Source organism: Monodelphis domestica, chromosome 5 (genome assembly GCF_027887165.1).
Source record: "Monodelphis domestica isolate mMonDom1 chromosome 5, mMonDom1.pri, whole genome shotgun sequence".
Lineage (NCBI taxonomy): Eukaryota > Metazoa > Chordata > Mammalia > Didelphimorphia > Didelphidae > Monodelphis > Monodelphis domestica.
The window spans coordinates 124,068,671-124,140,759 of record NC_077231.1 but is presented as its reverse complement, the minus strand read 5'-3'; the positions used below and the strand labels follow the sequence as shown (position 1 = coordinate 124,140,759).

General features: G+C 37.9%; 1 long non-coding RNA gene across 1 annotated transcript; it reads left to right on the top strand.

Moving 5' to 3' along the window:
- The first annotated feature begins 55,151 nt into the window (after positions 1–55,151).
- LOC103094085 (uncharacterized) lies at positions 55,152–68,705 on the top strand. The gene is made up of 4 exons (XR_472651.2): positions 55,152–61,507; positions 61,806–61,872; positions 65,588–65,641; positions 67,743–68,705. It is a non-coding gene; the product is annotated as an uncharacterized LOC103094085 (long non-coding RNA).
- The last annotated feature ends 3,384 nt before the right edge of the window (positions 68,706–72,089 follow it).

The following is a 72,089-nucleotide window of genomic DNA, read 5'->3' as shown; positions in this document are numbered from 1 at the left end:
TGTTTGTTGATTTAATGGAGTTTAAAAAATTTATCAGTAATAATTAAGAATAAAATAGAATAGAGCCATAGCAGATGACATAATGTTAAGACTAATAAGTAACATTTATGTAGCACTTACTATGTGTCGGCACTATGCTCATGCTTTTTTTATAATTGTTATCTCATTTGATTCTCACCATCAATGTTAGAAGAGGGAGGTGCTATTATTATCCCCCCCAAACTGAGGCAAACAGAGGTTAAATGACTTGCCCAGGGTCATAGAGATAGCGAGTGTCTGAGGCTATATTTGAACTCAAGTCTTCCTGACTCTAGGCCTAGAACTTTATCCATTGGGCTTAGTTGCTCCAGAATATTAGAATTAAAATCAGAACGATGTCCTTAAAATCCTGACTTTGACTCTTATTATCTATGTGGCCTTGGCCAAGAAATATAAATCCTTAGGGCCTCAGTTTCCTCACCTGTAAAATGAGGAGGTCAAATTAGCTGGACTCAAAGGCCCCTTCCAGCTCTAATTCCATGCTCCTATGAAAAATAAAGGCAATATTTAAATTTAAAATACAATCACAATTTATGGGAAGTCACATAGAAGGTAGACATTCTCTGGAAAGGAGCCCTCTGAAACCAGAAGGCATGAACGGATGGCTCTTTGCTTTTTTTTTTACTGCAGTCTCACAGGGGAGTAGCAGGAAAGGAAGGATTTTCTGCAGGAATGTAGCTGGCACTATGGCAGGGGCCTGGAGCACTGGCAAAGGCCTGGGTGGCTATGCTTCTCATCTCTGCCAAGTCACAGGGATGAGGCTGGCAGAGAAGGGAGGCAGTCACCATTGCAGTTTGACCCAGCTGCAGTAGGCAGTAATAGCCAGCCAAGTGATCTCCATTGGGCCAACACCTAGGGGGTGGCATGGGAGAGAGCCCACTTCCTTCAGCTCAGGCCCCGGGGCTGGCCAGTATCCTTGGGAGAGGAGAGAGCAGCCATGCCTGTTTCAGTTGGCAAATAGAAAGGTAATTCTTGGTCAGGAGCTTTTTGGCTCCCAGCTGCCTCCTGCTCTTCCTACCTCAAGCACCTCAAGAATGTGATGAATGTCCTGTTTATAAACATAGTCTGAAGGGCTAAGTCCACACCCAAGAGTCAGCATGATTTGGATCCTGATTCTCTGGCTCCTTGGTTTTCCTTATCCAGATGGCCCAAGCTAATATTACCCCACCTGTGTCAGCAGAGTCTGGGCCGAGCTCCATATTGGAAAGCAATCAGAGGAGAACGTGGGGTTGGTGGAGAATTTGGAGAGTAAGGGTAAAGGGGCTATGGTGATTTAATTTAGAGAGAAAGGAAAACCAGGAAAATTTGTGGTGTTGGGAAAATTACATCCCTAATGATCAATTTAGCATAATAGAAAGGAAAGAGCATCCAGAAAGGAGACATGAGGTTCAGTTCTGGTTCTCATCTTAGCCAACTCACTCCATCTTTCTGGTCCTCAGTGTCCTTACCCATTAACCTGAATGAGCAGTTCTTGCCTCAATGGCTGGCTGGAAGGAAACTGTTGTATACACCTTAACGCCATCAAGTTCAAGCTAGTGGCAGCAGTAGCCCACACAAACCTGTATAATGGTGGGAAGTAGGCACACACTTACCATTCCCTTGCTGCTCCCATTGCTTGGTCATTGTCATTTCTGTCCAACTCTCCATAGTTGGATACCTTATATATATATATTTTAATATATTTTATTTGATCATTTCCAAGCATTATTCATTAAAGACATAGATCATTTTCTTTTCATCCCCCCACCCCCCATAGCCGACGCGTAAATCCACTGGGCATTACATGTTTTCTTGATTTGAACCCATTGCTATGTTGATAATATTTGCATTAGAGTGTTCATTTAGAGTCTCTCCTCTGTCATGTCCCCTCAACCACTGTATTCAGGCAGTTGCTTTTCCTCGGTGTTTCCACTCCCATAGTTTATCCTTTGCTTATGAATAGTGTTTTTTTCTCCTAGATCCCTGCAAATTGTTCAGGGACATTACACCACCACTAATGGAGAAGTCCATTACGTTCGATTATACCACAGTGTATTAGTCTCTGTGTACAATGTTCTCCTGGTTCTGCTCCTCTCGCTCTGCATCACTTCCTGGAGGTTGTTCCAGTCTCCATGGAACTCCTCCACTTTATTATTCCTTTTAGCACAATAGTATTCCATCACCAACATATACCACAATTTGCTCAGCCATTCCCCAATTGATGGGCATCCCCTCGTTTTCCAGTTTTTGGCCACCACAAAGAGCGCAGCTATGAATATTTTTGTACAAATCTTTTTGTCCATTATCTCTTTGGGGTACAGACCCAGCAGTGCTATGGCTGGATCAAAGGGTAGATATTCTTTTGTCGCCCTTTGGGCATAGTTCCAAATTGCCCTCCAGAATGGTTGGATCAGTTCACAACTCCACCAGCAATGAATTAATGTCCCTACTTTGCCACATCCCCTCCAGCATTCATTACTTTCCTTTGCTGTTATGTTAGCCAATCTGCTAGGTGTGAGGTGATACCTCAGAGTTGTTTTGATTTGCATCTCTCTGATTATAAGAGATTTAGAACACTTCTTCATGTGCTTATTAATAGTTTTGATTTCTTTATCTGAGAACTGCCTATCCATGTCCCTTGCCCATTTATCAATTGGAGAATGGCTTGATTTTTTGTACAATTGATTTAGCTCTTTATAAATATGAGTAATTAAACCTTTGTCAGAGATTTCTATGAAGATTTCTTCCCAGTTTGTTGTTTCCCTTCTGATTTTAGTTACATTGGTTTTGTTTGTACAAAAGCTTTTTAGTTTGATGTAGTCAAAATTATTTATTTTACATTTTGTGATTCTTTCTATGTCTTGCTTGGTTTTAAAGCCTTTCCCCTCCCAAAGGTCTGACATGTATACTATTCTGTGTTTACCCAATTTACTTATGGTTTCCTTCTTTATGTTTAAGTCCCTCACCCATTTTGAATTTATCTTGGTGTAGGGTGTGAGGTGTTGATCTATTCCTAGTCTCTCCCACACTGTCTTCCAATTTTCCCAGCAGTTTTTATCGAATAGTGGATTTTTGTCCCAAAAGCTGGGATCTTTGGGTTTATTGTATACTGTCTTGCTGAGGTCGCTTTCCCCCAGTCTATTCCACTGATCTTCCTTTCTGTTTCTTAGCCAGTACCAAATTGTTTTGATGACTGCTGCTTTGTAATATAGTTTAAGGTCAGAGACTGCAAGGCCCCCATCATATGTGTTTTTTTTTTTCATTATTTCCCTGGATATCCTTGATCTTTTGTTGTTCCAAATGAATTTTGTTATGTTTTTTTTTCTAAATCAGTGAAGAAGTATTTTGGTAGTTAAATGGGTATGGCACTAAATAGATAAATAAGTTTGGGTAGGATGGTCATTTTTATTATATTGGCTCGTCCTATCCATGAGCAGTTAATGTTTTTCCAATTGCTCAAGTCTAGTTTTAGTTGTGTGGAGAGTGTTTTGTAGTTGTGTTCATATAGTTCCTGTGTTTGTCTTGGGAGGTAGATTCCTAGGTATTTTATTTTGTCTAAGGTGATTTTGAATGGGATTTCTCTTTCTAGTTCTTGCTGCTGAGCTGTGTTGGAGGTATATAGAAAAGCTGATGATTTATGTGGGTTTATTTTGTATCCTGCAACTTTGCTAAAGTTGTTGATTATTTTGATTAGCTTTTTGGTTGAATCTCTAGGATTCTTTAAGTAGACCATCATGTCATCTGCAAAGAGTGATAACTTGGTCTCCTCCTTGCCTATTTTGATGCCTTCAATTTCTTTTTCTTCTCTAATTGCTACTGCTAGTGTTTCTAGTACAATGTCAAATAGTAGAGGTGATAATGGGCATCCTTGTTTCACTCCTGATCTTATTGGGAATGCATCTAGTTTATCCCCCTTGCAGATGATATTAGCTGATGGTTTTAGATATATACTGTTTATTATTTTTAGGAATGACCCTTCTATTCCTATGCTTTCTAGTGTTTTTAATAGGAATGGGTGTTGTATTTTATCAAATGCTTTTTCTGCGTCTATTGAGATAATCATGTGGGATACCTTATATTTTGACTCATCATGATATCATTTTGGTCCTATCCAGGTATGTAGAATAAACCACTACCATGAGTACTACTACCAGTCACAACCTCCTGGTCTCCACTGAGGCTGACTTCCCCAACCCAGCTATAACAATTTTTACATTGATCCGTCTTCACACAGTAAATGAGGGCTAGGTACTAGAGTGGATTGGCAGCAGGGATGGGCCAAGGATGGAGACCTGTGTAAAAGAGAAGCCATAATTCTAGCCTAGTGGTGATTTTTCTTCCTGGTGTGATGCCTTAGAATGACCAGTAGACTCCAACTTGGAGTTCTAGCCTCCATACATTCTAGCTGTGCCATCTTAGAAAAGCCCCATTCCATTTCTGAGACTCAGTTTTGTCATCTGTGAAGTAATCCCAAGGAAACCTGCTTGCATTCTTATTCCAAAAGGATGTCTTAAAGATCAAATGAATAATGTGTGGAAATAATTAATGAAACAAAACATTGCAAAAATAGAGCCAGATAAAAATAGACTTTTGTTATTTGAAAGGCAGAGGGATAGTTTAATGGTCTTCAACTCCATGACTGACATATTATAGCAGGCAGTTGAAAAGTTCAAAAAAATTCAAATGTTCATTCATGCTACATAAATGACTAGCATTTCTATAGTGTTTTGAGATCTCAAAAACACTGTACATATTACATCACAATCCTCTGAGTTATAAGCTATTATCATCCTTACTTCCCAACTGATACAGACAGAGAAACTGAGACAGACAAGTTAAGTGACTTGCCCAAGGTCATACAGTGATTATTACCTGAGGTTGGATTTAAATTTAGGTTTTTCTGATTCTAAGTCCAATACTTTTACTCAACTTCTTCTTCACTCAACTGCTTCTACTTGATTCTATCTTTTCCACATTTTTTTTTCTTTATTTTACTCCAATAACAAATTCAGTCTTTTCCGCATTCTTGAATAAACTGATTGGTTGAATTGAGTTGGTGGCAACACAATTATAAAATGATGATAACTAGAATGATGATTTTCAGTGTCAATGGGCTGGATTTAAGTAAGATTTTAGGAATTAATGAGCATAATAACGGACTAGAGTGGGTGACCAAGGTAAATTGCTATATCCTAGACTTTAGGAATGTTTTAGTACAGTTCTTTTTAAAGAGGAGTGAATTAAGAGACTCCCCTAGTCTCTGCTAACTCCTGGAATTCCATGATTCATTAAATTAAAGGTTCTTTTCAAAGTCATACACTCAGCAGAACAGGCCTTGACTTTTAAGCCTTTCTTACATTTCCAGCCAGAAAAAAGGTATCAAGTGTTGTTACTTTTTGCTCAGTCATTGCTGTTTTTTTTTTGGGGGGGGGGTATTGGTACACACAAAATCTGAGGCCTTCAGGCTTTAGAATAATTAGAACAGATGGAGAGAATTCCATAGGGAATCTGGGGAAATGAGTGAAATGATGCAATTAGAGTTCTCCAAGAAGGGTAAATCCTTGGGCTTGAGAGGTTTACATTCTGGGCTCCTTTTGACTGTACCCAGATTCAGCTAGTACTTCATTTCATGTTTTTTTTCTTCTGGGTAAGGAAACTGATAATATTTAGCTGCCTTTCATATTGGTCACCTAATGGGAAACCCCCCCCCCCCAAATTAGGTATAATTAAAATAGAAACTGTTTACTCTGTCATAATGAGACATGAATTTTTTCTTCCTTTAGGATGTGATTTTTTATAAATTAGACTTGTGATTTCATTATTATAGGAAGGTCATTGGCAAGAAAATTGATGCATATTTGCAATTTGTAGCCTGGAAGATTGGCTAGGAGCAATGAGAAGGTAAATAACTTGGCTACAGTCACAGAAATAATATGGGTCAGCTGTGAGACTTGATTTAGGTCTTATTCATCTCATGGCTGAATGTTAAATAAACATAACTTTGAGCAATACTAACAAGTAATAATGTATTAATGGTCATTGCATTCATTGCTTCAAATATATTAACATGAAAATTTCTCAAAACTACTAATTGCAAAGTAGTTTTGTTGAGTGGGGTAGGTATTAAAAAAACACATAAGTTCTTTCCCTACATATGCCCCTGGATAACATTTTTTTTCCACTTTTAGGGAATATGTATCAATTTTCCCATCTACGACTTAATTTCCCCAACTTACAGGGAAATTCCTCGACATTAGAACGCATTGTTATTCATATTACTTCAGAACACTGTTCATTTCAAGTTTCTTTTCCTTCTGAGAACTCAGGTTTATCTTCCATAAAATGAGGATATTGGTTCTGTTGGTCACTGGGCTCTCTTCTAGTTTGAATTTATTGGGGCTTTTTGGTTGAATATATTTCAAAAGGTAATAACATATGGATCTTTAGTATTTATTTCAAGGATCTCACAGAATCTGGAAATCTGAGTTTAGTGAGTTATGGGGAGATTTCTGGCAAACATAAAGCCCTCCCTCCCAAAAAATGAATAGATTCGGAGAGCTTCACAAAGTACATCAACATCTTGCTGAAGTGAATCCTAGACAATGCTTACCTTCCTTTCCTCAGAGGTCTTGCTAACCACCAAGGTCTCCTACATCTCCTATTTCTTTTCTTATGAAAGTTTGGCACTGAATTCTCATTGGACAAATAGAAAAAAAATCATCATCCTCTTCCATTCTCTCCCTAAGTCCCAAGACTCTATCCTGGACCCTCTTATTTCTCTTCACCCTATCTTGGTTATTTCATCATTAGCTCCTTTGTGTTCAATTATCACCTCTCAGAGTATGACTCTGAAATTACAATTATCCTTATCGTTCTCCTGAAGTTTAAAGTGGCATCACTAGCTGCCTGCTGGACATCTCTCCCTCAATATCCTATAGGTAACTCAACCTTCACCTGTTCAAAGATATTTTCACCTCACATATCAATCCACCCTTTCTTCAAATGCCCTATTGAGGGTATCAACATTCTTTAATCAGTCAGGTACACAACTTCTGAATCATCTTTAACTCTTTCTTCTTTCTCACTTCCAATGTCTAAACAGTTGCCAAGTATAATAATTTCTACCTCTCTAATATGTTTTATGGTATTTCCTTTCCCTTTGCTCAGACCAGCAGTCTGGTTCAGAACTTCATTGTCCTTCACAACAGCCCTTCAACTGGACAACACTTTACTTTCTTCTTCCAATACATTTTCTTTTTTTAAAAATATGTTTATTTTCTTTTTTAATTCAAAGATATTTTATTTTCCCAATTACATGTAATAATAATTTTCAACATACATTTTGCAAAATTATAAGATCCAAACCATCTCCCTCCCTTCCTTCCCTCCCTTCAGAGATCATAAGCAATTTGATCTGGACCATATATGTATACTATCGCAAAACACACTTCCTTCCATATTGGTCATTGTTGTAAGAGCACACTCAAATAAAACAAAAAACCCCCAAATAAAACCATAAATACATTCATGTGAAAGATGGTATGTTTTGATTTGCTTCCATCTGACTCCAACAGTTCTTTCTCTGGACCAATACATTTTCTATTTCACAGTCACACTAATCTTTCTAAAGCCACCCTTGGTGGCTACCTTTGCCTCTAGACTGAAATTTAAACCCCTATTTGACATTGCACTGCTCTTTACAATCTGATCCAGCCTGACTTTCTGGAATTAATTTGCATTATACCCTTTCATGTGCTCTATTTCCCAGTGAAACTGGTCTACTCACTGTGGCCTACTCAAGAGTTCTAGAACTCTTTGTTCCATCCCCTGACTTTGTTGAGGCTGTCCTCTATCACTTCTTTTAGATTTCCCAGCTTTCTTTAAGGTTCAACTAATATGACACCTCCTAAAAGAAGCCTTTATTTGTTTATATTCCCTCCTTCAAATTATCTTCTATATATTTGACTGTTTACAAATTGTACTTCATCTCCTCCTTGCTCCAGTAGAAAATGAGCCCTCAACTTAAATTCTTTAGAAACTGACATTCCATTACACACATCCCTATGACACTACTAGAAGAATATTAATGTTAAAAGATGGATTTTTTGCAGGGTGAACTAACTCTCTTACTATCTAGTACCTGAGTGATCAGATCCAACATCTGCCACTCCTATAACAGCAATGTAGTTTTAGGCACACTAGTTTCAATTTTCTATAGACCATGCCCCATCCATTTGACCATGAATGCAATTCTTTTCTTTCTTCTTTCAAGGCTCAATAAAGATTTAACTTCAGGAAGCTTTTTGTGATGCCTGTCCCAAGTCTTACTTCGTCATCTTGAGTCTACTCTCCCTGAATTACTTTGCATTTTCTTATTTCTGTAAATATTGTTATCACACTCTCAGCTTGCTCAGTAGAATGTAGGCAGAGGGCAAGCACTTAAACATTTTCTTTCCTGTGATTTATGATCTCATGATCTTTGAATTTGCTCAGGCTAGTACAGTATCTAGGTGTTTTCTAAATGTTTGTTGTATTGGATTAGGAAGCACATATCTCCAGTTTGCAGATGAGATAACTGAGGTAAAAAAGTAAGTAAGTGACGTGAGGTCTGAAGATGAGTCTGTGATAGAGCAGAAATTCACTCCTGACCTCTGATCAGTGTTTTTTTCCCACTACCTCCAAATCTCTTCCACCACTGGCCTTTGCCAAAAGCAGACTAAATAAGAGCAGTAAGGACACACAGTCCATCAGAGAGAAGGCTTATCCATTCTTTGAACTGTAACCTGAGAGGAGTCCTAAGGAGGATCCAGCAAGTTGAAAGGATATTGGTTTCCCCAACTAGACAAAATCTAGAATCAATAGAGAACAAAATACTGCGTTGTGTCCTCTTCTCACTGAAAGGCTGGTGTCTAACCTGGATTCAATAAAGCTGCCAGAAACTTTCATCAGCTCTTCTCCTTTTATCTGCTGTCTGATGCTGTCATGGTCATCCAAAGTTACAATTTCCCATCACCTCGATTTTGTGTCTCTTGTCAGCAACTTTGATAGTTGGGAGGACAGGGGCATTCTGATATGCTTAAAAAGACAAGCAAGAAATAGGAATTACCCCCAAATAATAGAAGTCCACATTTATATATTACTTCATGTTCATAAATCATTATTTCATTTCAGTCTTATAGCAACCTTCATTTGATGTGATTCAGAGAAACCAAGTCAGATCTCAGGTCTGATAAGCTGCATATCCAATCAGAAATGATCATGTAGTCTTCTCATGAGGACTTTTTGTGGCAAGGAACTCATTGCTTTCTGAAGTAACTCATTCCCATTTGCAGAGTTCAAATGGTAATGAAGATTTTTCTTATAGCAAGCTGAAACCTGCATTTCTATATCCCCTCCCTCCATTTCTAATTCTGTCCTCTGTGACTAGTCAGAAGGTTTTATACATGGCCATCTTTAAAATACTTGAAGATTCTATTCATTGGCTGATAGACTTATACCCTGACTCTCTAGAAGGGCCTACCAGGAAGGTTTCCTAGGTGGTAACAGGATGGACAAGGCAAAGGTAATTTCCACTAAGTGGTCATAGGAAGGATGACAGGACAAACTCCTCCTCAAATTAGGCATTGGAGGGTTGATGGGTACCTAAAATAATTGCGGGACTTCTCACATTGTCATAGGAAGGACCCATCTTCATGATGGGTAACAGAGGAGGAGGAAGGCCAAAGGGGTATCAAAAATAGTCAGGGGATTTTCCATATCATTGGGACATCTCTGTCATGCAAGATGTGGGTGTTCAATCTCAGGGTGGATGTATGGAGGTCCTTTCATTTAGGCTGGTCTTGCTCATTGGGCCAAAAGGGTAGAAGTCCTTGTCAGCATGATGAATCAAATGAACTTTTAACTAAGGTCTAATGTAAGGAAAATTCATAATCTATTTCAACCTGAACTAATTATCTCTAAATGTAAGATGTATTAATTAGTTGGTTAAACAAACTGACTAAATGTATATTAGTGGGTAAGCATAACAGAAATATAAATATAGCATATATAGTTACTTTCCCTATGGAATCAATCTAAACTGAATAATACTAGAAATAAAAATAGCAGTCAAAATAATTTCATTTTTAAAATATTAACATTTCCATGATAAATTAAAGTGGAAGACAAAAAGAATTTGTAGTTCAAAGGAAAATTAACTAACATATTCTCCTTGGAAACACAAAGGAGTCAGTGGGATTGGTTTCATCATGTATCTAAAGACAATAAGAATAATTATTTCATGGGCTATAGTCATTGCAAGGTTCAGAGTGATACCAGCAATATGATCATTTTAACTTTTGTTCTAACATGTTCTACAGAGAATGAAAGGGCAGAAAAGATGCATGTAGACCCTTCAAAGGAATAGGACATATTTTTGTATTTGATGACTGAGATAGATGGATCAGATCAAGGAAGACTTTGTGGTAGAGGCTATGTTTTAACTGTGTCAAATGCTTGGCAGGCTGAAATAAAGCAGAAATGATGGGAGAGGCCACTTACAATTTTGAGAATGACATGAGCAAAGACAGGAGAGTACAAGATGTCTATAGGGGATGGAGATTAGTTCGGTTTTGATTAGAATGAAGGAGAAAAGAAGAAGGGTATTGTGATATAAAGCAGGAAAGCTAGATTAGAGCCAAAATCCAGGGGGATTTATTCAGGATAAAGAATTTGTATCTTAAACACGAAAATTTTGGGAGCATTGAAAAATGTTTAGTAAGGGTTGACTCAGCCTTCTTTTCTCTGGTTTAATAGAAACAATCTTCAGCTTTTTCCCTCATAAACTTTTGATTCTTCTGCTTTCTTTCTTTTCCACTGTTGTTCACAGAACTTTGAACCTACATTTTAGAGAGCCAGAGAAACATATGACTGTTTTCCAAGATCATATTAAATGGAGAGTAATTTTATGTTCCCAGTTAGACATTCAAGGTGTGTAAAGGTGAAAGGTTCCATGTCAAAGAACTATATCTAATATAGGTGCTTCTAACATTGTTGATGAGAATGTAGATGATTATTTGTCCCTTTGGTGAGTTTCATGAAATAAGACTTAGAGAATGACTTAACTCAAATGCTAAAGATGAAATTAATTTTATCATGTTCCTGAAAGTCAGCTAACAGATCATTTTTATTTAGTTCATCACTGAGAAAAATGAGCAATGAGGAACATTATCACAATGGGTTGATATTGTGCTATTTCTGAAAAGAATGACTTCAGATCATGTTGGAGATGACTTGTAGGATGTGGATGACCAGACCAAAGATTTTACTGGAAAAGGGAATTGCCAGGGAGGAAATTCCTTCTTTCAAAGCAGAAAGACAACTGCATGTAAGATTTATATGGCCTTAGACAGTGGCCTGGGGTACCTATAAGTCAAGTGATTTATCCTGGGTCAAATATTAGGTGTCAGAGGTTGGTTTTGAGCCATATCCTATCAACTCTGGGCCTTGTTGACTCTCCTAGGATGTGTATGTCTCCAATAATAGTAAGAAAGACAAAATAACTCATCTTTAAATGGCATTTTAAGATTTTACAGACATTTTCCTTCACATAGTTCTTTGGATTAGAAAATGTAAATATAGATTATTGTAATGGTCCTACTACTATGATGATGATGATGATGATGATGATTATTAACAAACATATTAATTCACTGAGTGTTAGTCAAGGCTGATAACAGGTATATAAAATGGGTGTGCCTAAGGTAGCCAAAAGTGATTTACCTCTAGAAGGAATCTTTGAAATATAGTTCATATATATAATATATATGTATGAAATCAAAAGATGCTATGTAGCTGACATCCAAATGCACATAGCCAACAATATTTCAATAAAGAAGCATAGCTCAAATGGCTGAATCAGGAGATTTATTCACGGAAACAGAGAGGTTTAATGATGAAAATTCAGGACCAGGCCATTTTCACTAGAAATTATGCAAGGACTATTCTTAAATTTTTGTAAGGAATCAGGTAGAAACTATACAATATGTAGTTATAGACTACAGTAATTTAGTACCTACAAATAGTTGGGTCAGAGAGGTGGTATACTGGTATACTGGAGAGCACTGGGCTTAGAATCAGGAAGAACTGAGTTCAAATCTGGTCTCAGACACTTCCAAGTTGTCTGAATCTGGGCAAGTAATTGTTTGCTTCAGTTTTTTAGTTTGTAAAATGATCTGGAGAAGGAAATAGCAAACAACTCTAGCATCTTTGCCAAGAAAACTCCAAATGGGGTCACAACTCAAAAACAACCTACAAATAATTTAATAAAATGGGATTTAGGAACTAGGTGGTACAGTGGTGCCCAAGTGGGAGTCAGAAAGATAATGAGTTTACATCTAGTCTCAAAAATTTACTAGCTGTGAATCTGAATTAAGTCACTTTTTCACCCTGATCCCCAGTTTCCTCATTAATAAAAAAGGGGAAAATAATAATAGCATGTATCTCATGAGGTTGTTTTTAGGAAAATAATAATAATTGTAATGTGCTTTGCTAAACCTAAATCACTATATAAGTGCTTACTATTATTACAATAACTATTTATAAGAAGGACATCTTTATAGACTGACAGATGAGAAATATAACATATACATAAGCTTTATCAATGGAATCAACCAATAAACTGTATTGGAATTGGGCAATTATCACAGACTGAACTGTTGCCCAACATAACACAGATATAGCATCTATCTATAAAAAGTAAAGAAAATTTAATAGATGTAGACACACAAAATACTTATGGTCTTCCAAACTGCATAGAACAAAACACTTTCAAAGTAATGAGACCTGGATGAGGAGATCAAAGCCATGTGGGGAACATGTTGCCTATTGTCCCTGTCTGCTACTGGAATTATATACCAAGGATGTTTTCGATCTGCCTTCAGAGGATGTACTTACATGCTAATACTTTCGTTCACTTATAAAAAGCACTTATTTTATATACTTTTGCAACAGTCTCCAGAACATTAAATCTGAAAGAAGAATAGTAAGATCATGACTTGTCCTAAAAGTCTTTCTGTTGAAAAAAAAAAAAGAGGAGATAGTAATAGCAAGAACTTACAGGAGTAACATCCATAATAATAATAATAATAATAATGTGGAAAAATCCCCAAATATGTGTTAACAGAATGTTTCCTTTCAGTCTTTCTGCTATTACATAGTCCCAAAGATATCTTCAGTAAGTCCTGTTAGCTAGAGTAGTAAGCAGCCAAATGATACAGTGGATAGAATGCCAAGTTTGGAATCAGAAAGGCCTGAATTAAAATCTTATCTCAATTACTTACTAGCTATATTGTTGTTCACTGGTTTCAGTTGTGTCTAAATATTTATGACTCTATTTGGAGTTTTCTTGGTGAAGATACAGGAGTAATTTGCCATTACCTTCTGTAGCTTATTTTACAAATAAGGAAACTGAGGCAAACTGGGTTAAGTGACTTGCCCAGGGTCACACCTCTAGGTTTGAGGCTAGATTTGAATTCAGGAAGATGAGTCTGAACTCAGAAGATGAGTGGCACCAAAATGACCTTTAACTATGTGTCCTTGGGCAAATCATTTAACTTCCATTTGCCTTAGTCTCTTCATCTGTAAAATGGAGATAATAATAATATCTATTTCTTCCCAGGGATTTTTGTGAGGATTAAATGAGATAATAATTGTGAAACACTTGGCACAGTACCTGGCACATAGTATTATTTAAAAAGTTATTATATGAACTCAATTTAGGTATACTGTCTTTTTTTCAATTTACAACAAGCAACCATCTTAATCACTGCTTCAGTAGTTCACAGAATAGAATATGCAAAATGAGAGTAAGAAAAAACTTGCCTTTAAAACTGTTTCTATATGAACTCCTTTAAAAATATCATAAGAATACAACAATAATGATAATAAAAATAGCAACTATCATTATTACTTTTTCTCTGTCTTTATAGGAGACAGACAACCTGGTGGGTAAAGACTGAATAGCTACAAACTGGTAATAAAAAAATAAATTGATATAGAATATGTTCATGTAACATATAAACATATGATGATATGCTTATTGTCCCACCCTTTTCTTTCCTCCATCAACAATTTTACTCATAAAATCAACATCCTTCAGGATATCTCCTTCACTCCTAGCATCCTTGGTAGGGACTATCATGTATTTATAGAGAAATATCCTGGCATACAAATTGCTCTGGATTTGGAGTCAAGAGACCTGTTTGGAAATCCCTCCACTAATGTTTTGTATTTGTATAACTTTAGGCAAGCCATTTGAACTTTCTCTTAGTTTTCAAAATATTCCTAACTGAAATCTCTTTCTATATACTTATACTTCGTTATATATTCCTCTTATATATTCTGAAGTTTATTTTTGTTTTATATTTACACAAGGGTGGGGTGGAGAAGGTTGTGTATAAATATTTTGTTTAGAAATATAGACCAAATATAGACTAGGAGGCTAGGTGGTGAAGTTGATAGAGTACCTGGCCTGAAATCAGGAACACTTCTCATGAATTCATATCTGGCATCTATTGCTGGCATCTATACTAGTTATGTGCCTATGGGCATTTAATACTGTTTGCCTCAGTTTCCTCATCTGTAACAAAGAGCTAGAGAAGAAAGTGGTCAACCCCTCCAGTATCTTTGCTAAGAAAACCCCAAAAGGGAACATAAAGAGTTGGACATGACTGAACTGACTGGATAACAACATGGACCAAAGGTATTCTCTATTTTTTTGTATCTACCAATTGCACTTAATACAGAATTCTGCTAGCAGTGGATACCCAAGGATTGTGACTCTAGTTGAAATAATAATATCTCCCTTACTTAAAAGCACTTTTGAATACCCAGTAGCTTTCTCATATATATTTTCTTTCTTTTTTTTTTGACCCATATCTTCTTATCTACTGGTTCCAAGGTGGAAAAGTGGTAAGAACTTGACAACTAGGGTTAAGTGATTTGTTCAGAGTCATAGATATGAAGTCTGAACCGGGTCCACCCATCTCTAGGTCTGGCTCTCAATTCACTGAGCCACTTAGATGTCCCACAGCATATATTTTCTAAGGGAAGTAGCATGACATTGTGACTAGAGAATGAGGTTTGAAATCAAGAACTGGCTTCAGGTCTTGTCTCTGAAACATGCTGGCTGTGTGGTACCGGGCAAGTTGCTTAACACCTTAGTGCTCCCAGACAATGCTCCAAGAATATATCTTGCAGGAGAGTTGCTGATCTGACTCGGTAGAGGGAGTTTCCTCATGTATGAAATCACAGATCCAGACCAAAAAATAAAATAAAATCAATGATTGGTAGGTAATACTAATATCATATTTGTGATAGGGAGTTGGGGGCAATATAAAATTTTTTCACATTAATACATTGGCACATCATACTCAAAAAGGTTGGAAGCCAAGACCAACTAAAGGAAGGAAAACAATTGAGCCAATTTCAGAACTCAGGGCAGGCCTGAAATTTGCTTCTGTTGTACAGGTTAAGAACATACTTGATTGATCTTATTCCCACTGTGAAGATGGGATTGACTCTCCCCTTGCCTACTTTTAAGTTTAATCAACCAAAACCATAGACACCCCTAATTAACACTAAGTAGGGGAAGTTCTTAAGTCACTCGCTAAAGTGGGTGACAACTCAGAAATGACTGATCACACCCTGGGCAGTGCTAAGCAAATTTAAAGACTGCAATTGGTACCTATAAAGTGGAGGAAGGGACAGGAAGTGATGTAAAAAAGGACCATAAAAGGTGATGAACTTCCTGTCCAAGAGGTTTTCCTGAATTTTTGGGTTGGAGGATCTTATACTGGAACTATGGCTTGGAGCTACAACTTAGACCTGGGACTCTGGATCTTGGACTGCTTCTGGTAAAACTACTCCTGGATCTTCTCCCTTTGGAGCTTCAGCTTGGGTGAGTAAAAAAGCTGACCCTCCTTTCCCGGCTTGTGGAGAGATTAGTTCTGGAGAGGCCTCCCCTTCTTGGAGGAGGCTGTATGGGTTGAACCCTTGTTTAATTTACCACTGAGTCCTCTGGCTGAGGGGTTAACAAGACCTGCCTGGGTTGAGGCAGATCGAGGCAACATCAGGGTGATAGGCTAGACATTTTCTCTATCCTTTTTTACATTTCTCTACTTTCACTTTTCCCACCTCTTTGTAGATAAAACTATTGAAAGCAATTTGGCTTGAGCTATAATATTTTTAAGTTGGGGACCACAGTATTATCTTAGAATTTTCATATATTTAGTCCAACCACAAGATTTAATTCCTTATGCCACCCTTCCCCTCTGCTCCCCTCATTTTGCAAATGGAGAATAAAAGATATTCTAACTTCCCACAATAGTAATCTTTCCACTTGACACACTAATGGGTGTGCCCTGCCCACTACCATTTCTTACTGTTATGCGATGAAACAATGGAAAATTTGTCAATGGCAGGTGACAATCAGAAATATCACCATAGTCATCGCTTTCCAGAGTTAGAGACTACCAACTATCAGGGGTTTGAATATTCCTTCCTCTGAACTGCCTGAACAGGAGAATTAGGGGATACCAGCATTGTTTACATAGTAAAGTCAACCAATGATTTACCCACCAATTTTCCCAAATGTGCATATGTGCACCTGGGACTGAGGAGCTTACATTTGCTTGTTGCTGACAAGATAACTGGGCATTATGGTGGCGGTCTTAATTAAACAATTGCAGTATAGAATGAAACTCATGAATCTTCCCACCTGCTTTTGGGTGGAATGGCTTTTTCTAAGTAGCAAATAGTTCTTTAGGAAATGATAATGGAATTGAATGGTGTAGGAAGAAGTAGAAACATATTCCCCCAGCAACATGGCAAACTCTAGAATGGATTGCAGGTGCTACACTAAACTCCCTTGTTGATTTCCTTCAATAGCTCCCTATCACCAACAGGATAAAAATTAAATTGCCCAAGCACTTTAAAGTTTACAAAGCATTTCATGTATATCATCTCATTTGATCCTCACAAAATACTGTGAAATTAATGCTATTATTATCCCTCCTTTTTTTTTTTTTTGCTGTTCAGTCATGTCTGACTCTTCACGATCCCACTTGGGGTTTTCTTGGTAAAGATATTGTATTGGTTTACTATTTCCTTTTTCAGCTCATTTTTGTAGTGAGGAAGTTGAGGTAAATTTGTTTAAGTGACTTGCCCAGGGTCCCATACCCAGTAAGTGTCTGAAGTTGGATTTGAACTCATGAAGAAGAGTCTTCCAGATTCCTAGCTTGGTGCTCTATCCCTTGAACCCTAGCTGTCCCATCCATAATTATAGAACAATAGATTTAGAGTTGGAAGGGGCTTCAGAGGTTATCTAGACCAGCCCTTTATTTCATAGTTCATGAAGAAACAGTCTATGTGACACAAAGGAGGTCATACAAGTTAGTGGATAGCACAGCTATCTCACTGGTCTCCATATTCCTACTTGATTGCTTTTGACACTATAGCATGCTATCTTCAAGTCTCACATATATTTACAGGATATCTAGGACAAAGAATCACAGGATTTAAAGCTAGAAGGAACCTAAGGGATTATCTAGTTTAGCCCCCAGAAACTGAAGACTAAAGAAGGGAAATGGATGGCTGAAAGTCATGCTAATGATAAGGTGGAGTTTCAAGACCTAGGTCTTTTATCTTTAAATACCTTCTCTGTGCTGAGAGCCAGGGACATTGTGTTTTTCTTAAAATTACATAGCCATTGATGGGCCAATACTGTCTTGAATTCCTAGCAAACAGTTTAGCAGTTATTCATTTGATCTTCATGCTTGCAGATTTCATAAGACCCAAAACACTGTCGAGAAGGACCCCAAATCCAAATTGGGCTGTTCCCAGGTAGCTCACCCTTCTTTAACAACCTTTAACAATCACCATCTGTGGCTGGCTCCTGCATTGTTTCCCTCATGTTGCCCCTCACAGATTTCTCACCATCTCTCCCAACCAGGATCCTGGCAACACAGCTGTTCTTCCTTGTTCCAGCACCTTGGTGTGGGAGGGACATCTTGTTTCCAGGCACATTTGGCTTAGGATTTCTCCAGGAAGTGGTTCTGAGATTGCCTACAGCCTACCATAAATTTCCACTGAGCTTTATTCACCTCATTACCTCTGTCCTCTGTCCTCTTCTCTACAGTCTAGTTCTCAGGGAGAGGTCATTGAGGACAAAACTCATGGTGGATAAGAGAGAAAGAAAACTCAGTGTGAACATCTGACTTTTTAAAAAGTGCTTAAGAATGGAAAACTCATTCCCTGGCCTCTCAGTAAGACTGTACCCAGAAGATGGAAAGGATGGGGAGATGATCTGTACCATCATTTGGACCTGGTTACCTATTCTAGTGTCTCAATGGAATCCTTAATGCTAGGAAATTCTTCATTATATAACCATTACCCAAAGAGAAAAGACTTGTGTTTGAATGAATACTATTGTAACTTTGACCAGATCACCCTCAATTTCTTGGGGCCTCAGTTTCTTTGTCTTTAAAGTGAAGACTTTGAACTACCTGATTTCTAATGTCTCTTCTATGATTCTATGATAGTTGAAATCTTTGGGCTGACAGTTCTTGGGGTCATAGTCAGTAAGTCTGTACTATGCACAGTTACTTGCCATGGGCAGAATAATGGACTGGATTCATTCCAATGTGGGGGAGATTCAAGAGAAGGGATGAGACATGGGTGTTATCTTCATGGGAGTTTAAAAAAATTAATTATTTTTTTCAATTAATTAAAATCTATTTTGTTTCCCCTTTCACTTCTCCTTCCAGTCTTGGAGGGGGGATAACCAACAACCTTGTAACAAATATGCATAATCAAACACAAATTTGGTCATAAATCATGTCTAAAAAGTTTTTGTCCCATTGTATATGCCCCTGGTCCTTTATTTTTCAATCAGGAGTCTGGGTATCATGTATCATCCTTTGGAATTATGGTTAGTCATTGTGTTGATCAGAGTTTTTAGGTTCTTTAAAGGTAGAGACAGCTGGACAGTCACAAGAGACTTCCTTAAGGTTGCTGAAACTTTTAATTTTATAATAGAGAAACTGAGGTCCCAAGGTAGAAACTTTGATGAACCCAGTGAGTCAGAAGCCAAAGATAGAAGCTGGAAGAAAACCTAATGGTATATGTCCACTGAGCATGCATTGAATGCAAATATATTGAGGAATATGTATTACATGAATGAAAAACCATTAAGTAACTACTGTATTCCAGGCCATCTATGAGGCATCATGGATACAATATGAAAGTGAGATAGTTTCTGTCCTCCAGGAGTTTTTTATTATAATGGAGGAGATATACATAGAAAGGAATTATGATCAAGGAAGGGAGTTTCAGTCTGTGGAGTTAGGAGTGATGAGTAAAGCCCTTTCCAGGTGCAATCATAGCAGTGATTTGAGCAAGAGGTGGAAAACCTATGTATGTGTGTATGCATGTGTGTGTGTGTAGATTAAGGAGGAAGTACATATCAATTACAAATAAGATGGCAAGATGCCTGGGGGTAGATGACTAGATGAGATAGGAAACCTAGTTTGGGAAACAGAAGCTATCATTAACAAGGGATTGTGTCATGAGTGTCAGGACATATGCATTTGATATTATGTTTATGTACACATATATGCATACATCTATACACATATGAAATGGGCTTCAGATGTTTACTAGCTATGTGATCCTGGGCAAATGACTTAACTTCTATTTGCCTCAGTTTCTTCATTGGCAAAGTGGGACTAATGAGCACCTACCTCACAGGATTGTTGTAAAGTACTGAGCACAGTGATTGAAATACAGATTATGATTGCTTTGTATATACATATAAATGCATAGTCCTTGCCCTCAAGAGCTTACACTCTAAATTGAGAGAGAATATCCTGTCATCTAGGAACTGGAAGCTCTAAGGGTAGAGCAAGCAATGTTTGGTTTCCAAGATACTGACATTCAGAGGCATGAAGAGGACAAGCCCAACTGCAGAGTAAAAGCAAATGAATTAAGTGCTGAGTTAGTAAGAATAATTCCTTAAAATAGAAAACTTTGTTGTTGTTGTAAAGTTGGATCTGACTCTGTTATCCTATTTAGGGTTTTCTTTGCAAAAATTCTGGAGTGGTTGACCATTTCCTTCTCTAGTTCATATTATAGATGGCAAACTGAGACAAACAAGAATTAAGTGACTTGTCCAGGGTCATTCAGGTAGTAAATGTCTGAGGCCAGATCTGAACTCAGGAAGAGGAGTCTTCCTGACTCCAGACCTGGCACTCTCTCCTCTGTACCACCTGCCTGCCTTAAAATAGAAAACTACCAATGATATGTCAACTCTGCTGTATATCAGGTGAATTCATCTGAAGATTTTCCCTCCATTCCCAACCTCCCCACTCCACTTCCACCTATCCCAGGGTCTCTGCCAATGCCTACAGGAGGCCCCCTTTAAGTGAGTTATTAGTGGTGTTAAAATCATTAGAGCTCAGAATGTTAAAGATGGTACAATTAAGACATTACAGAGAGGAAGGCATTTCCTTCCAGCTAGGTGGAGTCAGGGAAGCCTTAGAAGTGGAAATGAGTTCTGAGAGGAGTACTGAAGAAGAATACCATCTGCATAGTCAAAGAAGAGAAAGGGGAATGCTTTATGTAAGGGGATATACATTAGGGAAACTGTAGGGGGGAGAAATTGCTCCAATTTAACAAATGTTAAGGTCCTACTCTTTGTAAAGGCTCTGTACTATTAGAAAGTTCAATGTTAAGTGATGGTAACAGTGAGGAGGCCAATTTTACTAGAATGAAAAGTAAATGTAGGAGAACAGTAGGAGACAAGATGGAAAGGGTAGGCCAGCCAAGTTGTGAAAGGCTTTAAAAAAAGTGTGGACATAATCCTATAAACCATGGGGAGGCCATTGGTGTTTTTTAAACAGTGAATTGTGGTTCTAATATTAGAATATAAATCCCAATATAGATATAAATGCTTTAAATTAATCCCATAGCCATGTACAAAATAGAATTGGGCATGAACTGGTGGAAGGGAGAATACTGTCATTAATAGGCTATTGCAATTGTATAAATGAGAAATAATATTATTTTATATTTATATGCTATTATTTGTTCAGCTGTTCTCCAATTGTCAGAGGCAGCTAAAGCATTCCTTTAGATTAGTTTTCTTTTTATTTTTTAGCCTTTTATTCCAACTTTCAGAATCAGGAAGTTTGTTGTAGCTATTTCCTCCCTATATTATCCTCCCCATTTTTTTCCATGGCTTTTTTTTCCCCTGTTGAGTTTGAATACTTCTATTCCAAACTCTTTGTATGAACATGTATTTATGTATGTTTTTAATACTTTGTTTCAGAAAAAAGTATAGTCCTTCTGATGCCTACTCCCATCACTCCTTCCATATTTATACACTCCTCTCAGTTATGAAAAATTGTAAGTTTTACCCCTTCTTTCTCCTTTCTACACTAGTGTATTTCTCCTTTTGCCCTCCTTTTTCTTTCCCCTCCTCAATCCCTCTAACCAGGACTAATTTATCCTTAGGTCCTCTGTTTTTCTAATTAACTCCTTTAAAACCCTTTAATGTCTTTAATATTCTGAAAGGGTCTTTTTCCCCCCTCCCCTTTTCTCTCTATTAGATTGCTCAAATAAATTTACCTTTAAAGTTTTCCTGGACTTTTCAATTTGTGTTTCAAAGTTTCTATTCAGCTTCTTTAGTTCTTTTGATCAGAAATGTTTAGAAGTCCTTTATTCCAAAAAAAAGGTCCATTTCCCCTTTCTATAGGATAATGGTCAGCTTTGCAGAACAAATTATTCATGGTTAAAGTCTATATCTTTTGCTTATTGGAATATTGTATTCCAAATTTTCCTTTGTTTTTAGTAGTAGATACCAGGTCTTATATGATTCTGAAAATCATCCCTTGGTACCTGAACTGCTATTTTTTTGAATGCTTTTAGTGTTTTTTAATTGGATAAAGGAACTTTGGATTTTGACTGTGATATTCCTGAGATTTTCTCTCTTGCATTTTCTTTTAGGAAATGATTACTGAATTCTTTCTGTCTTCATATTGTCCTGATTCTAATAGATTGGGCAGTTTTAATTATCCTTTTTAAATTGTGGTTTTCAGCAAATCCAGTGACTACTTGAGTTAACTTTCCTTGATTCATTTACTAGGTAAACACATTTTTTTTTTACATGAGGAAACTTATATTTGTTTCCTTCTCTATTTTTTCAATCTTCAGATTTTGTTCTTATGTTTATTACTGTCTTGTAGAGTCATTGATTTCTCTTTGGTCAATTCTAATTTCCAGGGATTCAATTTCCTGGGCAAAGTTTATCACTTTCTCTTCTAAACTATTTATTTCCTTATCTACTTCTTTCCTCAAGATTTTTATTTCAATTTTTAATCTTTTCCTTCATTCTTCTCATTGTTTATGTAGTCTATGTAGAAAATCTGTTCTTTTTTTTGAGTCACCAATTATATTTTTTTTTTTACAGAGTTACTCTCATCTTTGGAAAGACTATCTAGATTTGTAATAATTTTTATACTGGTCAGTATTCCTACTTCAATTTTTGAATATGGGTATTGTGCCAGAGCCAGTCATGTCTGCATCCCCTAATGCTCTTTGGATGATATGGCCATTCTTGCCTGTCTTGCTCTAGATCACCTGAGATGCTATCCTGAGATCCTTCTGTGATGAGGCCCCAAGAAATCTTTAAGGTCCAGACCAATGGATCTTCAGAATCCTCTATGGACTCTCCTGACTGTGTTTGAGACCTCAGAGTCCCTTGGCTTGAGCTATCCTAGTCTGAGCATTGGGGCTTCTAGGTGGTTGGTACTACAGTAACTGCTGCTGCTCTTAGGCATTTCAAAGATATATATTCTGGGGTTTTCTGACCATCTGGGGTTTGCTTAGGGGAGTTTCCTGATTTTGCTGACTTTGGATACAGAACCTTGAAAGTAGGCTACCTATGTCTCATAGTTTGTCAATGGAATTTGATCTGTTAATGAGACCCCCTTTCCTATTGTGCTGGGGCTTTTGGCTCATCTCTTGTTCATATTTGAAGTAGGAGAACATACTATGTTATCTCATAGATTTTCTTGATCATTACTTAGTGTGGTGTGCTGGAGTAGGTACGTGCATGTTAGGCATTCTACTTCCTGCTTAGGCAGCCAACTTGGTAGAAATCAGGAGTCTCCCATTTTACTCTGTTCTGGATTCTAGGCAGCCATGATCTCCACTTTGGAGACTATATTACATTGGAAATTCAATTCAATTCAAGTCAATCTCAAACATTTATTGGGTTGACAATGTAGAAAGATGAAAAATGTAAGGGAGCCAGTACTGTTCACACAGAATATTGGAATAAGATTCAAAGGATCTGGATTCAGATCCTAACTTTACTACTTAGTTGTATGACCTGGGACCAGGTGATAGTACACTGTATGCAGCACCAGACCTGGAGTCAAAAAGGTTCAGTTTCTTGAGTTCAAATCAAGTCTCAGACTCTACTAGCTGGGTGACCCTGAGCAAATCACTTAATCCTGTTTACCTCAGTTTTCTCATCTGTAAATGAGCTGGAAAAGGAAATGGTAAACCACTCCAGTATCTTTGCCAAGAAAACCTCAAATGAGGTCATGAAGAGTCAGAAGAAACTGAAATGATTAAACAACAATAATGTAACCCGAGACAAGTGACTTGACTTCACCTTTCTCATTTGCAGAATAATGATCTTGGACTAGATGAGCTTTAAGACACCGTCCAGCTTTAATGCTATGATCCTATGACATGATCCTTTCCCTCCCTGTTAGTGGCTATGGCCAAGAGGAAAGTCACTCAAGGAGGTGGTAGCAGAGGGGATGACTAAAAAATGGGAGCAGACTGCTCCTGGCTATATCTTACTCATAGAAGGAAGAGGAGCTAGGATGGGTAGGAGGCAGAGGATAGTGGCTGGCAGGGTGCCATCACTGTTGTCAAGGAGGGTGACTCAGATCCCAGCCTAGCATTAGCCTGCTCAAGCTATGTAAGCTGTTTCTTTAGCTCTCAAGGACTAAGCTCACTGCCATTCACTCCTCCATTCTCCCTCTCCCTTCTCCTATACTCCTCACTAAACTCTTGGGTAAGGGTCTCTAGGAATTATAGCACAGGATTTAGAATAGGAGGATTCTCAGAAATCTGCTTACTCATTTTAGAGATGAGGAAATGGCCTCAAAAAGGTGAAGTGATTTGCTCAAGGTCACACAAGTAACAAATAATGATAATTTGAACCCAGATACTTGGAATTGCTCATTTTTAACACTATGATTATTTCCTAAAAACTAGCAAACATCTTATCATAATTATCCTTTCTTGATGGGGTTGGGGGGCTTCTTGGTCATAAAGAGTCACAGTATTTCATGAGTAGATATCCCAGAGTATCAAATAAGTTCCACAACTTACCCAGTCTCTCTGGCTTTTGATAATAAAACCAACCCTAGTTGAAAAATGCCCACTTCAAATGGAATTCATACTAGGAGGGGCAGGGGAAGGGAGGAGTGAATTTTTTGTTGTCTCCAGTGGATAGAGCACTGGGTCTTGAGTCAGAAGGATCTGAGTTCAAATGTGACCTCTGATATATTCTACCTGTGTGACCTTGGACAAGGCCCTTGACCCTATTTGCCTTAGCTTCTTCATCTGTAAAATGAGCTGATGAAGGAAATGGCAAACAATTCCAGTATCTTTGTCATCTCACCCCCCCCCCAACTCCAAATGGGATCATGAAGCCTCAGCAGAGACTGAAACGACTAAACAACAGCAACAACAATAATAGGAATTTCGATGGATGAACTTGGGCAAATCATTTAACCTCCTGTTATCTAAGTTTACATATCTGTAAAACATAGATAATAGGGCTTGCATAGCAGTTTATAAGTGCTTCCATGAAATTGTTTATTTTGATTATGATGTAATTAGGGCATTTCTTTGCAATGAAAGAGCAGGGAGCACAGATCCTAATGCAAATAGTTAGGGCTTCCATGTTTCATTCCTTACTGCTTCATAGGGACATAGAGTGCCCAGCTTATTATCTATTGCAGTTTCCTACTCTGTAAAGCAAGGATATCAGTACTCATAACGAACATTATAAAGCACCTATAATAAACCTATTATAAAGCATTTTAAAGTTTTTACAAATCACTCACATATAGTTTCTCTTATAATATTATTTTCTAATACAAATCATTGTGATATTTGAAACAACCCTGTGAGTCAGTCTATGCAATGAATATTATTAAAAGGATTGTTAATGAACATCTAGAAAAGGAAGCAATGATCAAAAAAGAGCTAGCATAACAGGTCAAGTCAGATGAATCTTGTTTCCTTTTTTGACAGTGTCAGTAGACTGGCATATCAGGGAAATGCAAAGGGAAGGAGCTGAAGAGAAGATTCAGACTTGAGAAAAAGGGAGCTTTTATCGTAATTGGATATGTGTCAAAGTGCAATAGGCTGCCTCAGAAAGTAGTAATGGGGTACTTCTCACTGGAGTTCTTTAAGCATAAGTTGAGTATATTTTATACTCTTTTTCAGATTTAGATTGTAAAATGGGAATCCAAGGATCACAGACCCTTAGAGGTCATCTGTTTCAAATATGAAGCCTAAAGCACAGATACATTCAGTGGCTTACTCAAGGTCTCAGTTCCTAGGTGTCAGCTTCAGAGTCAAAAATTAAATGTAGTTCCTTGGACACTTTCTTTTCTACCAAACCCAACAAGAAAAGACAAAATATCCCTTCTTCCATGAAGCACATAGTCTAATGAGGGAGGCAACATGATGTGTAAGGGAAAATACCTCCATCCTCTGACACTCCAATGGTGGGTGTCACAGAGTAACAACATATCTAATGGCCTGGCGTCCCCTGGCGTCCATTGGCAGAAGAGAGAGCTAGTGAGATTTAAAATGAGATTGAAGGAAGGAGAGGGTGTCTTTACTTCTCCACTTGATCTATGGTGAGCCATGCTGTGGCACAGACAGAGCCTTAGCTAGTCAAATGTTAAATCAGTTCTATTTAGGCTGATCTTTCCTTAAAGAAAATCTCTCTCTCTCTCATTTTATTAATAAATGATTATACCTCTGCTTTTATTTGTTACAATGCAAATAATATCCCCATGAGACATATGTATATACCCACTGAGTTATTAGAAGGTTAATGCTATATATGTAAATATGTCTAAATATATATAATAATATATTATGATGATGTAAATTTATTTGCATGAATACCTATCTCTCCACGCATCTTTGTATGTATATATAAATTATGCATATATGTATTTCTCTCTATCTCATTACATTCTAGTAACTTAATGATTATCTTTAAGCTAGAGAAAGTCTATTAAATTAACCCTTTCTAATGTACTTTATGATAGCAGGAGGGATGTGGGTAGTGGTATGCTGGAATTGACCTTTACAGGATTGCTACATTTTCAGTGGGAACATTTACACCTTGGAGATATGGAAATGCTGCAGATCAGGGCTCAATATATTGTTATTGTTTGTCTAGATTCAAACTCATGGAGAAAGTTTCAATAATGTAAATTAAACTTAAAAGTGTGTGTCCTACATACAGTTTGAGAGCCAGTTGTTAAATGCATATTTGCCAGCACATCCATGGATATAGTCTAAATGTGAAGAAGTACTTTCTAGTTGTGGGCATTTAGGGATTATAAAATATGTTATTAAAAATAGAATAGTCTTTCCCAAAGGCTTAAGGCTAAATTTAATGCCTATTCATCTTGGAAGACTAAGTATAGGTCTTCCTGGTGGCAAAGGTTAGAGGAAATTTCTTCAGAAAGGGTCCAGGTTGAGTAGGACAACATCATATCATAAGAGAAAAGTGCTTGTAGCTCCTGGGAGAAAAAAAACTTGGTGGAAATTCACAAAATGCTATTACTCAGAATTGAGTGGTTTTGGATACTGGCATGAATGTTTAAAAGGGGATTCTATTTTGTAAAGACACCTCAGAGGTGCCTGTGGTGCTTGTGGGTAAGGAAATGGTCAACTTATGGGGAAAAGGAAGAGATGGCCCTGTCTGCATGAAACTATGAGAGAAATCGATTCAGGATCTAATTCATCTCATGAGGCAAGTTGCTTCTTGAGGCTCTCCGTTCACAATAATCCTTGTTTACACAATGAGATAATATAAGCAATCTCTAGCACCAATAAGGGGAGAAATTCAAATTGGCCTCCTGCAATGGCAAGGGAACTACTGTTTGAGAAACTACTTTGGTTTCTTTGGGCAATGAACCTCAGTCTCTCAGACAAACAAGTATTTGACTTAAAATAACCCCATAAGACATTGTGCAAGTACTATTTCTCATGTTCAACAGATGATAGAATCAGGGTTCAGAGACATGTAATGATTTACCAGATTAGACTGACAAAGCTAGGTTATGTCTGAGGTGGGACTCAGACATACTTTTGGCACACTGCTCTTTCCATGACATCAATACTTTTGCATACTCAGACATCTGAATTGTACATGTTTTTAAAGAAATATGGTCTGGTTGATTCCTGAGTCATAGAAAATCTAACAGAGTATTTTTGTGAAGGAGGGAGAGTTACTTTAATGAGTAATTGTTGTTGGGTTTTTTTTTTTACTGGCATGTATTTGTATACAATAGATGGTGTTAACAATATTTCTTGGAGGAAAATAATTATCCTAGCGGTCTTAGACATCTGCTTAGAAGGTCTAGTTTGGTCTGAGGGATAGGTGGCCAAGATGGGATGAAACTCCAGCTGTTAGGTGGTTTAGAGCTCATTCTCTTCCTTTCAAAGAGGCTGCTAATCTCCCTCATCTTCAACCTCCCACTCTTTCACCCAGCTTCAGACCATTGCAGTTCTTTTGGATTGTCCAATTGTAAAGGAAGCTTTAAAGGTTTACATTTCCTCTTGGTTACCAATCCTACTATGCTCATAATTGCCTTCATTGCTACCATTAGCATCACCAATATCACTCAACATGTTATTAATGCCTATTGAGTAGCCCTGTGTTAGATGAATATTTGGTATCTGCTGGGTATATGGGTATTTACAATCTGCCTTATGCCATTGTCTTTGAGTCACAGAATATTAGTTTGGGAAAAGATCTTGGAGATTTATCCCAATCCCCTCTTTTTACAGCTGAGGAAAATTAGGCCCAGGGAAGCCCAAATTTTTCAGTGACAAGACATAGGACTTGAATCCCGTTGTCTCTGAAAGCTATGCAATTGCACTGATCTTGTATGTTTAAATGACTGTCTATTTCTGAGAGCAATTCAAAAGCAAATGTTTCAGGATTACTTGTTTTCTGTTTAATTCAACACAGTAAATTCAATATACATTTATTATGTGCCTGGCACTAGGGATACTAAAGTATAAAATGACACAAAATATAATAGAAGCAAAGATGATGCAGAAAATTGTTCTGTGAAAATTTGAGAACATGATTTTATCTGGAGATGATATATGAAGTGGGCCTTTTTTATTGGATCCTCTGCTAAATCTCCATTGCAGATCACATATTTATATTTAGTGCTACCTATCTTTAGCCCCATATATTCATTTTCCCTTTATTTGGTCCTTATTATCTGTGAGTGAGTGTGTTAGGGGAGGACATCTTAAGGGGCCTTCCCAGCTCTAATATAGCTTTCTAATTAGTAACTGGAGAACTGGTCAAAGCACTGTTAATGCACAAAAGAATTCCAACTTTGTTTTGGAGAACTCTGGGCAAATCGCAGTTGAGAGAAGATGAGGAAAATAAATCAACAGTTAGAAGCCTCCCCAATGGAATCATGGATCCACAAGCCCAGAACTTTGCCACACTTTGCAAGAGCATCTTACAATTCTCTTCACCCACAATAAGCTCATTGATAGCTTCATTTTGAATCTTCTAATTACATGATTTTGAACTTGACACTAACTGGGGCTCAGGTGAGGCTGCATCTGTTGATACAGTTAGATGAAGAGTTAAAGCAGAACCAGAGTGATTCCAAGTGAATGTGAAACACAAACTTTGGGTTGTTTTTTCAACTGTAAACTATGAGTTTTGTGTTAATTAAACTTTTTGAGACTTTATTTCCTCATCTACAATACAGGCATAAATAATAGTTGCCTGACTTACACATATCTCTTGGGGATATTGTGAGGAAAGTGTTTTGTAAACTACAAATTATGATGATAATAATTAACTGACTCAGCTCTTTGAAGTATGATCCATTTGAGTGAATGAAAAAATATGTATTAGGTGACAACCATGTGGGATGCACTGTATTAGTTACCAGGGATACCAAGACAAAAATAAGATAGCTGCTGCCCTCTCTTCTAATGGAGAGACACATAGGCAGCTAGATGGATGAGTCTGCTGGTCTTGGAGTCAGGGAGAATTCAAATCTGGGCAAGCCACTTGTAGTTTCTCAACCTCAGTTTCCTCTTCTGTAAATAAGGATAATAATAGCACCTACCTGAAAGAGATGTTGTGAGATTCAAATGAGCTAATATTTGCAAGCACTTTTAAAACTTTAAAGCATAGGGGAATGTTGATCAAGGAAGGTATTTTTGGGGGGGAATGGAGGCATGTCAGAAGGATGGTGAACAATGGTAGTATTGCTTTGATTGCTGTTCTCAGAGCAAGATGTGGTAGGTGGGGTGAAGAGAGGAATTGGGTCCATGTCAGATGGTGAGATATTTGGGTTGAAGCATAGCTTGAGGCTAGGTGGATATAATGGGTTAGTTGAGTTTGAATTCACTCATCAATCAGAAGGTTCATCCCCAGGGAGGAATTCCATAACTGAGAGCATTCACTGTCCCAGGGAGGGAGACATGATATCTGGAGATCTGATCCAGAGGGTGCTTTTCCAAGTGAGCAGAGGGAAGCAGTGGAAGGAAAGATAGTGAGATGCTTTGGTTCTATGGCTGTGAAGCCTAGTTTAGGGCCAGTTAGATAATAGAAGGATTGAAGAGCTTGCTTTTATTAACTTATTAATCAGGACAACTAGGGCTCAAGGAAGAGAAGGTTTTTCAGTTCTTAGTTGGTCCAACTCTGAATAGACCAAGATTATCTCTTTTTGGATTCCATAACTTAAGGGTGATAGAAAATGGCCTTGAAAAGGTATGGGAATTTCCCTGTTGGAGATATATTCCAGTCCTCATATTATGAGATATCTGGATGAGATCTGAATAGGGTTTGCCTTACCTACTTATATTCCAACTAAGCCAAAAAGTTTTCTGAAACATTTTTAAGAGAATCCAGGCATACCAACAAAAGGAAATGAACTAATATGAGTAGAATGTTTTTGTTAACTGAATCATCTGGTTACCTGAAGATTTGATTGAAGACTCCTTTGAAAATCGTTCTGACATATATGCTTTCACTTTCTTGCCTTAGCACATTTAATAAGTGTAATTGAGCATAGTTGAATAATTAGGCTTCTTAAAAAATTTTAGTATGATCATTGTAACTCTTCCTGCTTAGAGTCTAGGACTAAAGAGAATAATATTCTAAATATAACTTTAACTATAAAATTAGTTAATAAATGACAATTGAACCATTATTCAATGATATTTTGAAATATTATTACAAATACGTATAATAAACACTTTGCACCATGTCTAGCACCAAGTCTAGCACGGAGTAGGCACTATATAAATATTTTTCCCCTTCTCTCTCCCCTCTTAACAAATGGGACTCTGTCAATATCAGTGATTTGCCTAACAGATAGACCATTGTGATCTCACTGTTCTAATGAAATAGCTGGGATGGCATACAGTTGCAGGTTGGCCCTACTTGAAACTGTCATAATGGTCAGCTTGACATGGCAGACAATGGAATATGTAAGTCTTCATGTTGGTACTGGTACAGCAAGGAGGCAGGTCAGAAATACTAATACCATGCTTGATGAAAATGCTTCATTTTCTGTTTCTCAGTTCTGATCACATTGCCTATTAAAATGGGCAATCCACAAGGGCACATGCAATGACCTAGACATGATTTAAAAAAATCATATGCTAATATTATATCACAATATAAATGTAAAGATATATCATCAGGTATAAACAAAGGCTGCATTTTGTCAGAGATTTCATCAGATCATCATTATAACATGTAAAAGATCAGTTCAAGGAAAATATAAGAAATAGCTTCATTCCTAAGTTCAAATGAGATGAAATAAAAGCAGAGGTGGAGGGATCCTTAAAGCTAAAGAATTAGACCACGAGGAAGCAAGTTAGTTTTACCCTACTGATCATAGATTGTTGCCATAGTTTTTCTGCTCAGTAGAGAGGAGTCACAGGTTTGTTCTTGGCAGAGAAGCCAATAGGTAGAATCTATCATCCATGGGTTTACAACTCTTCAGTTAGAATCTCTTCAAGTGTAATGATATCAGGTAAACATATTAAGTGCAAAGAAAAGGAAGTTAAAAAAGAATAAGAAATGAATTAAAAATGAGCATTTTGGAGAATGTAAAGGGACTAACCACTATTATGGAGGAGGGATGGGGGTTTAAAGACCTGGAGAGTTTAAGAAGAGCTTGATCCCACTCTATTGAGTTCAGACCCCACCAAGATTGAATCTGATCCATCTGAGCCCAGAGCTAGGTTTCTTAGTGGAACGGGGCACCTATGACCTTGGATCAGAGGATTCTTTGAATTCTTTGGCTCTATAAAACCTTACATTGGAAATTCTAGGGAAAACTTTCTAAACAAATCTCAGAACCTCCCTCAAAGAGATTAAGAGTCCCTTCTCAAAAAGGTAGACAAAGCACAAAGTAAATAAGATTTAGATATTTCCTTCACTACAAAAGGAATGCTTAAAATACAAAAGACTCGGGATTTTTTATTGACAAAGACTTTTAAAATTATTCAAGAGCAGGGATTTATAGAATTGACGATTTATATTCCAAGAGATAGAGGAGTAAAGTAGGGGTTGGTGTGGGGACAGGGAAAAGATACCCCATTCTGTGGTGAAATTAGAATGATCTATATTTTTTTTTATGGGACTACTAACTGGTACAAATATTTTGGAAAGCAATGTATTACTATGGAATCAGTTACAAAATGATCATGCCATTTGACCCAGTGATTCTCTTACTAGGAATCCATCCTAAAAGCACCATAAAGATGAAGAAAGATCCTATGTATTAAAAATATTCACAGTTTCATTTATAATTACAAAAAAGATCCAGTAATTGGAGGGTGGCTGAATAAATTAGGGTATATTAGTGTCATAAAATATTATGGTACATTGAAAGCAATAAATATTATACAAGGAAATATAGAAAGACCTACATGAGATGACACATAATGGAATCAACATACCAGAACTGATTATACCCAAATAAGAAGGAAAACAGGAACAGAGTTGAAGAAATTTCAGATAGATTTTGAAGGGAACACAAAACAAAAATGTATTTGCTGTTCATTAATTTCTTTGGATCTGCCTTGTCAAATGATTGTCTCTGTAGGATTTATTTGATTTTTTGGTAGTTAAAACCTTTATAATCCTTCTTTAAAATGATTACAAAAGCAGCTCAAACCCTAGTACCCATCACCTTTTCCCAACCATTACTTGCAGGCTCCATTCTATATATGGCAATTGATTAGATACCTGAGAAGAGCAAGGAAGAAACATAAATTTGGGCATTCCAAACTTCCCTTGTCTAGGGCCCATCCTGCTTCATAAACCCTTATTTGTGATAAGTAATTCATCTCAAGTAAGTCAATTAAAGCATGAAAGTGTTAAGAAGTCCTCTTGGGCTTTTTGAAATACTTTTAGAGAGAACAGATAGCTGAGCACTTACTAGCACTATATGGCCAACTCTCTTAGAGCTTAGACATTCTCTGACTCAGTTTGAGCCATGGCTCAGTTTCTTACTACTTGTTTAATCTTGGGTAAGTCACATAGGGCAGTGAGGTTGAGCAGTGCATAGAACATTGAACCTGGAGTCAAGAAGTCTCATCTTCATAAATTCAAATCTGACCTCAGACTAGTGGTGAAGTCACATAACTTGGCTTGCCTCAGTTTCCTCATCTGTAAAATGAGCTGGAGAGAAGGAAATGCCAAAGTACTCTAGTGTCTTTACCAAGAAAACCCCAAATGGAGTCATGAACAGTCAGACATGACTAAAATAACTGAACAACAACAAAGTCACATAATTATCTGTGGTTCTCAGTTTTTTCATTGATTCAATGAGGATTTAGCATTAAATTACTTCTAACATCTCTTCCAGTTCTAAATCCTAACATCTTATATTGAGGGAAGGGCCCTGTCAAAGGTATGACTAGGGTAGCATAAGTTCAAAGGTGTTGATCAAAAGTGTCAAATAAGTCAAAGATGTTCAAAGTCCAAAGAAAAAACAAGACATGAGGGAAAACTTTTCTCTCCCTGTTTGTTTTATGATACCAACTGTAGCAGAAAGACATGACATATTTCAGGATTTCCTCATAGTAAAAGGTTAAACATTAGGAATTACAACCAGAGTAACAAATAGTAGTACAGACTCATCATTTTAGACCTGAAAGGGACCTCAAAGGTGTGACTCCCCCCTCTCCACTCCTATCACTCTTCTCTTTCCTTTTTTTTTCTTAACATGAAATCCATAGAAATGAAATGATTTGGCCAAAGTCATGTTAACATTGTCCTTTGGATTTCTGAGAAATCTTTTACAACAATTTTCTTCATCTTTCAACCCAAGCAGTTTTCATTATGTGCAAATTCTCATCCCAACCCCTAGCCAGTTCATTAAAGCCCTGGCTTAAGAGAGTTACTGTTTTCCCTCAAAAACAGCCAACATCATTCTGTACCACTCCACCCCACCCCCAGTTTCCCTGTGGAAATGCTAGTATCTAGTCCTTTAGGTCTAGACCTCTTATCCCAGAATAGTTTTCTGTGCATGCTAAAAATTTGTATTTCTTACTCCTTATCCCTCCTTTCAAACTATTGTTTTAGCAAGGATGGAAAAACTCAGGGAAATAGAGTGAGCATTTATATAATACAGTGTTGGCAAACCTTTTCCCAGTTGGAGTGCCCAGAGGGCAAATTCAAGCTGTCTGTGAGCCTGTGAGAGAGTTGAGGGAGAAAGTGCTTGCTTTGGGCAGCTAGACAGAGGGGTATGGCATGTAAAAAAAGTCCTCAGGTGCTGGGAAGAGGGGGAACAGAGTCCCTGAGTGTGAGCTGTGCATGGGTGCCATGGCTTTGCCAGTGAGGATATAGTACCTACTATGTGCTAGGCATTGTGCTAAATACTTTAAAAGTATCTCATTTGATCTTCCCAACAATTCCTAGAGGAAGGTATCATTATTATCTTCATTTTACAGTTGAGGAAAGTGAGGCAGAGGTTAATTGACTTACCAGGGATCATACTAATAAATATTTGAGCCCCAACAGCTGCCTCTAATTCAAACCCAGATCTCCTAATTCAAACCCAGATCTCCTATCTCTTAGTCAAGGTCACCAAAATCAAACTAAAAACTTCTCCTTAACCCCCATTAAAAACAAAACAAAACAAAACAAGGCAAAACATTCTAGCACTAAACATTAGTAAGAAGAAATCAACTTCTGTGTCAAAATGCCAAAGAAATCAGTTGTATACTGACTGGTTTGGCAGCTCTCCTCCCAAGAATATGCTCTACCCACATTACACTCTGATTTTCTCCAGCTTATCTCTCTGAATTCTTTCTCCTTCTTCTGAACCCTCTGAGAACCTCTTTTTTATTTTTAACTTTATTTAATTAATTAATTTAATATTTTTCCATAGTTACATGATTCATGTTCTTTCCCTCCCCTCTTCCCCTTCCCTCCTAGTAGCCTACACACAGTTCCACTGGTTTTATTGATCAAGACCTATTTCCATATTATTGATAATTGTACTAGGTTGATCATTTAGAGTCTACATCCTCAATCATTTCTCCTTCAACCCATGTGATTAAGCAGTTGTTTTTCTTCTGTGTTTCTACTCCCACAGTTCTTTCTCTGGATGGGGATAGTGTTCTTTCTCTTAAGTCCCTCAGAATTGTACTGGATCATTGCATTGCTACTAGTAGAGAAGTCCATTACATTAGATTGTGCCACAGTGTATCAGTCTCTGTGTACAATGACCTCCTGGTTCTGCTCCTCTCACTCTACATCACTTCCTGGAGGTCATTCCAGTTCACATGGAATTTCTCCAGTTCATTATTCCTTTTAGCACAATAATATTCCATCACCAACAGATACAACAATTTGTTCAACCTGTAAGAACCTCTTAAAGAACAAACCCTTCTCTCCCCTTGCCTTTTACATTGGTTCTCTTCTAAAATGAAGGACGTACAACAACATAAGTAGCCAATGATTTGCTGTTCATACTGTGTACTTATTCACATAAGAGAATACTTGTGGCACTTACTTCACAGGGTTATTGTGAGGCTGAAATGAGATAGTAATTACTGGATCATAGTGCTAGAGTTGGAAGAGACCTCAGAGGCCATCTAGTTCAACCTCATTCATGAAGAAAATGATAATTGTAGTCTCTTCATTAACATAGATTTCATCTTATGCAGGGGCAGCTAAGTGGTTTAGTGGATAGAAAGCTAGGCTTGGAGATGGGAGGGCTTGGGTTCAAATCTAGTTTCAGATATTTTCCAACTATGTGATCCTAGACAGGTCATTTAATCCAAATGCCTAATCCTTACCTCTTTTTACTTTGGAACCAATACTTAATATGAATTCTAAGGCAGAAGACAAGGGTCTGAAACAAAAAAAAAGGAAAAGGAAAAGGGGAGAGGCATCCACAGATTATAATTCCTTCTATTGTATGTGTATGTGGGGGGCAGGGGGAGTTGGGGAGGCTGAGTTTAGAAGATTCCATGAGTTTAGGAGTTCTGAGATGCAGTAAGCCTTGAGGTCATAGAATGTGACACTAATATGGCGCTTCTTTGGGATTGGAGGATTCTAAGGAGCAAACTTATCCAAGTTGGAGAAAGGGAATAGGCCACAATTTTCATGATGATCAGCTTTGGGAATGGGTTCAGGATTGGATCCCTCTACTTTCAGCCTGGGCAAGATTGGGAGACCAAGACACTTAAAAAAAACTGATCCGGGGGCAGCTGGGTAGCTCAGTGGATTGAGAACCAGGCCTAGAGACTGGAGGTCCTGGGTTCAAATCTGGCCTCAGGACACTTCCCAGCTGTGTGACCCTGGGCAAGTCACTTGACCCCCATTGCCTAGCCCTTACCACTCTTCTGCCTTGGAGCCAATACCCAGTATTGACTCCAAGACAGAAGGTAAGGGTTTAAAAAAAAAACTGATCCATAAGTGAATTATAGATTATAGAGGTCTTAGTAAGCTTTTAGTCTAACCTATACTGGAAAAAGTATCCACTATCCAGGAAAGAAAGAAGAAACACATTTATTTATTAAGTTCCTATAATGTGTAAGGCATTCTAATTTGCAAGCATTATTTCATTATTTCTTTTACTAAGTTTACAAAATTCATTGTATTTACAAACATCTCATTTGATCTACATCATTCTTGACTGGTTATCTGGGCCTTGGCCTTATGGAGATACCCATGACCTTCTTCAGCAGTTCATTCCACTTTTGGATAGCTTTAATTTTGCTTTTGAGTTGCTAGATTGCACAGTGGATAGAGTACTAGGACTGGAGTCAGCAAGACCTGAGTTTAAATTCAGCCTCAGACACTTACTAGCTGTGTGTCCCTGAGCAAATTACTTAACTTTACTTGCCTCAGTTTTCTCATCTGTAAAATGAACTGGAGAAGGAAATGGCAAACCATTCTAGTATCTTTGCCAAGAAAATTCCATGGGGTCATGAAGAGTTGGACATAACTGAACAACAATAATTGTGTTTCTTTCTTCTTTCCTTCTTTAAATTTATTATCTGAAAAGTCCATTTACTGCTCCCATTTCCATCATCTAAAACTTGAAGTCATTTATTATGTGTCCAATTCACCACTGAACTCTTTTTTTCTCCACCACCCACTTTTATCTTCTTCAGGCTAAACATCTTTAGTTACTCAGACAGTATGATCTCAAAGCCCTTTACTATCTTGGCTGCCCTCCTCTTGACACTCTCCTGCTTATCAAAGACATTCCTAAAATATGGGACCTAAAACTGAATACAATACCCTAGATATGGTGGGATAAACACTTTATTCTTAACATTGTATCTCTTGTATCACAGTCTAAGGTCACATTAGCTTTTTTGGCTGCCATATTTCACTGCTAATTCATATTGAACTTATGGTCCACTGACTTCTGTGTAATGTCACCCTCATGATGTCATTGGTCTTCTGAAAAAAAAAGGAGGAACAATATACAACATGGTCCACTGACACCCTCAGATCTTTTTCAGATCTAAACTCCCAAATCTTGAATAGTCTATGCCCAGCAGAGTACTCTGCTGATGTTATTTGAGTTGTAGAATTATAATACTGTCTATATACTTCATAGGACAAGTGTTGAAAAACCATCCATTGCCATGATTTTACTTATAAAGAACCTGAGGCCCAGAATGGTCAGGTGGCTTACCAAAGTTCACACAGCAAAAAACAGAGGTGGAGTTAAAATTACAACCTGGGCTTTCTGACACAAGTAAAGTGTTCTTTCTGCTTTATCACAGAGCACTTTATAGTTTACAAAGCTTTCTACACAATAGCCTATGAGATAGGAGATGCCAATCTTAGTATCCTTGATTTATGACAGAAAAACAAGATTGCCCAAGAATTAAATGGCTTTTCCAGGGTTACATAGCTAAGAAGTTGTGGATCAGGGAATAAAATACAAGTCTTCTGACTCCAAATTTCTCTTTTCACTCCATTCCATAGCCCTAAAAATTTTAAATTGGCAGGGAAGATAATATAAAGGAGTGGGTTTCTCTCTTTGTTTCTTTCTCTGTCTCTCTGTTCCTTCTTTCCTTCCTTTCCTTCTTTCCTTCTTTCTTTCTTTCCTTCAGTTGCCAAAGAACACCCCAATGGGTGAGAATGAACCAGGAAGCCATCTCAAAGGACATAGATTTTAAGCGTGGTTTTGAAGAAATATAAAATGAGAATTTGTAGAGAAGGAGGAGAAAGTGGATGAATTAGGAGCGTCCAAAAATAATAGTGGGGGTGGGGCACAAAAGGAGGCTACCTTCATTAGGATCAGAAAAAGGTAGAAAAAGAGGATAGACAGAAAATGGATGGAAGAAATGGATGTTCTCTCTTATAGGATTAGAGCTGGAAGTCAATAAAGGCCACTGAGTCATTTTAGTGTCACTCTCATTTTATAGATGAGCTAAGATCCAGAAGGGCTAAATAACTTGTCCAAAGTCACCCAAGAAATAAGGCAGCTTGGTGTGGTGATAGTGTTAGAACTGGAGTCAGTTCTAACCCAGAAAGACTTGGGTTTGAGTCCTGATTCTTATTAGCTATGTGACCATGGTCAAATAATTTGACCTTCTACTTTCTTTAAAAGTAAAATGGGTGATAACAATACCTCACATGGTTGTTGTGTGAATCAAATGAGGTCATGTATGTGAGGTATTTTGGAAGCTTGAAATCAGCATTTTTTTCATTCATCTCTTGTCCATGAATTCATTGCTCAGTTTCTCAAAGGCTGTCCAACCTCACACAGGTCAGCTATCCTCTATGCAATCTGGATCACAGCCATTGTTCATTCCCTGGATCTTAATTGTGTGACTAAGCCAAATTCTTTTGAGGGATTATGAATCTCAGGAGAATCTGCAGTGTGGCCTGCTGGATGCAATGACCCAATGCATGACCCAATTTGCAAATAAGAGCCCTTGGAATTCCACCCTACCTAAAGGCCATCCTTCTTTGATGTGGACTCTGTGGAATTAGTTCATTCTCCCTGACACTGGTAAATACTTTTGGCAAGCATTCATCTTCCTGTTTTATGCTTAGCTTGAAGGTAATAATCAGACTACTGAACAGTGTAGTTATAGCTTTAAACCAACTTTGCATGATTTTGACATATACGAAATCAGCTGGGTAGTATAATAGATAGAGCACTGGACTTAAAGTCAGGAAGAGCAGAATTCGAGAATCCTGTTGCAGACACTATACTAGATGTATTATTTTTTTTAAAATGATTTGTTGTTTAGTCCTTTTCTACTCTTTTCAAACATCCACTTGGATAAGAGCTAGCTATTACATTCAGGGAGAAGTGCTTTTTAAGCGATATTTTCCTCTAGTGGTCTGGGTGAAAACTAGCATCTAGCATCGAGGACAAGCTGTAAAGTCAGGAAAACCTAGGATCAAGTCTTGCTCTCCATGCATAATAGATGTGTTCTTGGAAGCTCTCTAAGGGCATATTTATGGAGGAAATTTCTCCTTTGAGAGGGCTGCAATAGCTCCAATTAACAACTTCCCTAGGAGATAATAGTAATCTTTATTTCTATCTATTCTTAATTTTCACGGAGAAAGCAGGCTCTACATCACTATAAAAATGATGGCCATTATAATAGTAGCAAAATATGGAAAATATTTATTAAAGACCCACTGTGTACAGAAGGCTATGTTAGGTACAAGGGTGCTATAAAGTTTAAATAAGACAGTTCCTGTGGTAATGGGGGATATAATCCAGTAGGAGACAACAATAACACAGATAGTTAAAATACACAAAACTAAGCGTATTTTAAGTGATAAGTGTATTAAGGAGATACAAAACAATAAGTAATTTTAGGGCTAAGCTCAGAAACAAATGGGTTTTGGCCTCTGGAGAAGAGAGCACAGATTAGGAAAAATTTCTTGGAGGAGCCTTTCATGATATTTGCTAGCCAGACTCCTCTGCTGTCATTTCCCTTCCTCTGGCTAGTTGCCAATTCCTTGCTTGTTTCTACTCAGTATTTCTAAGAGAGTTCATTTAGAGAGGGGGTGGTATGAAGAGGGGCAGCACCCTGATTTCACAAACTTCTGGAATTTTTCATTTTTTGGTACTTCCTACCCATCTCTACAAGTCCAGCCCGGATTCTATTTCTTTCATGAAATGTCTCCGGATCTCCACTTTTGATGATGATTTCCCCTTCAGTTTCACATAGAACTTTATTTTGTACCTAATCATGTATTATTGTATTTCATAGTTGTATTCATCTTAGCCCTGAACCAGGTTGTAAGTTCCATGAGGGCAGGGATTTTGTCTTATTTAAACTTTATACTTCACTTGGACACCTAGCACAGTGGACACTTAATAAATAGTGATTTAATTAATTAATTAATTAATTAGTACCTTATCCGTTAGAGTTATGCTCTGTTTCCTTTTTTCTTTTCTTTTCTTTTTTTTTTTTTTTTGGATGGTGAATCTGGGAACACTCAAAAGTACAGGATGCTACACTGTGAGTCATAATAACCTGAAAGTAGCCTGCTCCTGGGCTCATAGACTAAATGCCTATTGACACAATTAGCAGAGTATTGAACCCAGAGTCAAGAAGACTAGGATTCAAATTCAGCTTCAGACACTTACTAGCTGTGTGACCCTGGGAAAGTCACTTAACCTCTTTGTTTCCTCACCTGTAAAGTGAGGATAATAATGGCATTTAACTCCCATGATTGTTGTGAGGATCAAATGAGATAATCTATAAAGTCCTTATTATAGTACCTGGGTCATCAACACATATAAAAAATAAAATATAAAAATAAAATTTGATAAATGTTTATTCCCTTCTATTCCATGAAGGTTTGCTACCCCATCAAATGGAATCTCTCTAGTCTGCCTAATTTTCTCTGTTTCCTAGGCCTCCTGTCCCAGTCACGGTCTTGTGGCATCATCTCAATCTTCCCTCTGTTGCCTTTTTGGCTTTCTGTCTCTGCCTACCTCAAAGTGCTCTGTGTCAGCAAGGTGCCATTATGGTAGGTGACCTGAGCAAGACTTCACTGAGCAAAGGAATCCTAGGGAGCCAAGAGCACTGCTAAAGATGATATAATCAAATGCCCTGGGCTCTAGTCCTCCTTCCTCCTGCCTTTCAGGAGGACTATCATTGGAGACATTTGGGCTGGAGAACACTGTTATGACTTTTCAGGGATGGTAAAGATGTAAGGAATGCTTCAGGTACATGTTGAACTTACAACTTAGATTCTGTGCTGGGGTCATTATTCTGTAGAAAGGGAATTTCAAGTCAGTTTTTCCTATCAGTAGTTCACATCCTCAGAGGTTGTAAAGACTTTCCCCACAACTACCCTACCACATAGGTTGTGCAAGCAATATTTGTTCCACTTTATAAATGAAGCAATGGAGGTTCAAAGAAATCAGAGACTATGTAATTCCTTCCTTCCTTCTTTCTTCCTTCCTTTCTTTCTTTCCTAAGGCAGAAAAGTGGTAAGGGCTAGGCAATAGGGGTTAAGTTACTTGCTTAGAACCACAAAGCTAGGAATTGTCTGAAGCCAGAGTTGAATCCAAGACCTACTGTCTCTAAGCCTGACTTTCCTACTGAGCTTCCTAGCTGCTCCCAACTACTAAGTTTCATAGTCATGTTTTCCAACTTCAAGTCTGGGGTTTGTTCTAATCCGTCCCAAATGACCATGCATGGTGTCTGTGCCTTGCTACCTTTTTCTCTTTGTCTTTATGTCTGAGTTTTCTCTTGCCATCTTGTAATCTCCTTGCTAATCTAACCTCTCTGAGATGCTCAACACCCAGTCTGTTCAGAAGGCACTGGGAGGCAGTGACTAATGTGCTCAGAGATGAGTCATGCTGCTAAATATAAGTATCCCTGCTCACATCCCTGGATGTGAAAGATTCCAAGAGGCCCCACGTCCTCCCCAGCACAGTCTCTCCCTTTTTCGGGGGGGGGGCAAGGAAATTAATTTGTGAATAGAAAATGAATAAACATCAAGCAGCAGAATCCTGTACTGACCTTCAGCTCTCTCCTGGGAAACTTTTTAGACAGTAACTTCATAGAATCCTAGATTTAGAGCTGGAAAGGTCCTCAGAAATTATGTTGTTGTTTAGTCATTTCAGTAATGCCTGACTTTCATGACCCCATCAGGGGTTTCTTGGCAAAGATAACTGGCATAGTTTGCCATTTCCTTCTCCAGTTCATTTTACAGAAGAGGAAACTAAGGCAAATAGGATTAAGTGACTTGTCCCAGGTCACCTAGCTCGTAAGTGTCTGAACCTGGATTTGAACTTAAGAAAATGAGACTTCCTGACTTCAGACTTGGTACTTCATCTGTGCCACCTCATTTCACTCAGAAGTGATATAATCTGTCATTTTACGGATGAGCAAATCAAGGCCTAGAGAGGTTAAATAATTTTTCTAAGGTCACTCAACTAATGAGCAGCAGGAATAGGAATTCTTTAGGCTCCAAACCCAGCACTTTCCATTATACTACAATGTTCCTGCATCACATGCAAGCTCCCTTTACAATCTGAAGATGATCATTCCTATCTCTTCTCAGCTGCTTACTACATATGTGACCTTAGGAAAATAATTTCCTCTCTCTGGGCCTCAGTTTCTTTATCAGTGAAAAGATGGGATTGAATCCAGCAGTTTCTAAGGTCTCTCCCAGATCTAAATACTATGATCTACTGGAGCCTATTTGCTTAGCACAATAGCAAGCAAGTGGTAGCTCCTTTAGTAACTGTTAATTGATTGAATTTGAACTTTATAACAGTCTCATGATGTTGGCAGGCAAAGTATTCCTGGGTACTGTGGTACCAATTATATTGGTAATTACATTCACAATTTCATCAGTGTGAGTATTCCCTCTACTAAGGCATACCACAATCCCTTCAGATTGTAGTCCTTACTAAATGATATCATGAGCTTCTATTGAAAAAAAAACAAAAACAAAAAAACTCCTAATCTAGTCAGGTCCTACTTATCCTTGCTGAGTCTTGACCTCATAGTAAGCATTTTAATAATTACTTCTCTTTAGGTTTTGGATTTTTGTCCTTTTGCCATTTCCTTCTTGCTAACTTTTAATCCTGGGTAAATCCTGCCATTCCTGATTTTATTCCAGATTGATGAAATACTATTGAAGAAAATAATGACTTCTGATCCCTTGGGTCCTACTTAAGTGACACTCACTGCTGAAGAGCAGTCCTTTTACACTTCTCTTATTGACTTTTTCCTCTCAAACCTTCTCCTTTCTTCACAAGTTCCCAACTTTCTCCCTTCCCTCTCTCAGAATCAGCAGATGGTCTTCCTCCTTGAATGAGAGATTTTTATCTATCTACATATATATGTTTGTATTCCATCAATAGGTTACTAGACAAAGAATAGACCTGGAAGAGTTTCTATGTCCTTGATACATACTCCCAGAACTTCCATTCCATCATAAGGCTTTAAGACAGGACTTCTGAGAACTACAGATGCTTTTCTTACTACTTTTTTCAGATGATAAAATTGGGATTTAGAGTAAATGCATTGCCCCAAGGTCATGCTGCTCATAACTGGTAGAGATTTAGCAATTCTATAATTCTGAATTAGAATCTTGACCTATTGGCTTCAAGTCCACTGAATTATCTTTCTACCATATTACATTGTCTCTCCTGTGTGAGAAAAGGGAATACATGAATAATTGCCATGCTAGGCTCTAGTCAACAAATATTTAAGTGATTAATTATGTGCCAAGCACTGTACTGATCTCTGTGAACATACACACAAGCAGAAAGAAAGATATTCCCTATTCTCCAGAAGCTTCTACTCAAAAGATAACAAATAAAAGGGAACTGCAAAGGGGAGGGAGAGAGATAAGGATGCCTGGGGTCGGGACAAAGTCCTATAGACATGATTCCTCCTCCAGTAGCTAGTTCTGGAACCATAACCCAACTAATTCTGTCATTGCTTCTTGAAAGGGTTACATTCACCTTTGGGTCCAATGGTTCTATTCACCCTTTATAAGCCAAAATACTATTCTCTGGCATATATGTATTGCCTCCCACAGTTAGAATGTAATCTTCTTGAGGGCAAGAGATTATAATCTCTTTTACATTTTTATCCCCACTACTTAGCCTAGTAGCACATTGTAAGTATTTAATAAATGCCTCTTCTTTTATTCATTCATTCATTCATTCATTCACTCACTCATTCATTCATCTGTGATCCTGTTAGTGTACAGGAATTGCCTTTGTGAGATCTCCCTCCTCTTATGTAAATCACAACTTAGTAGACAAAGTTTAGGAGAATAGACATAGATATAGGAGGCATCTCAGAGGTAACCCAGTCCAACATCCTTCTAAGATAGAGGAAGAAACTGAGACCCTTAAGCAATTTAAGGAATTCCCAAGGTGCTCACACACCTAATAAATTTCAGAGGTGGATTTTGAACCTAGGTTTTTCTAATTCCAATCCAGCTCTCTGATACCTCATTGTTTCTGTGAAATCCATGTTCAGTTCCTAGCCCTGGCACTTAGTGTTACCAAGGGGAAGTCACTTAATCACCTTGGCTTAGTGTAAGGATCCAGTGAGATAAAGTATATGAAATGGCTTTTTGCCACCTAAAACACTACTGAAATCATTATTATCATTATAATATTGTTATTACACTTTTCATTACTATACAATCCTAGCTCTGTCTATGTAAGTGTTAATATGGCTGCAAATGTGAGAAGATTGTGTCAGTGTTTATGTATCAGTACCAAGAACCCCAAACAATGGAAAACACCCATTTCAATAGACTTGGTAATGGTAAACTATTGAAGTTAAGTGAGTGAAAATTAGAATGGCTGAATGCATTTATGTACCATCCATTTTGGATGGTCCAGATGATTCCAGCCATGGATCCAAGACCCAAGGTGAAGGGCAAGGAGAACAGACCTAGAGATTTGGGGAAAGGGCTGGTGGACTTCAGTGTTGGAAGGTTTTAACTGCAACATAAAATGGAAGGAGGATTCTAAAAGCAGTAAAAAACTTTTTTTGATCCCATGACATGGAATGCAGTTCAGATATTTCTGTGAGGACTTATAGTGGGCCATATATCTCAGCATGGAAGTTTGATGCCTATGGCTTTTTTTGTTTGTTTTGTTTTTAAACCCTTATCTTGTATCTTAGAATCAATACTGCATATTGGTTCCAAGGCAGAAGAATAGTAAGGGCTAGGTAATGGGGGTTAAGTGACTTGCCCAGGGTCATACAGCTAGCATGTGTCTGAGGTCAGATTTGAACCCAGAACCTCCCATCTCCAGACCTGGTTCTCAATCCATTGAGCCACCCAGCTGTCCCCATTGATGCCAGAGTTTTAAGAGAAATTTATGTGACTGTGGCACAGGCAAAGGATGGGGATCTTCATGTCTATGCATGTGTGTAAACTGATTGAGAGCAGGAAATAATGAAAAGATTGCTGATCATAGAGTCAGGAGACTTGAGTTCAAATTCTAGTTCCAATATATGCCAGTTAGGTAGGCTTGGACAAGTCACTTAGCCTCTGTGAGAGTCAGTTTCTTCATCTGCAAATCTAAACCTCACTGAACTGTTAGGATAAAATAAATTTAAGTTTTATATAAATAATTATATGTATGAATTATGGATATTATTAATTTTAAAATGTCTGAGGTCTCTTCCATCCCTGGTTCTATAATCTGATGATTCTTATGGTAGTTAATAGTAATTACATAATAATAGTATATATAAGCCAAATCAGAATTCTATATCTTGAACAGAGTTAAAGATGTCATCTCATTCATCCCCCAGCCTCCAGACTATTTAAATCATCCCAGCTGGATAAACTGAATTGGGAGTCAGGCAACCAAGAGTCTAGTCTCAGTTCTGTCACTTCTTGAGCCTCAGTTTCTACATCTGTAAAACAAGGATGATCTCCCAGGTCCTCTCTAGCTCTAAAATTTTATGAGTATCAAATCCCTCTAACCTTTTTGAGGAAAAACTTGCTGAAATTAAACAACCTTCATCCTAAGCTTGCCTCACACATGGTGTAATCAGGAGCACATGTGACTATGGATGTGCCTAAGAGACTAATTGACTAATTCATATTCTAACACCCACAACATATTCATCGCACCATATACAGCAAAAGCATAGCTTTGTCCTTCAGTTATTTATCACTGATGGAACATTTAAAAAAGGCAAAGCATTTTCTCTTCCCATGGGTTCATTTTTCCTTAAGCTTTTTTTCTTTCTTAATCATTTTTTCTTCTAGTTTTTGAGAGCTGGAGGATAGGACCTTTTTAGGGGGAAATGTGGAGCAGTGAATGTGAAACAGTGAGACAAAAGGAGGCAGCAGCCTGGGAGGCAGTAGATCTGAGCTCAAATCTTGGTTCTACCACAAACTATCTGTATGACTCTGGAACCACATCCAGACAGAAATCCTCTCCACCATTCCTTGAAAGAGATCCTCTACCCTTCTCCTTGCAGATCTCCAGTGACGGCAATAGTTTTTCTTCTCTACACCTTCCCTCTCCTTCTCTGTAACACATTCAGCACCTTTAAGTGTGGGAAATTAATTGTCAGGAGGTGTTTCAATGCTGTAGGAGGTACTGAATAGGTATGTAGGATCTGCAAAGCCCAAAGGCATAAGAATGTAGTTATTCAGTCATTTTCAGTCATGCCCAATTTTGTGTGACTTTATTTGGGATTTTCTTGGTAAAGATACTGGAGCGGTTTGCCATTTTCTTTTCCAGTTCATTTTACAGATCAGGAAACTGAGGCCAACAGGGTTTAAGTGACTTTCCCAGGGTCACACAGCTAGCGACTGAGGCCAGATTTGAATTTGTGAAAATGGGTTTTGACTCCAGGCCTGGGCTCTATCCACTGCACTCCCTACCTGACCAGGCACAAGATTATCACAAATTCCCCAAAGTAGCCACTTTGGAAAGACCCTCTGGGTAATTCAGTGACAAGATGATAGAAGCATGAAAGTGTATAGGATGTGTCATCCTGGATGTTTACCTGGAATCTATTGAATTCCAACAAGACCCATGTAGGACTGAAAACATTTGGGGACCCAAAACCACAGCTGAAATGCCCCAGTAAAATTAGAGCCCTAACTCAATCCTTCCATCTTTTACTTTACATTTAATTGTTCTGCAAGAGCAATTATGATGACCATCCTTCAACAAACCAGTCAAGATAAACATTGCTTCTCCCAATGAAGAGGCTGGAGCTCAGAGAAGATCAAGGGATTGGCTCAGGGTCACAACAGCTAAGAAGGGTTAGAGCTAGGAAGCTTGGTGATGATGTAGTGGAACTTGGAGTTTTATGGTCAAAGAAACTGAAGCCCAGAGGTATCATAAGACCTTAAATGAGACCATAGGATTTAAGGACATCTTGAAGGACATTTAGCATAATATCCCCATTCTGCAGATTAAGTTTAAGTGACTTGCCCAAAGGCACAAAATGGCAGAGTAGAGGTTAGAACCCAAGTTCTCTTGTTCCAAATCCTTTGTTCTCTCCATCATGCTACAGTGTTTCTGAGCTGAGATCTTTTGCCTCCAAGTTGTTATTCACTCATGTCCAACTTCCTGACCCCATTTGAGATTTTCTTGGTAAAAATACTGGGGTGATATGCCATGTCCTTCTCTAGTTCATTTTACATTTGAGGAAACTGAGGCAAACAGGATTAAGTAACTTGCCCAGCATCACACAGCTAGCGTCAGAGGCTAGATTTAAACTCAGGTCTTCCTGAATCCAGATCTAGAGCTCCATCCACTGCTCTATCTAGCGATCCCCCCACCCCCCGCCTTTTTTTTGGCAAAGGTACTGGAGTGGTTTACCATTGCTTTTTCCAGTTTATTTTACAGATGAGGAAACTGAGGCAAGAGGGTTAAGTGACTTTCTTAGTGTCACACAGTTAGTGTCTGGGGCTAGATTCAAACTCAAGAAAATGATCCTGAAGTTCTATCCACTGGGCCATCTAGTTGCTCTAAGACCTAATTTTTTTCTCTTTTTTTTTTTAATTCATCAGGCAATAAGCTCATTCCCGGGATTATAGTTGGGGTAGTGTCCACACTATCCCCCAAGTAAAGCTGCCTGATCTTCAGAGAAGGAGGTATTTTCTTCTCTTCCTTTCTATCCCATATATGCTTGTGAAAGGACATGTCAATCAAGATAAGGCAGGTTCAGGTCCAGGCATTGTGGGATGGGGACTGGTGATGGTGCAGTTCCTAGCTGCAGTCTGGCTGCTTAGTCACTTTGCAGTAGTCTCTTTCCCTTTATTCACCCCCTCTTCCCCCATCCTTGCTTCCTGCAGCTAGAGCAGGCTCCAATGCAGTGCTCTATGAATTCTCATTCTGCCATATCTTCCCTATGGCAGGAGAGGCGTAGAAGTTAATGGATCTGCCAGGGACACAGAGTCCTCTAGAATTAGAATAAAGGGGGGGGGGGTTAGGGCTCTATGGATGAACCATTCTGGTGCTGGGGAGGAGGTATTGGAATGGCCATAGGAGAATTGGCTAGAGTCCTAATAGCTCAGGATTACCTACCTGCAAGACCCTAATGGTTTAGTTGCAAGGAAGGAATACCCAGGGCATTCGAAATTTCTCTCTCAGTCTCTGTCCCTGTCTCTCTCTCTCTCTCTCTGTTTCTCTCTCTCTCTCTCTCTCTCTCACACACACACACACACACACACACACACACACACACACACACCCCTTCCCTACTTCCAAAATATATTGCCTTCTAGTAGCTTTCTGCAATAGGACCAACCTGAGCATAAGACTGAGGACTGTGACACAAGAATCTTCCATCTTAGCTCTGGGAAAGATCTTAGAGGTAAGTCACTTCATCTGGATTCAGCCCCCTCGGGTATAGACGAGATCCCTCTAAAATCAAATAGATCATCTTAGTCCAGCTCTTGTGTTGCACTGATGAGAAAACTCAGAATAATGAAGTGACTTTTACAAGGTCACAAAGTCCCAGCTCTGGTTTCCCTAGTTGGTTATGCTTTCTACCATGGTTCTCTTTGCCAGTGACATGGCAGGAGTTATATGGGTTGGTTCTATTTTACCCATTTCATCAGTTGAAGGTTAAATTGTAATCTAGCTATTATTATTATCAACTGAGTTTTAGCAATTTAAGTGACTTGTCCAGGGTTGCACAGCTAGTAAATGTCAGAGGCAGGATTCAAACTCAGATCTCCTTGACTCCAGGGGCAGCAAGGTGGCCTAGTGAATAGAATGATGGATCTAGAGTCAGGAAAACCCGAGTTCAAATCTGACCTCAGACCTTCACTAGCTATATGTCCTGGGAAAGCCACTTAATCCTTCTTGCCTCAGTTTCTTCATCTGTAAAATGAACTGGAGATGGAAATGGCAAACTATTACAGTTTATTTTCCCCAAAATCCTAAATGGTGTTATGAAGAGTCTGATACAACTGAACAACAAGAAATCATCTCTGACCCTTGTTCACTAAGGTCTTTATTCCATCCAGATATCCTGACTGGGTGGGTGGGGGGGCAGCTAGGTGATACAGTGGATAGAGCACCAGGCCTGGAGTCAGGAAGACTCATCTTCTTGAATTCAAATCTGGCTGGCCTCTGATACTAGCTATGTGACTCTGGGCAAATCACTCAACCCTGATGACCTCAGTTTCCTCAGCTGTAAAATGAGGAGGAGAAGAAAATGGCAAGCCACTCCGGTGTCTGCAAGAAAACTTCAAACAGGGTCACAAAGAGTCAGATATGAGTGAAATGATTGAACAATAACTCCCTGATTCCGAATGAGGAGGAGAATAACTGGAGGGTGCTTGTAATATCAAGGAAGAAAGGATCTTTATAAAAGTAAGGAAAGATTTCTACACCCATTAAAAATGATAACTTACATTTAGATAAGATTTTAAGGTTTATATTGAGCTTTACTTTCATTAATTTTTTAACTGCTTACCTTCTGTCTCATAATTACTTATAATAACTTCTAAGATGGCAGAGTGAAAATTGGGGTTAAATGACTTGCCCAGGGTCACACATCTAGGAAGTGTTTGAGGCCAGATTTGAGCCCAGGATCTCCTGGTCTGGTTCTCTTAATCTTTTGTAGCAGATAGTATATATACCATGCTATTTAAGAGATGAGGAAACAGAGAGATTATCTAGCTTGCCTGCCATGTATCTATTATTCCTATTATTGCCTCCCTTTATGCTATTTTGTGATCATGTTTGTCCATTCTAGCACTCTGCCTCCAAAAGGAAAAATAGTGTTTTAGGAATAATAATAGCTAATATTTACTGAGTGCTTTAGTAATGATTAATAATAACATCACAATAAATAAGCAATATAGCATTTATATACCACTTTTAGTACTGAGTGAATAATAATGATGACCAAAGAAAATCATGGTGTTCTGAAAATTAAACTCTAAGCTGACCTCAATTGTACCCAGTCACATGCAAAGAAAAATAAACCATTAGGTGTAGTTAGATGGAATTGTCGCCAAAGCCACTTCATTACTAGATGATGGAACAGGTAATAGGACCTAATTTCTTCTTTTTATTCTGCAGAGCATCTCTGAACCTTTTTCTGTTTTTCTCCATTCTGTTCTGTCCTTGGTAAACCATATTAGAAGGACTGGTCACATTCTTGACTAAAACTCAGAGAACTACAACATGATCTGAGACCACAATATGAACAAAGATGATGATGTGGTTCTTCTCCACCTTCAATGAGTAACTTAGAGGGCTTTACAAATACATTTATGCCTTGCAGGTGCTTTTTCCCATTCTGTAGAGCTTTTCACCTTCCTAACAAACTTGTCTAGGCTTCATCTGAAGCGTTTTCACTGGCTGTCCGCCATGCCTGGAATGCTTTCCTTTCTCATCTCTGCCTTCTGGTTTCCTCTAAGTCCCAGCTAACATCCTACCTTCTCTAGGAAAGCTTTCCCAGTCTGCCTTCCTTCTAGTGCCTTCTCTATATTTTATCCTATGTAGAGCTTGTTTATACAGGTTTGTTTATAAGTTGCCTCTCACATCTGATTATAAGTTCCTTGAGGGAAAGGATTGTCTTTTTGACTTTCTTTGTACCCCAAGAGCTTAACACAGGATTTGGCACATAGTAGATGCCTGTTTATTTATCACCTATGAACAAGGTAATATGCTGTATTATGGGGTATCTCTTATACTCATGTTTCTGTGGTACTTCATGGTTTCCAATATACTTTGTCCCCCAGGTAAAAATATTAGAGTAGCCAATTTGGAAACAAATCAGTGTATAAACTATGTCCTCTGCCTTTAAGGAGGTTCCATACACTGACTGATACAGACTTTTGAATAAAAATAGCAGAGTTCATTTAATATAAGATAATTAGATTAATTTCCTTCCTACCTATAACCTTGTTTTCTTTAGAACCATTTTGATTACTTTTAAGCATAGACAATAGGTTTAAATGGCATCAATTTTGCCTGATATCTCTCTGAGCTGGACATTTAGTGTCATTATATGGATGGAGAAATTGAGATCTTGAAGCATAATGGGACATATGTAGTCACACAGGGAGGCTGAGCTGAGACAGAGGAACTACCCCTGTTTCTTAAGAGGGGGTTCATACAACCCAGAAGTGACTCAAACATTTCTTATCAGACTTTCTCCCAATTTATCTGGTATCATTTCCCTCTAGCAGTGTGGTGTGGTGAAAACAATATAACACTGACTTGGGGATCAAAAGATCTAAGCCTAAATCCTGGTTCTGCTACTAGCCATCTGAATGAACACAGACAGGCCATTTGTCTGTCCTATGATTCCATTTCATCATCTTTAAAATGTAGGTGTTGCCCTTGGCTGGATGATCTCTTAAATTTTTCTGTTTTCAAATCCTGTAGTTGTATGAAATCATCATTAACCTTCAAGGAACCCCATTGAATTTGGTATCTTGCTGCTGAAGGGAATTCCAGCTAGGGCCATAGGGAAGATTCCATTTGTCCATTTGAAGGCCCAAACTATAAGAAATTCCCTGAGTTTAAGTGAAGAAGGTGCAGCAGCCCATCAGGATTAGAGTAAGCACATTACCCAAGTCAGATGAAAACATTGGTTTTGGCCATCCTTGCCAATGCCCCAAGTTTGTTTTTCAGTTCATTTTCCTCATTCTGGAACTCTGCAATGCCTTTTCTGTCCATCATGCTTTGACTGAAACATTGAGTATTCTGTTCAGTCTTGGAAGTCCAAGGTGCCTTTGAAACAGGAACAATCAGAATGGGGAATTACTGCATCAATTGCACATTGCAGGCCTTTGGTGCCCTCTAGTGGTCAGAGATGAAAATAGTTAGCATGCTCTGAGTTAAGCAACTAGGGTCTCAGAGAATGGAGCAATTGATGTCTTGAGTATTTCGCTACCTGCTCATAAAGAGTAGTATTATTTAAACAACTTCTCTAGTAGAAGTCACTGTCATGGACATTCTCCAGCCTTTGGAAGCCTTCTGAGATGATTGTACTCCCATGACTCCAATTCCATCTAATCCACTCTGAGAAGCATTTAACAATTCCTTAATTTGTAGCAAAGGATTGTGCTGAGTCAAGGGCAGAAAGAGACAAAAGCATAATTTTTCTGAGGAGGTCCAGATAGTTGGGTGTATCTGCTTTTTGTTGAAAGGTGGTGGGAACAGAGTGGTTCCTTATTGAACAGAAGACTTTCAATTTTGAATGAGGCTAAAAATTCTTCCCCCCTCAGGTTTATAAAAGTCATTTAAAATTTTTAAGGGTCCCCTCCCCACAAATAAGCAATCTAGTATTGGTATAGTTTGTTAGTTTGTTTAAGTGAAAAAGAGGCTGGAACTTTTTTCTTTTTGAGCCAGAAGAGATAGGTTCAAATCCCACCTCTGTCTATTACTACCTTCATGACTTTGAGAATTCAGTCAATAAGCTTTTATTTAGCACCTACTGTATATTAGGCAGCAAAGAGAACAAGACAGAGATCAAAGAGGTCCTGTCCTCATTTAGCTTATTGACTGCTGATTACCAAGGAAACAACATATACAAATTGGACAATTCACTTAATCTTGTCTTAGTTTGCTCATCTGGCAATTGAGGACACTGTGCTAGGCAGCCTCTGAGGTCCTTTTCAGCTCTAAATTCCTTGTTTCCATGTTTCAGAGATCCATAGCTTGCCACCTGCTTAGTTGACTCATGACCCTAGTAATCAGCAAACCCTTACTGCCATCTATCCTGAAACCATGTTGTAATTTCAGCCTCTTCTTTTTTACCTTGCTGTCAAAGGACATAAACAAAGAAAAAATTCTTCAGAACTCCATCCTCCCTTACGCAGGTCCTATAGGAATGATTTGACCTAGTAGAAAGAACATAGAGCTTCATATAAGGAGACCTGACTATGAATCCTCCAGAGACCTCTTAAAGGATTGACATCTCAGCACTGACAGTTTCTGGCTGTATAACTGTGAGTAGGTCTCAGAGCTGAGATTACCAAGAGTGTAAATGAGGTTACTAATACTTTAATTTATTACTGCTTTTTAAATTGATCCATTTACATTTCCTTTTCAAGATCTGGTTTTTTTGTGGAGAAGGGGTATTGTGGGGAGGTTGCCATGTGAATCCATCCATAAGATGAATGAAGGGAATTCATGGTTGAGGAAACCTCTGCTAATGCAGATTAGCAACTCCTCTGCAACTTGCAATTTAGAAAGCAAGCTGCTCAGGGAAATTAATTTGTTGAATGCCATACAGCCAGTATGTGTCAGAGGCAGGACTTGAACTCATATCATCCTTAATTTCAGAATTTCATGCTAATTCTGCATAATTTATAAATAAGGATATTAATTCTACTCAGGGCTGCTACCGGGAATATATTTTATAAACCTGAAAGGGATATAGGAATGGAAGTCTTTATTCTTGTTAGATGAGACATTACCATCTGAACCTTTAGTGCCCTCTCCTTCCCCCATCTTTCCTCCCCCCCCCCCCCATAGGACTGGATTTATAGAACTAATAGTCATTTGCATTAAAATGAAAAGGTGGCCAAAAGTGTCAAATACTGTAGAAAGATCAAGAAAGATAAGGTTTATGGAAAAAAACTATTAAGTGCCATCAAATTGGCAATTAATGGAAAATTATTAGCTTTGGAGAGAAATAATCTAATTTGATCACCCTCCTCCAATACACACACAGGAACTAATTTTTAAGATGAGGAAAACAAGTCATTGACTGGGCAAAGATGATGAATTACTTTGCATTGTAGAATGGGCCATTCAGATCTTTCTATTCCAAATCTATAGCTATATTTTTATTTTATCATGTATTCAGTAGTAACATTTCATAAAATAATAATAAAAGAAAAGTTGGAAAAACTTTAAATATCATCTAGGCCAAAGTTTTTAACTCTTTTTTTGTGTCATGGACCACTTTGGTAATCTGGTGAAACCTGTGAATCCCTTCTCAGAAAAATGTTTTCTAAATGTATAAAATAAAATATATAGGAATGCAAAGGAAATAAATTCTATTGAAATACAATGATAAAAATATACATACACACATACTTAAAGTTCACAGACATCAGGTTAGGAACTGATTTGAACAGAACACCTTCCCATTGAATGCAGATATCCCCATACACCCTTTACTAGGATAAATCCCCTGACAGAAATTATATAAGCAATTTATTCCACTGTTGGACAGATCTAGGAAGCTTTTCTCTTGTATTGAATTGAACCCTGTTGCACTATAACTTCCTACCAAACTTTATTTTTAGTTCTGTCAACAAGTCCAGAGTTCATGTAATGAATATTGAGAGTTAAGTTTGGAAACTGATTAGAGCTCAGTTGAGAAAAGTTTGGGATGCAAGGCTGACTGGGCTTTATTTTAGAGAGATGTATAGCATTTCTTAAAGCTTACATGGGCAAAAAACTGTGCTAAATATTAGGGATCCAAATGCAAGCAAGGAACATAATCCTTGTCCTCAAGGAACTTAAATTGTAGTCAGTAAAGACCCATTGACTATTTCATGAAGAGATACATGATAAAATTCAACTCAAAGCAATTCAATAAAAGGTTTTTTATTTGCCTGCTGTTTTTGAGACATTATGCTCGGTATAGGGGACACACAGGTGAAAAACTCAAAGCTCCTGTCCTAGAGAAATTATAATCTAGAAAGGAATGTGATATATATATATATATGTATATATATATATATATATATACATATATAAGTATCTATAGTAAAAATTAGCTTCAGTCCTTGGGAAAGTCTGAACAGCCTGAGTCAAAAAAGGAAAGATCTCTTCTTAACTGAGAGAATAATCAGGGAAATTTTTTATTAAGATATTTTATTTTCCTAATTATATGTAATAAGGAATTTCAACATACAATTTCCAAAACTATAAGATCTAAATTGCCTCTCTCTCCTTTCCCTCCTCTTGGAGAGGATAAGTAATTAGATCTGGGTTATACATGTATCATCATGTAAACCATTTCTATATTAGCCATTGTTAAAAGATAAAACTCACATAAAACCAACCCCCCAAATAAAAACATAAATAACCTAATGTGAAAAATTGTATGCTTTGATCTGCATTCCAACTCTAGCAGTTATTTCTCTGGAGGCGAATAACATTCTTTGTATAAGTCCTTCAGAGTTGTCCTAGATGATTGTGTTGTTGAGAGGAGCTAAGTCTTTCACAGTTGGTCTTCATATAATATTGCTGTTACCGTGCACAATGTTCTCCTCATTCTACCTATTTCATTCTGCATCGGTTCATGCTGGTCTTTTCAGCTCTTTCTGGAATCATCCTGGTCATCATTTCTTATAGCACAATAGTATTCCATCACAACCTTATACCACAATTTGTTGGGCTGGGATTCCTCAATTGATGGGCATCTCCTCAGTTTCCAGTTCTGTGCCACCACAAAAAGATCTGCTACAAATATTTTTGTACAAATAGGTCTTTCCCCTTTTAAAATATTTTCTTTGTGATATCAGGGTCAAAGGGTATGCACAGTTTTATAGCCCTTTGGGTATAGTTCCAAATTACACTTCAGAATATTTGGATCAATCAGGGACATTTTTGAGGAAATAACTTGAGAACTGGGCTCAGAAGCAGAGACAAGAGTCAGTCTGTTCGAGATAATCTCAAGGAAAAGATAATGCTCATCTTAAGTCAATTGGTCTCTCTAGAAGGGCATGCTGGGATTGAATGGTCCTTTCACAACTGGGCAAACAAAAGAGGAACCATCCAAGCTAGTTTGGTAGAAGGATGAAGTATAAACCCAAGAGCCTAGAAAGGGTAGAAGGGGAAGGTCTCTGGGGCAACAGAGTCTCAGGCAGAAAAGTGTTCTGTCATGGAAACCCTCAAAAGTGTCTTCACAACTGCTTCTCCTATTTCTCCTGACACTTCCACTGAAAATAACCCAGTTCACTATCTTACCCTGAAATGTCTATGTTTCATAATTAACTTTTTTTCTAGATGTTAATGAGTTTAATGTTCCTGTTAACTACATATTTAATTTAGGTTGCTGCATTAGTAATGCCCCAGACACTACAAAACATACCTGTTATTCAACAAATTAAGTTGGCATGAATGCTCACTGGAACCCTTGCATCTCTTCCTATACTCTGTACTTTCATACAGCAGCATTATTATTGGACAGAGGACTAGCAGAAAGTAGAGAGCATGAATTACCTTACCTGCTAAAGATGTAGTATCCATGCCAGCTGCCTAAGAAAGAAGCAATAACTGAGTGGAATACATTCTTTTATTAAATTTTTTCTTTTACTTTCAATGGAGATAAATTGGTTTCTTTTAAGCATTGTCTGATTTCTTTCCATTCAATTAGGAATGACTTATTCAACATCAAATGCTTGCCAGGTTCAAGATGTCAGTCTGGGTCATTCCCAGGGCTGTGTTGGGTTCTGCCCAATTCCAACTTGAATAATTTCAATGATTCACAGTCTCGGACCCCTCTTCTCATCCTCACTTATCACAAGCTTCCCAATTTAGTCAGCTTCATCTTTCTTACCTACTTTCAAACCAACTATTTCTTTCATTCTCTTTCACATCTTTAAGATTTTGGTCTATTCTCCTCTTTCTTCCAACTAGACATTTTCCCTCTTGTGTGTCTCTGTTTCCCTTCCTCCTCAACAATTCAGTTCAGTTCAGTTCAATTCATTAACCATTTATTAAATGTTTTCTTTGTTCAGATCTAGTCTAGGCTCCTGGAATGATGCAAAGTTTAGCTAAGAGATGTTCTAGACTTCATGAAGCTTTTTATTCTTTATTCTAAAAGCATAATAGGACATGAACACAGATAATTATAGAGTTAACAGGAGAGTTATAATATTACAATATGACAATAATGAGGGAGATGAAAACAAAGTACTTTGGAGAAAAATTCATTACCAATGGGAGGATCCATTCTTCTTCCCCCTGGAAATTCAGAATGATCAAATCCATGATTCCAGAACCTGACATCAGAATTATGCTATGCTCTAATTGCCTAGCCTAGGGGAGTATTCATTTATGATGGAAGTAGTAGGTAAGGAGTATTATTGAGAGTTGAGACTTGTGGAAGGAAGAAAAGAGTACATTCCTCTTTGCTCATAGGATAACCAGATATGAGAAGTACAGCAAAAACACTGGACTCAGAATCAGAAGACCTTGTTTATAGCTTTGACACTGACTAGTCATTTCAATTGGAGCAAATCTCCTAAACTCTCTGGGCCTCAGATTTCCCATTTATGAAATCGGAATGATACTCATTCTGCCAATGTAGTAGGATTATTGTAAAAATCAAATAAGAGAATGCATATGAAAGTGTCAATCTTTATTTAATGTAAATCTCAATTGTTGTTAAGGTACAGGAGGAAGTTATATGCCTATAGGGTGGTCGAAAATTATAGGCTATGTAAAACACAGGGTATAGAATGTTACAGCTGGAAAGAAATTAGATCTGATCTAATCCAAACTCATCATTTTACAGATAAGGCAACTGAAGGCCATAGAGGTTGAATCACTTTCTGAGGTCACATTGCTAATTAGTGACAGAACCAAGACATGAGCTCAGTCCCATATTCCTTCCATTTCCAATGTTTATTCAAAGACCAGTGCTTTTTTCCCACTGTGCCAAATAACCATCAAGTTCATACAACCCTGTTCTCCAGAAGCTTATACTTTTCTTGAGGGAAAAAATGTTCAAAAAGAGAAGAGGGAAAAGAAAGAAAAGAATCAAGGATGGCACAAAGCATGTTATATTTGAGAAAGAAGATTGGAATTTATATCTGGGTTCTGATAATTATTATATCTATGTCTGCAGACAAATTACTTAACTTCCTGGTCCTCAGTTCTTCTTGATTTGGATCAAATGATCTGTAAAGTTCCCTTTCACCTCAAATCTATGCTTTTATGATCACTACAATCCCAGGATACTTTAATTATGTGACCCTGAGTATGTATGAAATAGTATTTAAGAATATTTGGTGAATGCTGGATTAGTCAATAAAAGTCTTCAGGAGAGGAGGCAGTGTGATGTAATAGAAAGAACACCGGTTCTAGAATCAGAAAACCTGGATTTTGTCTTTTAATAGTATTTAATAAACGTTAAAGGAGGCACAGAATTTGGAGCTTTTGCTGGTTTACTAATAAGGCACAAAACTGTCAGTAATATGGGACAAATAACTACCTCAGTTAGGACACAAGATCCAGAAACACATAAGATTGTAAACCTAGAATGAAGGACAGAACAGGGTAGGTGAGGAAAGTCATAGAATTGGTTATAGGGTTGGCAGCAACATGGGGATGAGGACACCATGATTGGTTATATTAATGAAAATGAGCTAGCACTCACCATGATGCCAGTGACCATCTCTCTGTATCAGAGGAATGCTTTATTGATTTGTGGCGCCCATCTGCATCCTAAGGCTATTGAGAGTGGGCCAGGGATAAGAGACTCCCTGGCTCCTAAAAGAGAGATAAGAATATTTTTAATTGGACAATGATGAGCAAAGATGGCCAGTATATCTTGTGGAAATATATCGTGTTAGCTGGTAGATCTTCAGAGATAACATACAGATGTCAAGGAGTTTTTCAGGAACTGAAGTTATGAGAGATAACTTTTCACTCACTCAGGGGGTAGCCGAACTCCTGTGTCTAAAATGTTCGTTTGAATCTAGCTACTAATTTAGAGATAGTAGACAGGACTCCCTGGTGTCCAACTACATGCCTTAACAATAGTAGATTTCCTTGAACAAGAATAGAACAGTGATTAGTAAGATAACTGGATTTTAAAACTAAACTCATTATAGGTCAGCTGAATTTCTGAACTACATACATCCAGAGACAAAGAATTATGACTTAGATATTTGCAGGACAAAATCAATTAATCACAAATAGGATCAATAAAAAAGGATACGGAATAAATTTAACTTCCTCAGTTCAAATCCTGCCTCTGACACTTGACTCTGTGCATTGGAAAGGTTGTGTTCCCTCATCTGTGAAAGTAAGGGAATAAACTAGATGGCTTCTAAGTTATAATCCTATAATATGAAGGACTTAAACTGGTTTTTGAAGGATGAATAAGAGTTGAAAAAGGAAAGGAGGCAAGAGAGATCACTGCAGGCAGAGGAAGAGACTTTTTTTTTTAACAATATTTTATTTGGTCATTTCACAACATTATTCATTGGAGACATGTCCCCTCAACCCCTGTAGTCAAGCAGTTGCTTTTCCTCAGTATTTTTACTCCCACAGTTTGTCCTCTGCTTGTGGATAGTGTTTTTTTATCCTAGATCCCTGCAGATTGTTCAGGGACATTGCCTGGACACTAATGGAGAAGTCCATTATGTTCTATTGTACCACAGTGTATCAGTCTCTGTGTATAATGTTTTCCTGGTTCTGCTCCTTTCGCTCTGCATCACTTCCTGGAGGTTGTTCCAGTCTCCATAGAATTCCTTCACTTTATTATTCCTTTTAGCACAATAGTATTCCATCACCAACATTGTGGTATATGTTGGTGATGGAAGAGACTTTTAAGACACAAAATAAGCATGGTGTGTGCTAGACAGTGAGGAGACTGCAAAAGACAGAAGCAGGTTAATTTTGGAGGAGCAATATGAGTTAAGTAAGATGTAAGTAATTCACCTGGGATCATATTGTGGAAAGTCTCCAAAAATAGACAGAAGAGTTTGACATTAGTGCAATAAGATTTGGAGAACATTCTTTAGGTGTATCTGTGAAATTCTTGAAAAGCTTGGGAGTATCCACAAGAACATTTCAATATATTATCAACTCTTAAATGCCTGAAGTATTTGAAATGTCTTTAAATTTAGTCTCAATGAAAATGTACAAAGACAATCATTATCCTCGGTTACCGAGAGACTACTACTACTACTACTACTACTACTACTTAATTTAGTATCCACTGGCACACACTAGGATTCATAGTTCTGATGAGTTTGAGACACCAACAGAAAACTTGGGTGAGGTGGAAATAAGTGGTAGGAACAGAGGCCCAGGGTATGAATGACAGTGTGTAACTATGAATTGCTTCTTCTTCTCCTCCCTCTCCTACCTGGCAAGCCTTTCCTCCCTCCCAGTCCTAAGCATGATTAAACATATATCAGCAGCAGTTTGTATGTGATACCCATGTACTAACAAATGACTAACTCTACTTATTATACACAATTTGACATATATTATATACAATAACACACCTGTTATTGATGGGAGGAGGGGAACTGAATCACAGAGTACTAAAGATAGTGGGATTAGACCACTTAGCTGACTAGCTTTCAACACAAAATTCTGCCCCCAGTCCTATTTCTTTATTCCATAACTTATGAACAAGAGACAATATGTACCTTAGCACAGTGACTGAGATGAACTGAGGCAATTGAAGTCTTTTCTGCTTCCCTCACTTCCTATACTCCTATCCCTTGGGTAAGACTAGCCAAAGATGGGATAGAAAGAAGGGAAAGAGATTCTTTTAGGAGCAGGATTCCCTAGGGTCTCACCACCGTTTCATCTTTACTCGATGGGACTCAGGGATAGAGGTGTGGGAGCTTTAGAACCTTCCAAAGTAAAGGTAGGCATTTCTAGGAAAGAGCTAGGACAATTTAACCTTGAAAGGGTTTGAAGTAGATTTATCTACTTAGAGACATGAGATGAAAAGGGGTCTTCACAAACTGGAAAGAGCCTTTCCAATTGAACTCTTTTAGTGTCTAGGAATAGAGGTAGGGTTTAGGAACCATAGAGAGGACCAGTTTCTTCTCCTTTTGATTGGAATGATTTGTGGTTTTCATCTAGTTTTGTACCTTTAGCTAGATGGTTGCCCCAGAACTTTTCTTCCCCCTCCCTGTCCTTTGCTGTCTTTCTCACTTATGTCCCCATAGCTAGCAGTATATCTAGCCTGAGTTGTATCCATTTCCCTCCAGTTTTAGTCTCTGGGCAGCCAGGGGCCTGAAGAATGCATGACATCAAAGCATAGAGGGATGAGAGAGGTAGTAGGGTTGGGAATGGGTAAGATATAGCAGAGAGCCCATGGAATCGTCCAGTACACCTTGGAGCCTGGAAGACTTGAAGTAGAGACAGACTCTTCTCCCTGGAGTAGCTGCCAAGGAAGTGAAGCAAGATTCCTCATCTTGAAGAAGAGACCAGGAGAAACTATGGAAGTAAGTTGAGCTCTAGAACACTGAGTGATTTGTAACCAGGGACTATATATTGGAAAAATTCATGGAAAGGAGGATAATCCCAGGGCATCAGTGAAGGAGGGAAGGTTGCCCATTAGGTGTGCAAGACTAGTCCAAATTGGGAAGAGAATGGTCCTTTGGTCTCATAACTAGAAGATCTGTCCAAGAAACAAGGGAGGGGAGGACGAATATATAGATGGTTGAAAATGAACTTTCTAAGTTATAATTGTATAGAGTGTTCAAAATTTTATTTAAACCCCAAATTTCACTTTGTTTCTAGGTGTTCCAGATGGCTGCTACCTAGGAGAAAATCTCAGATTTTGCTACCTGGACCTTAGAGGATGAAGGTAGGAGATGGTATTTACCTAAAGGGATCCATTTACTTAGAATAGACCATTCCAAAACACACACATATGCTACTAATATAACTTTAAAAAATCTCTATCTTATGTCTTACAATCAATACTGTATTGGTTCCAAGGCAGAAGAGCAGTAAGGGCTAGGCAATAGGGGTTAAGTGACTTCCTCAAGGTCACACAGCTAGTAAGTTTCTGAGGTCAGATTTGAATCTGAGATACCCTATTCCTAAACCTGGCTTTTAATGCACTGAGCCAACCAGCTGCTCCTACTAATATAACTTTTAGTTGACATTTTAAAAAATTGCAAATAGAGTCCTTAGGGGCAGAAGATGGTGTTCTAAGCTAGAGAAAATATTCTGGCAGAAGGGAATTATGGGTGAGAGGTGCTAGAGCATGTTTTCACAATTGCTCTTTGATATTTCTAGACCTGAGGATTGATTCCTGATTCCAGGTATATTAGCCTATTCCCCCAGAATCCTATTTTTTGTCTGTTATCTCCTTATGACAGCAGGTCTTGAATACATGTTTTGGCATGTATTGTATACCATAATATATGACATTAGTGGTCTTTGAACTGTATTTGAGGCTGTCTCAGAGGCAATATTACTGGAAATGTAAAAGCCCAAGTTTTATGGTTTTGAGGGTGCTTGTTTTCCAAGGTAAAGTGGGGAAGGTAAACCCTGGAGAATCTTTTGTTCAGCCTTTCTAGAACCTTAGGGCCTCCTGAATTTCAATTAAAAAGGCTGAACTTAACTGAGAGAGAGAGACAGAGAGAGAGAGAGACAGAGAGAGACAGAGAGAACAACCCTGACATTGGAAGCCCTCCAGATGATCTGGCTCCAAGCTACCTCTTTAGCCTTATTTCTCACCTCTTCTCCTACATTAACTTCCCAAAGAAGTCAGACCAGTGTTTAACATGACACACATGCTCTTGTCTTTTTGGCTTTTCCCACACAATTCTTCCTGCCTGGAATGCATTCTCCATTCCTTTTCATGTATCTAAGTCCCACAATACTTTAAAGCCCACTTTAAGTCCTATTTATCTATGTAGCATCATTGGCCCACTTAATCCCAATTTTCTTCCCTCTCCTAATATCCCTACATTGATTATTTACACTATTCATTTTACATTCATTATGAGTTAATCCCAAAGGTATCAGTGGAATATTCTCTCTGGTAGAAACTAGATTAGGGTTAAACTAGCTAGGATTAGACAATGTATCTCTCACTTGGGGTCCAGCTTTGCTAAATTTAAAGAGGAGCATAAGCAAAGGCTTGATCACAATAAGATAATATTTTTAGTCATATTAATTCATAAAAACTGTAGACCATACCAAAGAATTGTGCTCTGCATTGATATAAAGAATACTCTCACTGATGAAATCAAGGATTCAACAACTAATGAAGTCAGCTACCTTTTTATGTCTTCTGATTGTATTGTGAACTTCTTGAGATTAGGGAATATATTATTCTTTTACTGTCACCTCCATCACAGTGCCTTAGCTGAGTATCTGACACATTGGAGCTGAACCATAAATTGATGATAATTTTGATAACAGCACTCATTAAACAGATGATGATATGAAGCAATATATACTCAAGCGTATCAATATTCTTCCTAGAACATGCCCCCTAGAACTGAACATGACACTGCAGGTGTGGTATCTCCAGGTGAGAATAGAAATGCAAGATTATAGATTAAGAACTAGAAGGGACCTTAGAGATTACTTAGAACAACTCCCTCATTCTGTAGAAGGAAATGACATCTAGAGAAGGGAAATCATGTTCTCTAAGCCATCCAGATACTAAAGAATAGACTTGGAATTTGAACCTAGCTCCTCTGCTTCCAAATATAGCTCCTTCCCATCCCACTAATATTGCATCCCTCTTTCTGGACATTGTGTCTATTTATATAGGTTAAGACTATGTTGACTGTTGATTGGCATTTCCTATTATTGAGTTTGTATTGAGTTTGCAGTCCACTAAAAACTAGATCTTTTTCACTTTAACTGAAGTCTGGCCATCCTTCTCCCCCTTTGTACTAATGAAGTCAAGTTTAAAAATCCATACGTAGGATGTAATGCTAATCTATACTGAATTTCATCTTATTACACTGAACATGTCGTTGCATCCTGTCATGATGTCTTTTGGATTCTGACTGTTATTCAATCCCTTTGCTACATCCCTCCCAATATTTTGCCATCTGCAAATTTAATGTGTATGAGACAGGGATTTGCTAACAGTGACCCCCCCAAAGTAAACACACAATCTTGGAATCAGGACATTTTGTCAAAACAGTATTTTGTCCTGATTCCAAGATTGTCCCACACAATAAGAATACCATTCATTGCCTTTGTCTAAATCCCTGATCAAGAGATTAAAAAGGACCAGCCACAGATTTTTGGAGAATATCCCTCCAAGTGATGGTTGACCCATCAATAATATTATGGTTGTCTATAATAATTTTGAAGGACTCTAATGCAGAACAGATATTATACTAGTCCTGCTTGGCTCCAAGGAGAATTCAGAGCAGTGGGATGACAGTTGCTGGGAGATAATTTTCTGGCTTGATATGAGAAAAAATGTCTTTTTAACAATTAAAACTAAAGAGTAGAATGGAATGGCTTATTTGATTATAGATTTCCACTGTCTGAAAGTTTTCAAGCAAAGGTTTCATTAACACTTTGGGATATTGTAGAGGGAATTCTCTGGTCCCATTCATGTGGAGAGTGGCTAACCTTTAAATTTCCTTCCTACTCAGAGGGTCTGTGATTTTTGAGGCTTGGATCTGGCCCTTAACATAGCTATTCTTTCACATTAGAGCATACACTGCTGATATGTAATTCATTAGCAAATATTTACCAGGTGGGTAGCACTGAGGTAGATATTGAATTAGAGACTACCTTAAGAGTTAGATAGAGAAAATAACCTTTTAAAAATGTTTTCCTTTTTTTCAAGTTCTTTATGATGTCATTGCTAACTTCATCTGTCTCTTCTAACCAGGTAGCCTGCTGTTAGTGAGCTTGGGAGTAAGGGTGTGGAAGATGGTTCATATAAGGAAGGAATAAGAATCGTTAGGCCTGGGGTGACATAGGCTAGCAATGGTCTCATGTCAAGTCAAGAAATATTTATATTTATTCAATGTTTACCACATACTGGACACTCTGCTAATTACTGAGGCAATATAAAAGCAAAAATAGTCCCTGCCTTTAAGGAACTTACATTCTAATGGGGGAGATAATGAAGAAAAAAATTAGATACATGCAAGTATTTGAAGAGCAGATGTTTTGTACTAGATGTCATCACAGAAAAGTGGAGGGGCCTGATTTTCTGTTTTTGACTGGAGGGAGAAACAAAACCCTCCAAAAAAGAGAAAAAGAGACAGGTGAGTTCTGAAAGTCCTTGTCTACCTGGTGGCAAGGGGACAGATTTGATAATGGCTAGAAAACCTCTTCTGCAACCCTACCCAGAAGCCCATCTCCCTCATTCTGCTTTCCCAATAGATATTTAGAGAGTGTGGGAACAAGGAACAAAGAACTATTGTGGGCATAGGGTATGGTGGAACAAGGTCCATATAGACAAGAATTTATTCATCTAGGCGATATTCCAAAAAGAAATAACAAAACAAAAACCCAAATCTTACAGACTCCCATAGCAATGAAATGTGCGGATTTTGAATTAACTTGCCATTTTTGTCCAGCAGATGGCAAAAACGAAGCTGGTGATTTTTTGAGAAGTCCTTGAATTGTTTGACAAGGTAAGAGATGTGGGTGATCAGCTTTTTTTCCTTGGGCTTATGAGGCCAAATGTCTGTTCTCACCACATGGAATTGCATTCCTAATATCTCCAGCACCACCTGCAATTCTAAGACCTCTTCAGTACTGACGCACATGCCCCTTTCAATGGTACTATGTGGCTCTTGTTCATGTCTTCCCATAAGTCCTCTTTGGTGGTAGAGGATGGAGTTTTCAAGCAAAGATAGGAGAAAGAATGCTCAGGGGCTTTTCCTCCTGGACTTTTTGTGTATCCAGATTTTAATGCAACCCTAAGAAAAAGGACCCCCAGGATTTCTAAGTGAGTAATTCACCTCCTGGATGACACCTTTAACTCCACTTCTTCCTATTGAATGAAATAGGTTTGTGTCCACCATACTTTTCTCCATTGTCCTTTGGGTCACCAAAAGCTAATATGAATAATTAACACTTACAAAGACCTTTTTTTTTTTTTGCAAAGTGCTTCACATCCATCATTTAATGATCCATATAAACAACCTGATGAGATAGGTGCTATGCTATTCTTACCCTTATTTTACAGATGAGGAAACTGAAGCACAGAAATGGTAAGTGACATTTAAGTGACTTGCCTATGGTCACACAATGATTAAGTATCAAGAACAGGCTTTGAACCTGTTTCCTTGATTCAAATTCTAACACTATCCACTACCCTAAGCTTCCTCTTAAATTGATGGTGGATGAAGGTATTCCTGCTGGTATTATCCCTATCCTTCAGGACACAGTAGTCACTGTTGGAATGGGATCTTGTCTATACAATAACAGCAATAGCAGGACTAGCTTGGATGTTCCTTTAGAAATTACCCTTGCACTAATATAGCTGAAGACTGCATTCACCTGTTTGGCAGCTACATTACACATAGACTCTTATTGAGTGTTGTCCTTTGTTAAGTGGGGCAGTTAGCCTACTTATCTAGATACCTCCAAAGGTCTTTTCTTATACTGTGCTTCTATACAGAGGTATTGTAAGGCTCAAATGAGATCATGTATGCAAAGCACTTTGCAAACCTTAAAACACCATATGAATATGAGCGATTATTATTGTTGTTATCCTGCAATCACCAGGCTCCTAGTCTGGTGATGACATTATCACCTTTTCCTTCTAATGCACCCCTGCTTAGCTCAAGTAATGTTTATAGAACACTCCAGAGGGATGCTAGTAAATGTTTAAAAGCTGGGTTTTCCAGAAAAAGAAATGTAAGCACACATGTTTTTAAGTTTAATCTGTATTATTAACACTTTCTTAAGCATAGACAGTAGATAAAAACAATAAACCAAGCCCTGTTGTATGTTGTTTTCATATCTCTGAGGTGTAAATCCCCACACTCAGAAGAATTTAACAATGGATTCTCAAGCTGGTTAAAGCTGGTTCCAGCATATCCTATCTTCTAAGAAACTATTACACTACCCCTAGACAGAATTGACCCCTAAGATTTCTGAGACAAATTAGGGCAAGTGGAAAGAGAAGAGTCAATCTTTTTCTATCTTATATATATCCAAGGAAGGTTTAGGAATTTTTACATGCATTTGAATATTCTCAGTCAAAAGATGAACACTTTGAAATCTCAAAAATGGGGTTATCTTTCCAAGTCTCAGTAGTCTTATCTGTGAAATGGAATGCTGAATTAAATGATCTGTGAGATCCCTTTTAGATGCACCATTCTGTTCTATAATTCTGGGATCATTGATTCAACCTGTCAAATAGACAATTGCCCTGAGAAAGGTTTTGCTTGAATACTATTCTTATATTAATGGTAGTAATAGAAAAAAACCCTCCATTCTCTTATTATGTCAAAAGAAGGACAGTCCATAACCAGTCTATGAAATGCCATGATTGGTTATGCTTGAAAAGAAAGGCACTTGATCTAAAATGAGTAGTAAAGCATTTCAGAGGACAATGGAGCTCAGAGGAGTTGAGCCTATGTACATTAGGCTTCAGTGACACCTTTTTTCCTTCAAATTTAGACTTTCTTCCATTGGTAATGACCACAGAACTTTTTTCTTAATACTCTGCTACTTCTAAAACCCATTTCTAATTTGTCTCTCTCTTTTTGTCCTTCAACCCAGTGCAGTTCAGATTCATTTTCCCTATGACCTCTTTTTGGAGCACCCCTTTCTCGATGGCTTCAGTGTCTGGGACTTCTTTGCTCTCAGCTTCATCACTCTCAACCTCAACTTTTATGAAAAAGTTCTGACAAACAAGCAGGAAATGCTGCTCTGAAAGAAAGAATCTGAAGACCAAGAAGAACTACCTAAGAAGACAGAAGGCCATTGGCAAGGGGTATAACATAGAACATAAGATTAAGACTCTCTGGGCATAGGAATTTATAAAGAGACTTTAGAAGCAGTGTTCTTGAATAGGACACTTCCTAGAGTTAAGGAAAGGGTTTGAGTAGGCTGTCCACTTTATGCAATTATAGGTCAAGATTTACTTAAGTCTCAATCTTCTCACCCTAGGAGTCAATAAAATTATTCCTAAGAATGGAATGTAAGAAGAGACTTAACCCCTTGACCTTTAAGTCTTTTCAGAGTTAAGTAATTCAAACAGAACTGTTTGTCCCATGAAAATTTTTAATTAATTAATCCAACAAATCCTTTTAAAGTGTCTAAGTACACAAAGTACAAAGCCCAATCCTAGGCTTCACAGATTTAAAGACATAGACAACAACAAAAACAATCATTGCCTCAAATAATCTTATTTTCTAATAGAATGTTTGAGCTCTAGGGAACATCAGCTTGGGCTAGATTTCAACACTAGGGAAAGAGGTTTGGTTGGGGAGGGGTCTTCCTTATTTAACATTTGGGGGCACCTTTCTAATGAGCTTTTGTGTTGTAGCTTTTGTGTGTGTGTGTGTGTGTGTGTGTGTGTGTGTGTGTGTGTGTGCGCCTGTGCATGCCATATACCCCTGGTAGACTGTAAGCTCTATGAGGGCAGAAACTATATTCCATTTAAAACTTGGTAACTATCCTAAAACCAAACACAGATCTGAAAATGATACATGCTTAATAAATACTTGTTCAAAATAATAACACTGTATTGAATTGAATTGGGATCTGCTCTGATAGAAATCCTCCCAGACTGAGAATGTCCAAGGATTTCTATGTGTGGTTATGTGAATTAATGCTCTGGGGGAAAGGGGCAAGGGAGCACAGAGGCATTTTTACAAGTGTTTCCCTTTAATTTTGGTATAGTGGATATAATGTTGGATTTAGAGTCAGGAACACTTGGGTCTAAATAATTCTTTCATTGATGTATCCATTTGTAAATCACTTAATCTATCTAAACCTCAATTTCTTCATTTGAAGAATGGGGATAATAATACCTATATTCTTTACCTACCCTTTTAGCACCAAGATTTGATTTTGAAAATGAATGGGAAATTATCTGTGAATATATTTGTGATTTTTAAATCTGACAGAGCAGATCAAATGTTATTAGTAACTCATATTGCCCTTGTTTTTTTTCAAAGTGAATTCCAATATTAACATTACTTCAATATCCAGGAAAATAAAAGCTATTAGAAGTTAGGGAAGGCTATTTAGAGTCTATTTATCCATCTTCTACTCTTGTTAATCAACTCAAGGCCAGGCAGGGCTGCATCCTGTGGACAAATGGCTTCTGGAGAATTTCCTCTAGCTTACACAGGATATGAACAGCACCTGGTTTTCTCTGCACTCCCTCATTTTGGTACCTTGGGAGACCTGCCTATTTTAAGACAATGTCTAAGAAAAGACTAACAACTTCTTACAGACACATGGAACTTGAGACCTGTCCATCTCCTCAATAGCAAAGATTGGGGAGAAATTAGTCATTCCCAAGTTAAGGGCTAATATTAACCAAAGTGTTTTTGGCAATCTCCTTTTATTAATGAAAAAATGAAAAGGAAGTGACTTTCCTAGAGCTATATCACATAAAAATAATAATAGAACTTTATCATTTATGACTCCTTTCTGTAAACCAGTGAGGTAGATGGTTCAAGTATTATTAAAACCTTTTTTCAGATTAAGATAACAGGTCAATAAGGTTCATGAAGGTTTTCTAATACATCTAGGTAGTAGAGAGAATTTTGTCTCTCCTTGGCACAAAATATTTTTTCCTCATCACAAAACCTCACAGTGGAAGGGACTTTAGAGGTTACTTAGTCTAATCAACCTCTGAACAGGGTTTCCTTATTAGCATCCCTGATAAGCAATTTTGGTAGAACTAATATATAGCAAGGTTTTCCCCATACTTCTCTCTCTTATTCTCTGGTCAAAATCCCAAGCTCTCCACTGTAATGCATTTACTTCTGCCATTCTGGCTCCTTGGAAGTCACCTGCAGTCTTCACTCCCTCCTTAGATGTCACCATAGTTTTAGTGTCACATGGCCCAAGAGACAGGGCATCTATATGCCAAAGACATGATTCTTCCCTAAGTGGTGAATGTTGAATTCAGAGTGAACAATGCTGCTCATCCATCTCTGGGTTGTGCTATCTAACAGCACTTGTCAGAATATTCCAGAATATCACATTTAATAGTCCATACTTAACTCTAGTCTCTCACATAGTCTTTGAACTTTGCAGTAACAACTCACTCCAAAGCCAAGAACTCTTATTTGTGTGAGACAGAGAGTCTCACTTTCTCATGGCAAATGGATTTCTGGTGACCATCACTGTCTTAGAATAGCACATCACCCACAGTCTCCTACATTGTCATTTGTGTGTAAGACAAAGTCTTATATGGATCCACAGAGGCCAACACCAACGCCTGGATGAAGCAACTACCCAAGTTTTTGTAAATTCATGCTTGCTTGTCTAGTGATCCCCCAGTGGTTTCATAGATTTTAAAAAGAAGTCATCTTTTCTTGCCCTCCAGCTTCTCTCTCTTCAATTATTTATGTGTAATCAAGGACATAAAATGGCTAAACAATCAAAGCCTAGTCCTTAACAAGTTGGCAATAATAACCACCAGATCCTCCTATGTAATGTTAGGCTGGCTTGGATATCAATTCTGTACCAGCCTGAATGCTTACTTCTCTGACACTGTCATCATGATTCTCAACTTTAGTCTGTTAAGACTATTTTTCAGACCTAGAGTGAGTCTGTCCCAAGAATGATCCAAGTTTCCCACAAGTTGTCCCCAGGAAAACATGATTGGGTATACAAGAAGGTTGCCAGTTGCATTTATGATATCTCTGTACAAGAATACAACTAATCTTAGTTCTTCCAATGGGTAGATCTGTCCTCTCCAACTTCAGGAGTAAGCAATCAGCTTTAATACAACCCCCTAGGGTGGTTTCTCTTTTAATAGTGGTTTCTAGCTTTCATCCTTCACAGAAGCAGCATTTTCTGATCAACTCAAGAGATCACAGGTAGGTTTACCATTACTGATAAAGGGAATACAACTTCTGGATGTCACAGGTAAAAGATTACCTCTCTTGAGTAAAAATTTTGCTTCTGTCTCAGAAGCAGATGAGAATTCATAATCTAGACTCAATCTAATCTGCAGACGAGTCTTTTAAATCTGTTCTAAGTATACATCTCCATTCCCTTACCAAATTTCCCCCTTTGCTCATTGAAGGTGCAAATTCTTTACAGAACTCCTTAATTCAAAAGAGGATTTATAAATCAATCCACAGATCTCCCAATGTAATTGTAACAGGAATATTTGAGTGATCAAATGGATCAAGCAATTCACAGAGCTTTCTTTAGAGGTCTATCTTGCCCTAACTTTGGTAGGAAGTTCCCCCAACTCCTATACTATTTCTTTTTCTATTTTTTTTTAAGACCTTACTTTCTGTCTTAGAATCAGTACTGTGTGTATTGGTATTCCATTAGGTCCCAACTAAATTCTCCTCTTTCACAGGAAGCCTTTTCCAGCTCCTCTTAACTCTACTGCCTCATTTCTGTTGGTTCCTATTATCCTGTCTATAGATTGTTTTAGTATATTTGTTTGCATGATCTCTTCCCAATACGATTGTGAGCTCCTTGAGAGTAGGGATTGTTCTTTGCCTTCTTTCATATCTCTGGAACTTATCACGGTGCCTGACACGTTGTTACTGTTGTTGCTCAGTACTCTTCTTGACCCTGTGAACCATTAATATTAATATTGTCTTTAGGGTTTTCTTCGGAAAGATATTGGAGGGATTTATCATTCCTTCTTCAATAGATTAAGGCAAACTGAGATTAAGTGGCTTGCCCAGGATCACACAGATAGTAAACATTTGAGGCAGGATTTGAACTCAGGTCCTCCTGATTCCAGGCCCAACTTCTAACCACAGAGGCATATGCCTCCTGGCACAAAGCAGGTGCTTAGTAAACATTTACTGATTGATTAATTGACTGAATTACAGTAGAGTAATGCATACTTAGCATATAACCAATGAAACAGGTATGCAATCACTATCAATTGATATAGAAAAAAACTTAGCATTC